General features: G+C 37.1%; 2 protein-coding genes and 2 long non-coding RNA genes across 8 annotated transcripts; 1 reads left to right on the top strand and 3 right to left on the bottom strand.

Annotated features, from left to right (window-relative positions):
* Positions 1-38215: 38215 nt before the first annotated feature.
* On the bottom strand, positions 38216-39019 carry LOC147486501 (uncharacterized). Its single transcript, XR_015200864.1, has 3 exons — positions 38872-39019; positions 38667-38777; positions 38216-38559 (listed from the first exon to the last, which is right to left on the bottom strand). It is a non-coding gene; the product is annotated as an uncharacterized LOC147486501 (long non-coding RNA).
* Positions 39020-39876: 857 nt separating this feature from the next.
* LOC147486500 (uncharacterized) lies at positions 39877-41082 on the bottom strand. 2 transcript variants are annotated; one of them, XR_015203127.1, is made up of 4 exons: positions 40489-41082; positions 40277-40361; positions 40081-40199; positions 39877-39958 (listed from the first exon to the last, which is right to left on the bottom strand). It is a non-coding gene; the product is annotated as an uncharacterized LOC147486500 (long non-coding RNA). The 2 variants fall into 2 exon arrangements; XR_015203126.1 differs by having other exon boundaries at positions 39883-40199.
* Positions 41083-51485: 10403 nt separating this feature from the next.
* On the top strand, positions 51486-62742 carry LOC147486499 (guanylyl cyclase 1). 4 transcript variants are annotated; one of them, XR_015201893.1, is made up of 11 exons: positions 51518-51835; positions 51950-52110; positions 52201-52325; positions 54658-54769; positions 57259-57333; positions 58462-58550; positions 58791-58852; positions 59827-59899; positions 61142-61217; positions 61313-61404; positions 62314-62742. XR_015201893.1 is itself a non-coding variant. In XM_086572329.1 (10 exons), exons 2-10 carry the CDS (start codon positions 52063-52065, stop codon positions 62350-62352), a joined length of 699 nt encoding a protein of 232 aa, XP_086428455.1. In that variant the 5' UTR covers positions 51486-51729; positions 51950-52062; the 3' UTR covers positions 62353-62742. The 4 variants fall into 4 exon arrangements, 3 of the variants coding, with proteins under 3 accessions (XP_086428455.1, XP_086428454.1, XP_086428456.1); XM_086572329.1 differs by lacking the exon at positions 61313-61404 and having other exon boundaries at positions 51486-51729; XM_086572328.1 differs by lacking the exon at positions 61313-61404 and having other exon boundaries at positions 51524-51835.
* A 7228-nt stretch (positions 62743-69970) lies between these two features.
* On the bottom strand, positions 69971-70528 carry LOC147486498 (uncharacterized). Its single transcript, XM_086573755.1, has one exon. It carries the CDS (start codon positions 70526-70528, stop codon positions 69971-69973), a length of 558 nt encoding a protein of 185 aa, XP_086429881.1.
* Positions 70529-72089: the final 1561 nt, after the last annotated feature.

Here is a 72089-nt window from a genome sequence, read left to right as displayed (position 1 = left end):
TGTTCTTGTTCTTCATCAAACACTATGATACGTTGTTGTAAATCTATTAACTGTTCATGCATAAATCATTGCCGTGCATACATTGCTTTGATACACTCGAGAAGAATATGGATCCCATCCATGGGATCAACTGTGTTCTGCAGGACATCTTCAGCGAAGTAATCTATTTGGACCGGGATAGGGCTTATCTGCCTGTTTGGAGCCATTGAGAACTAAGGTTTGCTATGAAGACTAATGAGACTGGATGAGGAATATAATTATTGTATGTAGAAAAATAAAAGGGTGCGTTTTTTATAGTGGCAAAGAAATATTAAAATATGAAAACATAATTAAAATGGTGGGGGCTCTGTAATTTTTTTTAATTGATATTTAGAAGCATAGGTGGGTCTAAAGGAAAATTTGGTTTGTCAAGTAGATAAAGGAGGTTACTTCCATAATCTAGTTTTAAACCATTGATATCGTGTAATGACGCTAATTTATTCAATAGCTGTAAGTTATCTCAATCAAGCAATTTGCAAATTCTTTATTATTTCATTCTAATGTACAATTTTTGTATGTACCAGATCGAGGGAATAACATATACATTTCTGCATAGAAAAAAAAAATTTATAGAAAACTTTAAAAACCTCAGACAATGAGCTCAACTATTTTTCTTAAATTACAAAACAAATCTACAAATGGCCAGAACAGTTTGACCACTATCGATTTGAGTGATTGGCTGTCAATGGCATAAATTCGAATAGTAGATAGAACTTACTCTTCAAACTATACATTAAGGTAATGATAATCTATGCTGTGGAAGACATCAACGACCATCACAGTAGTAACGACAGAAAGGAAATCTCACTAAGCATTTGTCATCGGCAACGTAGGAATTAAATTTAAAAATTGTTAAAAAAACAAAAAAAAAAACCCCCCAAAATAAAAGTGAAGTTGTTAACTGTGATTGAATAAGCAAGAAAATGGATTTAAAAAATTATAACAATAAAACATAGAAAAAAGGAATTAAATCATGATAAGTTTGACAATACTAAGAAAACAATTAAGTATTAAGTGCTTACATCAAGGTAATTAAAATTAATACGGCTGTTAAAATCCAATCATATATGATTATCCAATAACTTAATCGTAAATGTTTTCTTAATTGGTAAACTTAAGAAAATAGAAACTTGTGGAGTCAACGGTTATGGTGGGGATTTTTCTCTGGTGTGAAATTAGATATTAAATAACTTTCAGTTGGAGTTGCAATATTTAATATGAAAAAGTTTACAAAAAAAATATAAAACAAATTGGAAAAATCAAACAGTTTTTTTTTTTTTTTTTTTTTTTTTGAGTAGAAGAGATCAACATAGTAGGTTTAATATCGATCTGCAACTGCAATAAGAGGTGTAGGGTTAGTCGTTGGTTATGCTTCACCTTTTGCTTTTGTTATTATATATTCACACTTTAAAAACATTTATCTCAACTGCATTCTTCAAACAAAACTGCCATTGCAACAGCATCACTTTTCTTTGTTTTCCAACCTAATCTGTTAGCAAACTCTGTCATCTGCTTTTGCTGAGCTTCTGTAAATTTGCTTCTAAATCTCTTACTCTTGACACTCTTAGAACCACCACTGATACAAATTTCTTTTCCCATATTGATATATGCTCTTTACTACTACTTAGAGTTTTGATCTCTAAGAATTGATGCAAAAGCACTCAAGGTTCCTTACTCACGATCTTCGTTTCGTAGAGTTGGAATAAAGATTCGAACTAAACTAAAGCTTAAAACAACTACAAATTGGAATTTACAATTAAGGGAAACTAAGGAGTAAGGTCATAATATAAATGCTAGATTTTTCCTTCCTACATAAACATTAAGAAAACATTAACGTTGAAAACATTCACTTAATACCGAAATAGAGATTTGAAAGAGAAGGTGGAGAGTTAATCCTCCTCATGTGAAACTATCATTAGTGTTGATTTGAAAAAGGTTTTGATTCTTCCTAGACTCATAGACAAGTCCCTAACGGAAAAATAGATTTGATCCCTAGCATGCATGGCTCACTAAAGAGTTCATACATGCTAGCAAGTGAAACCAAACAATGACTTATCTCTAAGCTCATTGCTTGATTCCTAACTAAACTCTACACCAACTACCATTTTGGGATAGGATGTAGAGTTAGTTGTTCTTCCTAAACCTACCAAACCAACAACAATTGGTTTACCCTCACATGAGTTGGATTAACTCCCCAAAAGGGAAGTTAGCTCATGATCCTTGGGACAAGGATTTATAAACTAAGAAAAATACAAAAGAGGGAGAGGGAGAGAGAGAGAGGAGAAAGATGAACAATCAAACTCACTTCTATTTATTTTCTAGAAGAAACAAGTGTTCCTCCATTAAAACTATTACAAGCTTTTTAATAAAAACTAAAACTAACTTTTCATTTCTTTCACTAAGGAACTAAAATAATGTCATGTGAGGAAAATAAGTCAAGGGAGTAAATGGAGTGTCCCCCACCCTTGTCTAATTTCTTCTCCATTTGAGAGAAATCTCATTTCCTCCCACGTGAATTATCAAACCACATTAATGAATTTTTATCCACCACATTAAAACAAAGTGACACCTTGCCTTTTTTTTCACTATTAACACCTAATCTAATTTATTACATGCAAGGTGTCAACTTTGCACCAATAATTTGTTATCTTTGTCTTGACATGCTCCATGATTGATGACTCATCAATCTTGTGCCCCCATAGTGGGTCCATGTGCGATCGATGGCGGTCCGGTATTTTGGGGCGGTGTTACAATTTCCGCCTATCGCGTAGAGTTCATCATACGATTGTGCGAGCATCTCTCATGTCGCATTCGAGTCTGGTTCGAGAGGTAGGAGCTTTGGAAGTTTGATGCTTACGTGTGGATTTGGGAGAATTAGATATATCTGGTTCCTCATGCTTTATTTCAGGTTTAACCAATATTTCCATGTTTACTGCAAATACCTGCAAAAGTATGAAAACATATTTATTTCATGATTATTAAACACATAATTAACCAAATTTATATGTCTCAATGGGGTTTCATAATACACTTTTGGGTGCTTATCACATTACCCCCAAACAGCACTTTGCTTGTCCTCAAGCAAAGAAGAGACACTAAAATAGATAAGTGGCCAAAAATGTGTAGTCCTAAACTAATTCTCGTTTCACAGAGTGCGGTTGCATTGACCATATGCAACAAGGCCTTAAACCACTAGGAATTCCCTAGTGGGCCGAGTTATAACCTCGTGAGAGTTTTCGAAAAAAGATACTCACAAACTTCATTTATACTACAACTACTCGGTGTGTAAACTTCATTTCCTAAATTAATCTCGGATATCCATACATCTCCTTAGCGAGGGAGCGAGAATTGATTTCTTTGAAACTCAAGTTAATATGTATTCAATAATTAAAACATCTACATATGATTATTCATGCAGTGAACTTTTCATTGAAATATACTAGCGGGGTTGTTTACGGATCCCTTGGAGGCGATACCTAAATGGGTTCTCCGCGGTATGTGTCGAAACACAATTCCACTCAAAAAATTTTACCACTTTCGAGGTTTTGTTAACTCCGATTAATGCGGTGGGCACACATTTCCTTATCATCAATGGCGGTCGGAGAGAGGAGATGTCGATCAATCATGTCTACTACTTATTATCACACCCCCTACTCCTAATTGAGCTAGAGGTCTTTATTAGGTATTGTGGGGCTTAGGTGATAGTGTACAAGAAAATGGAAATGGATAATCAAAATTTATGAGTATGAGAGAATAGGTTCTTCATATATTTACACTAGAAATCCTTGTTTCCTTTCCTTCTTCTAAGCGAGTTTTTCCAACCTTGTTCTTAAGCCTCACGGATACTAAGGATTTTATATATATATATATATATATATATATATATATATATATATATATATATATATATATATATATATATATATGGCTTAAAAACATGATTCTATTTTCCTTTCCTGAAGCAAGTAACTGACTTTTATTTGGGACAAGTCTTTCTCTTTATTCTTTCCATATTTCATCCTATTTCTCATACTCATCACTTAGGTAGGTTCTTTTATTTGGTTTAATAAATGGGTAAGGAATTTTGGTGGTGGTTTGATGAAGCGGTGGAGTGACTAGCGGTAAAATTTTGTAGTGTAAGAATTTTTAGCTATGTCGATCAAAGAAGGCCTAAATTCTAAGCCTAGGGTTGGTGGTGATCAAGTAAGTAGATCGTAATTTCCTCTGTCGGAAAAACTACTCTACGTGTCATCACACACAAATCACTCATATCAAGGCTTTTGGTTAGATTCTCACGGGATTTATAGTTTAAGTAACTAACCGTTGGTTCGAAACTTCTTGCTATGTACAATCAATGATACTTTCGGTACATGAATATTCATGAAAAGATGTATAAACTATTGCATCATTATTATCTAAAGTTTCTTAAAACAAATCCTAATTAGGATACTAATGTGAGATTTCTAGACAATTTTCATCATTGAAAAGGAAACAAGACTTTGTCACTAAGTACAATTATTAATATGAAAATAAAAACTATATATAGGCTACAAGATGCCTAATTTTTTGCTCTGAGGGTTTAAAGCACCCCCAAGCGAGAATGATGCTTAGTCCTCGAAGGATCAATAATTAAAAGAGAAAGTACACGAGAACCGTGAGCAAAATTAGGGGCTAGATTCTTTGGAGCAGAGAGGTTGGAGATCATAATATATTATTCGGAAAGAACAAGAAAATGTTCAATAGCACACTAAACATAGCACCACGATACATAGCACCACGAAATAATGAACCATAGCATACTGAAACATGAAAAACAATAGCACACCAAGCGAAGGTTTAGCTAGATATATGTACAATGGCAAACTCAAGTTTACCATCCGGCCGGGGCGTGAAGGTCGGCGTCCTCTTTAAGGAAATGCATTTCCTTAGCATCAGCGCCAATAGATAATAGTCACGCCAAATTTTGCCCATTCTTTGTCTCGGATTCCCTCAAATTGGTCTTCATCTTTTCGTCCTTTGGGTAACATCGAACATGCCTCGGTATCGGCGGGGATGCTTCCATTAATGAAAACCTCAATGGCGAATGATTACGTTTCTTTGGGCACATGGAATCTACCTTGACCAGTCATGAAAAGTGGCTGCAAAGCGTGGGAAATGTGTCTTCATGATCCGTGGCGGTGGTGGTAAAAGTATATCTTGATCTGAAAAGTCGCGAGCTCGTTTGTTTGGAGATAACACAACCTAAAATGTTAAATAATGCATGACCGAGCTAGTGCTTTGAATACAAGCATAAGCGACCTCATTGGCGGTAGAAAAATGCCAATCTCCCATAATGTTTAGGAGTACAAATAACATTTGCGGTCCCATGTTCATTGTCATGCTTGCTAATGGAATGGTGATGTTGCGCCATGGCACATGGCCATCTCCTTCTCGTTTGATCTCAAGACCATCACCATAAGAGTCGTGGCGCTTGCCCTTTGAAAGGAGCGGTAAAATTATGATAGATGTCTTTGCCAAGATCGTGGGTTAGGTGGTATGGAAGGTCAAAGATAGGGCAAGTTGTTGTTGAGAAAAGATATGAGGTGTGTCACCAACTTCGGATTGTGAACCCGTCTAAGTAGAAACCATGCGCATGGTTGAATCTTTGGTGTGTCATCCATATTAGCATAAAAGTATGCAGCCAAACTTCGGAGAATAAGTTTGGTCGGGGTTGAAGAATTAGGGAAGACCACCCGATGTTTGTGATGTAATCATGGAAGAGATGGCCATAGGCATTGGAATCCATCATAGACTGAAAGGATTGCTTTCGGGGAATGAGTTTGGGAGGTACCATGGATGATGAAGATGCAATGTTTGATGAAGATGCCATGGTGGATGAAGTAAAGAAATGGGTAGCGATCTGAGCAAAGCTGGATGGAAAAATGAGTATGTAAGAAAATAGACCCTCTGTAGCACATGTTAAAATTATATTAGTCCACAATGGAAATGATGACAATCCTATTAAGCATTGCATACAAAGAAGACAAAAGATAAGACAAAATACATAGTAAAGGCGAAAAAGCGTAATAACATAGATGATTATATACTTATTGACTTAGTAATATCATGGATTCTTATATTGCTCTTGGAGATGCATATTTTGCACCAAAGCTGTTTAGGTCTTCTATTTGTTGGCGGAGCTGCATCTGAATGTCCCCTTTGGAGAGAGTCTGAGTTTGATTTTCCATTAGGAGGCGTGATTTTGCAAAAATTGAGAATGATTTTCCAAGATCTCCTCTGTTCAACATCATGCGTTGCTTGGCGATCTTGGAAATCTGAAGAGTTGTGATGATGATATTACGGCGGCGTGTAGTTCCCTCAAACCACGATGAAGAAGTTTAATGCCTTCCATGGGATTAATAATATTGACATGGCATTTTCATCAAATAAATGGTGAATTTGAGCTTGGGGTGTTACGCTCATCTATCGAGTATCGAGGGGTCCAAAACCAGCGGAGTAGTCTGTTTGAAGTACCTTTATATATGCTCTTTGAAGGGGTGTCTCGGAGAAATTATTGGATAACAATAGCATCATAATCTAGCGTAACCAAAGTGGGTAGAGCTGGCGACCTTCTTGTTTTCTTGGTGATTACGTTCGAGGTGTTGGATCGGACAAAAGTCATCTCTTTGAGTTTGCAAAATCCAAAGTAGGTGAAGTTGAGGCTTTGTGACTTCAGATTGGTGTGATGTACCTACCACATTATGTCCCGACCCGATTGGAGCCACAACACGTTGATTCTATTTCAAAGAAGCGTTGAAGAACCATGTGATGTGTATTTTCGGCGTCGCCATGAGATCTGGTAGCTTCGTGAGTAAAGTTTTTTTTTGCGGAATCGAATGATGACTCTTGAACAAAGGGACTCTGGGTTTTATTGGGATTTGAAGTATGTGGGAGATCATTTCCTTATTCAATTCAATCGTTGTCCATAGGCATTGAAGTAGAATTTTCCATCTTCATATCCGCTAAATTGGTAGAACATCAAAACCAATTCTCGGGAATAACTAGCTCGTTGAATGATATAGAAGAGGCGTCCATCCGTGACGTATGATTTCGGTGTCAAAATAAGGAGAAAACCGGCCCTCTTCGAAAGTTTTTAGGTAGTCTTTCTCTGCCGTTATTTTTCTTGGTTGAGCCATTCTTGAGGGAAGGATAGTGTGAAAATTGTATGAATAAGAATGGCTTAAAAAGAAGAGATTTATAGGCAATCTATGAGGCTATACCAATCACGGAGTCAAGTGTATTTAATGACCCATGTGATTATGAACAACATCATAGGGGATCCACGGTAAGTCTTTGTCATGTCGGATATCCAAATACAATTAATGAGATGGTTTAATGTTTAGAAAATCACGGAGGAAAGTTTCCGCAGGGGTAGTTAAACTTACGCGTAATTTTCAGAAATGATGATCATAACTTCGGTAATAGAATATGGATAGAATAATCGAAGTGCATGTGTGACAAGTGTTATGTGTACCTTGTAGCGTTGCATTTTTTCTCGAACACTATGTGTATCCATTAATTATTTTGGTGAGTTTTGGATGGCCTTTCTTTGTTATGGTTTGTTTATTTATTTACTTTTATTATTATTATTATTTTTATTTTTTTTTTTTTTTTTTATTATATATATATATATATATATATATATATATAATTTTTTTTAGAGGGAAAAGACAACTAATATACACAAATATTTAATCTGGAACTTCTCCATTTTATCGTAACCATTACAAATGTGTGAGAATTATTTAACACACCATACTAATATACAAAATGAAAAAAAAAAAAAAAAAACGGTTACATAGATCTAGATGTTACGGATCATGTTGTGCATGAGTGACAAGAGAATAATGATAAACACTTGTTATCACAATTAATGTGATAGCCCATTAGCGTTGCTCCTTTTTTCCATCGCTCTATTTTATTCATTATGTTCAAGAAATTGAAAATTTGTGAAAGAATGTGTGAAGAGTGAGAGAAGGGAATGAGTGAAAGTGGAAAGGAGAGTTGTATTTATAACTTGATTTCGACCGTTGGGCATCGACCGTTGGGCATCGACCCGTTTGGATCGATCCGTTGGGTTCGACCGTTGGGCTTTGAGAGTAGGCCCGATGAATCAAGGAACAAACTCGTATTTTTGAAAGTACTATATTAAGCATAACATAAATAATTTTTCATTCAAACCGTGCGGAGATACAAAATTATGAGAAATCAACCGATATATAATAATTTATCACTAAAAAATAAAAATGCAATGCATAAAGGGAAATAAATGACATAGTCATTTCTAAACCAAAGGAAATAAGCGACTCTTGTGAATCCTCGGGTTAGCGAGGAAGATGAACCGGGTTTTCGTCTTGACCCACGACGAACTTAATTTGGTGACTGGTGCGGAATGTGGCCTATAGTAACAAGCGATCTTGGAATTCTTTGCTGATTTGCCATCATCATTCTCTGGAATTGGCCTTGGCGATTTCTCATTTCTTCTTTGGAAGTCATTGCGGGAAGTAATCATCTCTTCTGGCGAAGAAACATCTGCGCATACTAGAATTCATGTTCCTCAAGGCATCCATAGGAGTATTGATTAGTAGCATGGTATCTTCATTAAAAGCGAGTCGGTGGTGAAGGAGGAGGAGGAGGTGCGTTATCATGCTCAATGTCATCTCTAGCTCTTGGGTCCCGATGGTCTAAAACACAAGTCTCAAAAATTCCAAAATTCTCGAAAGACCTTGTTTCAATGAAAAAGGTAGTAGCGATTTGGAACCCTAAGTTAAGCATAAAATTTGAGTAACAAATCTGACAAAGAGGGTGACTGTTTGGCGGTCGTAAGAATATGGCCGAGGAAATGGACCATACAGAAAGTGTGCTTCCTCTCTGTAGGATCCACGGCGAGGTGCAAGAAAGTCTTGTTCGCGTCGGGCGTCTTTGAAGTTCAATGGCGTTATGCGCCCGACCATTAGTGGCGGCTAATTGGTTACGTCGGCGAATCTTTGGTACGCCTGATTCGAGCGGTGTTGTACTCCCCTCGAAGCGTGTCAAACATCAAATCCACCGTGGTGGGATACTCGACAATAACGAGGGTCGGGCTATCGAGTTAATCGGAATCTGCGTGGTATTGAAATCAACTCCGGCGTGAGTTCACGTTCCAACCCATCCGCCCGTAATCAAAATTCGTCACCCGGAAACCTCCATTGTTGTAAAATTTTCAACAATTCTTGAATATTGAGCTGGAATTGATGCAATAGATATTCCCACTCTCTACTAGCAATTTCCTCATCGAAAAATGGGTGAAACATCCGGGAATTGTAGAGATTTGTGAAATTTCTCTCAATTGTGATTCTCCGCCCGTCTTTGCCATAGCGGCGTTGTAGATTAACTTTGATGGTGCAAATAGCAAAGAGGAGGTGGAGGAGGTGGTCTTTGGAGGAAGGGGTTGAGGTTGGTGGAGTTTGGCCAGCGTCTTGTAGTCGAATTCAGTGGTGGTAGGGCAGCCTTGAGTGAGTGGATTTGGGGGACCAAGATCCGATTTTTGTGGAAGAAAGAAAAATGAGGGGGTGGGCGGCGTGGGTGCCTTGTAGCGTGGGCTTTAATACCGGGTTTTTATTTTTGGGTCGGGTCAAAATTTTGGCCCAAGTACAAATGAATTTCAGAAATTCCCCTTATGTCGAAATGTTCGAAATTTCAAGCGTGGAAATTCGATTCGTTTCAACTCAAATTGAGCGGATGAGATATCAAAGCGATCGGCATTAAAATGCCATCCACTAGAATATGAAAAAAAATCACATTCAAACATTTTTTTTTTTTTAACAATCTTTGGTTTTATTTATTTACACTTTTATATACAAATGTACAAATCGAGAAGAGCGTGTCAACAACACGGAAATCCAAATAAAACAACACATCACTTGCTTAACTTTCGGGCAACTTTCATGTATGGGCTCACGGGGAACCCAATCCGGCCGGGTGTGGCTTATCCTTTATGTTTTGGGGGCTAGGGTTCGGGGCGGTACCATCCTTGACCAATGTGCAATGGTCTAATAATAATATTACCCTTAGTACATATGGTATAGCCTCAAACCGCCCGAAAGCGATCACATAGAAAAGCCGTCGGGGTTGGCACGGTGGAATCCATTGCCCGTCTGAACTAGGAAATTCGATGGTGCATATCGACTCTCTTTGGGCACCATTACGGGTGCTAAAAAAAAAAAGCAGTATATACATGTTGAGTCTTTTAACGTCGGATCCGTCCAAGGCGAATGTGACGTCGGATCCTCAAGGCGAATGTGAGTATTTTTTTGGCGTCGGATCCATTGCCCAAGATGGTGCGACTCTCTTTGGGCATGCGGGTGCTAATAAAACAAAAGCAGTATATACATGTTGAGTCTTTTACGTCGGATCCCAAGGCGAATGTGAGTCTTTTAACGTCGATCCTCAAAGGCGAATGTGAGTCAACGTGGGCGAAGACCTGTTGGAGCGGGACGACGGCGAAGTTTATCTGTTGGCTGGTGTCGGACAATAATATACCTTATACGGCTCATCTCGGATAAAAGATCAAGACACAGGCGAGAAAGGAGTTTGGCGGTTCATACACCACCCCATCCTTTTAAGCAAATTAAACTTTTCGAGCAAAAGTACTACGACCATTACCAATTCGAGATGGGTGAGATTTGGACCAAATGATGAGTTGGAGTTAGCGAGGAAGAGAATAGAAAGGGGGAGAAAGAAGGAGTTGAAATTTTTGGTACCCATTGTTTTCACGGAGAGCCGCGTTTGCTTTCGATTATCGAAGACATTTATACTTTCGGTTCTGAAATAGAGTTTTTGTGGACTAAGGTTCGGCTTGCAACCACACACTCTAGGGATTTTTAGAAAAAAATAGAAGAAGGGCCGGCTACCTTAATGGCATACTTTTCTGTTTAAATACATGGAAAGAAGTACACCGGCGAATCTATTAGTGCATGTGTATTTGGATCATTTAGAAGAGTCTCTTCGACATCGGAGGCGCAACTCATGATAATGTTTAAAAAGTGGCCATTTACTTGAAATTAAGCTACCATCATTTCGTTTTCCACGAGAGATAGCCCATAAGGGGTGGTGTGAGAACGATGAAAGGACGGACCATCGAGTTTTTAATTTTCACGGAAAAATGTGTAATCTTGAGTTGTACATCAAAACTTTTTGACCGACTTTGAACTCTTTTTGCAATATGTGCTTGTCATGCACTCTTTTCATGTTGGCTTTATAGGATTTGAGAGATCATAGGCATCACTCGAATTTCCTCAAGCTCGTTTAAGCTGTAATTTTCTCTTTTAGCTGCCGCGTTAGTGTTATAATTGAGGCTTTTGATGGCCCATAGAGCCGCGGTGCTCAAGTTCAACCGGCGGATGACAAGGTTTTCCAAAAGCGAGGCGTCTGGAGACATCCTATAGGTGTCTTAAAAGGCATTACGTATGCCCACAAGGCATCGGATAATCGTAGAACCGATCTTTCCTAGATGGATTGGCGGTTTTTTCCAAAATGGATTTTATTTCTCGATTAGAGACTTCTACTTGACCCTTTGGTTTGAGGATGATCACGGAGTTGCCACTTTGTGCGTGACTCCATATTTCTTTACTAATGATTCAAAATTTTATTGCAGAAATGTTTTCCCCGTCACTAATTATAGCTTTTGGAACACCAAATCGAGAAAATATTTTCTTTTACAAACAAAGCGACCGTTTTATGATCGTTAACCGCGACATGCCAATGCCTCGATCCATTTTGACACATAGTCAACTGCTACAAGTATGTATAGGAAGCCATGAGAATTTGGAAATGGACCCATGAAGTCGATGCCCCATACATCAAAGATTTCCACAATTAGAATGGGATTTAAGGGCATCATATTGCGTTGAGTAATGCGACCTAGCTGCTGGCGGCGATTGCATGCTTTGCAATGCTCATGTGCATCTCTAAGCGGTGTTGGCCAATAAAAACCACATTGTAGAACCTTGGCGCGGTTTTCTTACCACTAAAATGACCACCACAAGATTGTTCATGGCGGAAGGATAACACATCGTTGTGTTCCCGGTCGGGGAATCTGCGGCCGGATTAGTTTAGTGCGAACAATACTTGAAAAGGTAGGGATCATCGAAATAGAATTTCCGCGGTGGATAAAAACTTTTTCGGTCATTCTGAGACCAAGATAAAGGAACTTCCTCGGTAACTAAGTAATTTACTATGTCTGCGTACCAAGGGGATGAAAAAATAGAGTACAAGTGTTCATCACGGAAAGGAATCCGCGAGGATAGGTTGGTATCGGTATCAACATCAGCGACAAGTCTTGATAAATGGTGCGCAACCACATTTTAAGCTACCTTTTTATCTCTAATTTGAGAGTAAACTCTTGCAAAGGAGAATCCATCGGATCAACCTTTGTTTTGCATCTTTTTAAGCTAATAGATAGCGAAGTGCGCGTATGGTCGGTGTAGACAATAGTTGGAGAACCACTAGGTAGGGCGAAACTTATCTAGCAGCGTATCTGACGAGAAACTCTTTCGGTGGTGGTATAGTTACGTTGAGCTTCATTAAAGGGTTTTACTCGCATAGTAAATGACAACTGGCTTATCTTCACCGGCGTTGCCCTAGATGCGACTCAATAGCATAAGTAAATTTCGCGTCACACATTAATTCAAAGGTTTAGACCAATCGGTGGTTGAATTATAGGGGGCGGTAGTTAATCGCGGTTTTAATACCTCAAAGGCTTGTTTGCAACTGGCGAAATCAAAAGCGGCATCTTTAAGCGGGGAGATTGGTTAAAGGTCTAGCAACCTTTGAGAAATCTTGAATAAATCTCTAAAAAACTGCGTGTCCTAAGAATCGCGAATGTCTCGAACTATTTTTGGTATAGGAAGTGAAGCAATTTTTTCTATCTTAGCTTTGTGGACTTGATTCCGTCCTTTGAAGCGATATGTCCTAAAACTATTCCTTTAGTAACCATGAAATGGCATTTTTCCCAATTAAGAACAAGGTTTTCTCTTCCTGGCGTGTAAAGACCTTTTCAAGATTTGATAGGCGACTATCGAAAGAATCTCCATAAATTGAGAAGTCATCCATGAATACTTCCATAAACCGTTCAACCATATCACTGAAAATATGAAGCATGCGGCGTTGAAAAGTACCGGGTGCATTGCAAAGGCCAAAAGGCATTCGATCTATATGCAAATGTACCAAATGGGCCAATTGAGCGTTGTCTTTTCTTTGATCGGCCGAGGGTCGATGACTATCACGAAAATAACCTGAATAACCATCAAAGCGGTAATAGGCATGACCGGCTAAGCGTTCGAGCATCGATCGATGAATGGAAGTGGAAAGTGATCGCTACGGTGGCGGCATTAAGTTTGCGATAGTCGATGCATATTCGCCATTTCTTTGGGATCTGGCGGAAATGCATTCATCTTTATCATTTCGCTGGCTGTAATGCGATTTCTTTGGAACCGATAATGCGGGACTCACCCAAACACTATCGGAGATAGGGTAAATAATACCGCATCTAGTAATTTTAACACTTCCTCCACGACCACATCTTTCATGGTAGGGTTTAAGCGACGTTTGTGGTTCCGCTTTGACGTCTTAGCATTTTCTTCGGTGTATGCGATGGGTGCACACATTAGGTTCAATGCCTTTAATGTCATCGAGGGACCATCGATAGCGAGCGATGTTGTTGAATGACATTAATTAAGCGAGCTTCACGATCGTCGGTTAATTGTGAAGAAATAATAAGCGGGTGGCGACCATCGGCATCAAAGGTATGCGTATTTTAATTCGAAGGAAGTGGTTTTAATTCGAGGGGTGGGGAGTGGGTATTAAAGATTCTTGAGGAAGGTCATCATCCATGTAGTAAGCAGTTGATGATCATCAAGTTACTTGACATCATTTGTTGTAGGGTCGAATAATGGTGCCGACTCTAATAACTCATTTACTTCTTGTGTGTAATCATCGTCCTCAAATTCAGATTAAGCTAAAGGAAATAAATTGGTACACTTCATCTTGAGGAAAAGAGTTTGTGAAATACTCTTTGCGGAATCTTTGTCAATCTGTTGGCCTCACCATCGATGTCGGGCTCACGGAAGTTGTTTCATCAACTTGAACACATTCACCTCGACGAAAGATTTCGAAGGACATGGTCATGGAACCATCTCGGACGGTTAATAAGAGCATTAGCGATTGGCGAGGCGCGGGCGTCTAAGATGATCGGAATGGAATCACATGCAACTTACGTATCAAAATAACAAAGTCTACGAGGGATAGAAGAAATCTTGGACTTTTACAAGGGCGTTTTCCACAATTCCTTTTGGATACTTTATGGAGCGATCGCTAGCTTGTAGAGTCATGGTGGTAGGTTTGAGCTCATGAAGACCTAGTTGTTTAAATAAATAATATGGAAGTAAGTTCACACTAGCTCCTAGGTCAGTAGTGCGATGGCCGTGTATTTGTCACCTAAGGTGCATGGAACCGATTGGTCTACCCGGGGTCCTTGTATTTTACTATACCATTGTGTTCGGTGATGGAAGCTGTTGGTGAGGCGGCTTGTTGAGGAACATTAGTTCTCCTTTTTGTGGTGCACATATCTTTGAAATTTTGCATGTTTTGGTAATAATTTTAAGGCATCGAGAAAAGGTAAGTTGATTGTTAAATTTTGAAAAGTCTCTCGAATTTGACAAAATTCTCATCGGGTTTATTCTTTGCCAAAGCGTCGCGAGGAAATGGTGCCTTAGAGTGGAATTTGGCAAAGGGTCTACTTGCTTGTTTCCTACATTGGAGGTGTTGACTTGTTGAATCTGGGGAATCTTCCGTAGGTTCATTATTAGAAATAGATTCCTTGGAACCCTCTTTTTCTTTTGGTTGATCATCGGCATACGTATCGATTGTCTATAGTTTTTCGGATCGTAGAGTAGTGATTGCATGCACCTCACCTTGTTGGGGGTGCTTGTACCGAGGGCATTAGTTGGGTTCAAAATTTGTGTTCTTTGGTTTAGGGTTTGGAGGCTGCTTGTGCGGAAACGCGCCTTCGACTCTTTTCTTGCGCCAATTCTTTGAAGTGATTGTTGGATAGGCGTTAAAATTTGAGGCTGTTGGTTCATGTAAAGCCAAGAAAGTCTCATTTGTCCTATCCGTAATGGTTAGCGAGGTTATTGCAACAGGTAGTAGTTCTCGATTATTGCTTAGAAGTTGTTGATTATAGTTGGGATCTGGATTAATTTGGAACAAGGCTGCGGTTGGTTTGATAATTAGCATTGGAATTATTTGGAAATTGACCTTGTTGGTATTGTTGATTATTTCCTTGGCGGTATGGAATAAAATTGTTGGTAGAGTGAGCAATTGGATTAAGCGAAACACGGAGGAGCCCCGTTTGTTAGTTATTTTGAAGGCAAGCGAAATTCGGATGTTGTCTCCGCGGTGCATTGGGAATGTTGAATGCACATGCCTCCTCCGATTGTTGAGTAGGGGAAGCATATAACAAAGGACAATATGCATCGGGATGGTCGGGACTAAGACAAAGGACCTGAGGCGGTGTCGGCGTTCATGGTAGTTTTGGTAGTTGATCGTTTACTTGAGCGCAAAGGGCATCTACTTTTTAGTTAGGGATTCTATCAAATTTTTATTTGGGATCGGGTTTTACCTCAAAATAGATGTGGCCTTTGTAACATTGTCCTTTGATGACCCTAGGCGACTTCGGTGTTACCCGGTGTGTACCCTTTTTGGCTTGTTTTCAAGAAAAGTATAAAGCGATTAGCTCCTTTGTCCATGAAGCAACCTCCGTTCATTATATCAAGAGTTTCTTTTTGATGATCGGAAAGACCATTAAAGAATGAGCGAACAAGGGCGACTTTTCGGTTGGTGATGAGGACATTCTAATAGAAGATCGATAAAAGCGACTCCATGCTTACGTAAAGGATTCATGAGGATTTTGGCGAAAAGAATTGAATTTTACGAAGCATTCGGTTGTTTTTACGAGTGTAAAAGCTGAAGCATGAAAGCTTGAACTAGTTTATTCCATGTGTGTCTATGGATTGTGATTGTTGTCTGCTAGCGGATTGGCTTTTTTCGCTAAAGTGAATGGAAGCGGTCGAAGCAAGAGTTGTTCCTTAGAGGCTATTTGGATGATGAAATGTTGTTGCCACTTGTTGAAGCCCCTACGAAGATGATTATGCGGTTTTCGTGCTCCAAACCATGATATATTGGTAACAAACTGAAAGCGTTTGGTGGGATCTGAAAATCACCGACAATGTCCTCAAGTTTGATGCGGGGAAGAAGGTCCTTCTGTAATCTGATATATAGAAGTCGAGAGGGGCTTCTGGCTGAGTGGAGGATCGTCGGCCATAATGACAGAAGTTGATGGCGGACGAAGGATTGTGATGAAGGTAATTAGCGAAGAAGAACAATTTTTATGTGAGAACTTACGCCCAATTGCTTATCGTATTTTTTCGGCGATAGGTATGTTCAATTTCTTTAGTGGAACCGGACCTTAATCTCATGCATAAAAAGCGAAGGAATTTAGTAGGACTTCGAATTTTATTATTATCTTAAGCATTATATTTTAATAACATATGCCTAAGGCTTTGCTAGCGCTTGATGAAGCTAGGAATCGTGTGCATAAACCAGCGGTCGGTCACAAAGAGATATGAGGGAGGCTTTCCGTGCAAGCTTACGGTTCTAATTAAGTAACCTCAATCTTTCAAGTTTCCTAGACACCATTGGAATATGATTTAAGATTTATGGAATTAAAATTTATGCAAAGGTGGTATTAATTTTAATTTAATTTAATTTTTTTTTTTTTTTTTTAAAGATTTATGCAAGGGTTAAAATACAAACATGCAAATACGATCTACTCATACAATACTAAGTGCAGTAGCATGTGAAGATACTCTACTCATACGTATAGCTATACGAATAGGCAAGCTTGTGTCATCGATAAATATTTCCATACGTACAGGCAAATATACATCAGTAATACATATATGTACGCTAATTTGTAAATCGATATTAAATAGCGATATATCAACGATATGAGGCAAATTTGAATCACTCATGCATTATCTAAATACATTAGCATCTGAATCACGATTATATCACCACGAGAATAGGCGACAAAACTAAACATGCAAAGTATTATACCTAAACTAATCATAATACACTTTTGGGTGCTTATCACATTACCCCCAAACAGCACTTTGCTTTCCCGAGCAAAAGAAGAGACACTAAAAATAGATAAGTGGCCAAAAATGTGTAGTCCTAAACTAATTCTCGTTTAGAGCGCGGTTGCATTGACCATATCGCAACAAGGCCTTAAACCACTAGGAATTCCCTAGTGGGCCGAGTTATAGCCCTGGTGAGAGTTTTCCAAAAAATCTTTCACAAACTTCATTTATACTTCAACTACCTCGATGGAAAAACTCATTTCCTAAATTAATCTCAGATATCCATACATCTCATAGCGAGGGAACGGAGAATTGATTTCTTTGAAACTCAAGTTAATATGTATTCAATAATTAAAACATCTACATATGATTATTCATGCGATGAACTTTTCATTGAAATATACTAGCGAGGGTTGTTTGGATCCCTTGGAGAGCCGTGCCTAAATGGGTTCTCACGGTATGTGTGAAACACAATTCCACTCAAAAATTTTACCACTCGGGTTTTGTTAACTCCGGTGTGCGGTGGGCACACATTTCCTTATCTCAATGACAGGTCGAGGAGCTGATGTCGATCAATCATGTCTACTACTTATTATCACACCCCTACTCCTAATTGAAATTTTAGTCTTTATTAGGTATTGTGGGGCTTAGGTGATAGTGTACAAGAAAATGGAAATGGATAATCAAAATTTATGAGTATGAGAAATAGGTTCTTCATATATTTACACTAGAGAAATCCTTGTTTCCTTTCCTTCTTCTAACGAAGTTTTTCCAACCTTGTTCTTAAGCCTCTTTCGGATACTAAGGATTTATATATATATATATATATAGCTTAAAACATGATTCTATTTTCCTTTCTGAAAAACAAATTCTATTTTCCCCACTTTTTATTTGGGACAAGTCTTTCTCTTTATTCTTTCCATATTTCATCCTATTTCTCATACTCATCACTTAGGTAGGTTCATTATTTGGTTTAATAAATGGGTAAGGAATTTTGGTGGTGGTTCATGGAGTGACTAAGCGGTAAAATTTGTAGCATTAAGAATTTTTAGCTATGTCGATCCAAAGAAGGCCCTAAATTCTGCGCCTAGGGTTGGGTGGTGATCAAGTAAGTAGATCGTAATTTCCTCTAATCGGAAAAACTACTCCTCTGTGTCATCACACACAAAATCACTCATATCAAGGCTTTTGGTTAGATTCTCCGCGGGATTTTATAGTTTAAGTAACTAACCCGTTGGTTCGAGAAACTTCTTGCTATGTACAATCAATGATACTTTCGATTACATGAATATTCATGAAAAGATGTATAAACTATTGCATTATTATCTAAAGTTTCTTAAAACAAATCCTAATTTGGATACTAATGTGAGATTTCTAGACAATTTTCATCATTGAAAAGGAAACAAGACTTTGTCACTAAGTACAATTATTAATATGAAAATAAAAACTATATATAGGCTACAAGATGCCTAATTTTTTCTCTGAGGTTTAAAAGCACCCCAAACGGAATGATGCTTAGTCCCTCGGGGATCAATAATTAAAGAGAAAAGTACACGAGGCAACCGCGGAGCAAAATTAGGGCTAGATTGCTTGGAACAGAGGTTGGAGATCATAATATATTATTCGGAAAAGAACAAGAAAATGTTCAATAGCACACTAAACATAGCACCACGCATACATAGCACGAAAATAATGAACCATAGCATCTGAAACATGAAAAACAATAGCACACCAAACGGAAGGTTTAGCTAGATATATGTACAATGGCAAACTCAAGTTTACCATCCAAATGGGGCGTGAAGGTCGGGCGTCCTCTTTAAGGAAATGCATTTCCTTAGCATCGCCTTGATAGATAATAGTCAAATTTTTGCCCATTCTTTGTCTCGGATTCCTCAAATTTGTCTTCATCTTTTCGTCCTTTGGGTAACATCGAACATGCCTCGGTGTCGGCGGGACGCTTCCATTGATGAAACCTCAATGAGCGAATGATTACGTTTCTTGGGCACATGGAATCTACCTTGACCCGATCATGAAAAGTGGCTGCAAACCGTAGGAAATGTGTCTTCATGATCCGTGAAATGGTGGTAAAAGTATATCTTGATCCTGAAAAGTCGCGAGCTCGTTTGGGCTGGAGATAACACAACCTAAAATGTTAAATAATGCATGACCACGAGCTAGTGCAATGAATACAACGCATAAAGCGGCCTCGTTGGCGAGAAAAATGCCAATCTCCATAATGTTTAGAGTACAAATAACATTGCGGTCCCATGTTCATTGTCATGCTTGCTAATGGAATGGTGATGTTTCAGCCATGGCACATGGCCATCTCCTTCGTTTGATCTCAAGACCATCACCATAAGAGTCGCCAAACGCTGCCAATCGAAAAAGAACGGTAAGAATTATGATAGATGTCTTGCCAAGATCGCAAGGTTAAGTGGTATGGAAGGTCCAAAGATAGGGCAAGTTGTTGTTGAAAAAGATATGAGGTGTGTCACCAACTTTCGGATTGTGAACCGTCTAAGTAGAAACCATGCACATGGTTGAATGCTTTAATGTGTCATCCATATTAGCATAAAAAGTATGCAGCCAAACTTGGAGAATAAGTTTGGTCGGGTTGAAGAATTAGGGAAGACCACCCAATGTTTGTGATGTAAATCATGGAAGAGATGGCCATAGGCATTGGAATCCATCATAGACTGAAAGGATTGCTCGGGAATGAGTTTAGGAGGTACCATGGATGATGAAGATGCAATGTTTGATGAAGATGCCATGGTGGATGAAGTAAAGAAATGGGTAGCGATCTGAGGCAAACCCGGATGGAAAAATGAGTATGTAAGAAAATAGACCCTCACAGCACATGTTAAAATTATATTAGTCACAATGGAAATGATGACAATCCTATTAAGCATTGCATACAAAAGAAGACAAAAAGATAAGACAAAATACATAGTAAAGCGAAAAAAGCGTAACATAGATGATTATATACTTATTGACTTAGTAATATCATGGATTCTTATATTGCTCTTGGGAGATGCATATTTTTGCACCAAACCGTTTAGGTCTTCTATTTGTTGGCCGAAGCTGCATCTGAATGTCCCCTTAGGTGGCAGAGAGTCTGAGTTTGATTTTCTATTAGGAGGCGTGATTTTGCAAGAATTGAGAATGATTTTCCAAGATCTCCTCCTGTTCAACATCATGCGTTGCTTGACGATCTTGGAAATCTGAAGAGTTGTGATGATGATATTACGGCGTGTAGTTCCCTCAAACCCCGACATGAAGAAGTTTAATGCCTTCCATGGGATTAATAATATTCACATGGCATTTTCATCAAATAAATGGTCAATTTGAGCTTGGGGTGTTACGCTCATCTATCGAGTATCGGGGTCCAAAACCAACGGAGTAGTCTGTTTGAAGTACCTTTATATATGCTCTTTGAAGGGGTGTCTCTCGAGAAATTATTGGATAACCCCAACGATCATAATCTGCGTAACCAAAGTGGGTAGAGCTCTTGACCTTCTTGTTTTCTTGGTGATTACGTTCGAGAGGTGTTGGATCGGACAAAAAGTCATCTCTTTGAGTTTGCAAAATCCAAAGTAGGTGAAGTTGAGGCTTTGTGACTTCAGATTGGTGTGATGTACCTACCACATTATGTCCCAAACCCGGTGGAACACAACACGTTGATTCTATTTCAAAGGCGTTGAAGAACCATGTGATGTGTATTTTCGACGTCGCCATGAGATCTGTAGCTCGTAGTAAAGTTTTTTTTTATGAATCGAATGATGACTCTTGAACAAAGGGACTCTGGGTTTTATTGGGATTTGAAGTATGTCGGAGATCATTTCCTTATTCAATTTCAATCGTTGTCCATAGGCATTGAAGTAGAATTTTCCATCTTCATATCCGCTAAATTGGTAGAACATCAAAACTAATTCTCGAATAACTAGCTTCTGAATGATATAGAAGAGGCGTCCATCCGCGACGTATGATTTCGGTGTCAAAATAAGGAGAAAACCGGCCCTCTTCGAAAGTTTTTAGGTAGTCTTTCTCTGTCGTTATTTTTCTTGGTTGAGCCATTACTGAGGGAAGGATAGTGATCGAAAATTGTATGAATAAGAATGGCTTAAAAAGAAGAGATTTATAGGCAATCTATGAGGCTATACCAATCTGGAGTCCAAGTGTATTTAATGACCCATGTGATTATGAACAACATCATAGGGGATCCACAGTAAGTCTTTGTCATGTCAGATATCCAAATACAATTAATGAGATGGTTTAATGTTACGGAGGAAAGTTTCACAGGGTAGTTAAACTTACACGTAATTTCAGAAATGATGATCATAACTCAGTAATAGAATATGGATAGAATAATCGAGCTGCATGTGTGACAAGTGTTATGTGTACCTTGTAAGGCGTCTTGCAATTTTCTCTGAACACTATGTGTATCCATTAATTATTTTGGTGGGTTTTGGATGGCCTTTCTTTGTTATGGTTTGTTTATTTATTTATTTATTATTATTATTATTATTTTTTTTTATTTTTTATTTTTTATATATATATTATATATATATATATATATATATATTTAGAGAGGAAAAAAGACAACTAATATACACAAATATTTAATCTGAACTTTTCCATTTAATCACCATACTAATATACAAATGTGTGAGAACTATTTAACACACCATACTAATATACAAAATGAAAAAAAACGTTACATAGATCTAGATGTTCTGGATCATGTTGTGCATGAGTGACAAGAGAATAATGATAAACACTGTTATCACAATTAATGTGATAGCCCATTCGCGTTGCTCCTTTTCCCATCGCTCTATTTTATTCATTATGTTCAAGAAATTGAAAATTTGTGAAGAATGTGTGAAGAGTGAGAGAAGGGAATGAGTGAAAGTGGAAAGGAGAGTTGTATTTATAACTTGATTTCTGACCGTTGGGCATCTGACCGTTGGGCATCTGACCGTTTGGATCAGTCCGTTGGGTTCTGACCGTTGGGCTTTGAGAGTAGGCCCAATGAATCAAGGAGCAAACTCGTATTTTTGAAAGTACTATATTCGCATAACATAAATAATTTTTCATTCAAACCGTGCGGAGATACAAAATTATGAAAATCAACCGATATATAATAATTTATCACTAAAAAATAAAATGCAATGCATAAGGGAAATAAATGACATAGTCATTTCTAAACCAAAGGAAATAAACAAATACTCTTTGTGAATCCTCGGGTTAGCGAAGATGAACCCGGGTTTCTCGTCTTGACCCGCGACGAACTTCAGGTGAAATGCGGAATGTGGCCTATAGATATTTGTAGAACAAGCGATCTTGGAATTCTTTGCTGATTTTCCATCATCATTCTCACGGAATTGGCCTTGGCGATTTCTCATTTCTTCTTTGGAAGTCGTGCGGGAAGTAATCATCTCTTCTGGCGAAGAAACATCCCTCGCGCATACTAGAATTCATGTTCCTCAAGGCATCCATAGGAGTATTGATTGGCGCGTGGTATCTTCATTAAAACGATCTGGTGGTGAAGGAGGAGGAGGTAATGCGTTATCATGCTCAATGTCATCTCTAGCTCTTTGGTCCCAATGGTCTAAAACACAAGTCTCAAAAATTCCAAAATTCTCGAAAGACCTTGTTTCAATGAAAGGAGTAGCAGATGGAACCCTAAGTTAAGCATAAAATTTGAGTAACAAGTACAAAAAGAGAGGAGCTGACCTGTTTGAGGCGGTCGTAAGAATATGGCCCGAGAAATGGACCATACAGAAAGTGTGCTTCCTCTCTGTAAGATCCACGAGTGCAAGAAAGTCTTGTTCACGTCGACGTCTTTGAAGTTCAATGGCGTTATGCGCCATTGAGTGACGGCTAATTGGTTACGCCTAATCTTTGGTGGTACACGCAGTTCGAGCGATGTTGTACTCCCCTCGAAAGCGTGTCAAACATCAAATCCCTCGTGGTCGGATACTCGACAATAACAGGGTTAGGCTATCGAGTTAATCGGAATCTGCGTGGTATTCAAATCAACTCAAGCGTGAGTTCACGTTCCAACCCATCCGCCGTAATCAAAATTCGTCACCCGGAAACCTCCATTGTTGTAAAATTTCAACACCAATTCTTGAATATTGAGCTGGAATTGATGCAATAGATATTCCCACTCTCTACTAGCAATTTCCTCATCGAAAAATGGGTGAAACATCCAGGAATTGTAGAGATTTGTGAAATTTCTCTCAATTGTGATTCTCCTTCGTGCTGCCATAGCGCGTTGTAGATTAACTTTTGATGGTGCAAATAGCAAGAGGAGGTGGAGGAGGTGGTGCTGGAGGAAGGGGGTTGAGGTTGGTGGAGTTTGGCCCGCGTGCGCGGGTCGAATTCACTGGTGGTAGGCCGCGCGCGCGAGTGGATTGTGGGGGGACCAAGATCCGAGTTTTGTGGAAGAAGAAATGAGGGGGGTGGACGCGTGGGTGCCCCGCGCGTGGGCTTTGTACCCGGGTTTTTTATTTTTGGGTCGGGTCAAAATTTTGGCCCAAGTACAAATGAATTTCAGAAATTCCCCTTATGTCCCGAAATGTTCAGAAATTTCAAACGTGGAAATTCGATTCGTTTCAACTCCAAATTGAGCGGATGAGATATCAAAAACGATCGGCATTAAAAATGCCATCCACTAGAATATGAAAAAAAAAAAAAATCACATTCAAACATTTTTTTTTTTTTTTTTAACAATCTTTGGTTTTATTTATTTACACTTTTATATACAAATGTACAAATCGAGAAGAACGTCAACAACAACACGAAATCCAAATAAAACAACACATCACAACAAACTTAACTTCGAGGCAACTTTCATGTCGGCTCTGGGAACCCAATCCAACCCGGTGACTGTGACTTATCCTTTATGTTTTTGGGGCCTAGGGTTCGGGGCGGTACCATCCTTGACCAATGTGCAATGGTCTAATAATAATATTACCCTTAGTACATATGGTATAGCCTCAAACAGCCCGAAACAGTCACATAGAAAACTAATCGGGGTTGGCACGGTGGAATCCATTGCCGCATCTAACTAGGAAATTCGATGGTGCATATCCGCGACTCTCTTTGGGCACCATTCGGGTGCTAATAAAACAAAACGAGTATATACAGGTTGAGTCTTTTTCACGTCGGATCCTTTTAACGTCGATCCTCAAGACGAATGTGAGTCTTTTAACGTCAGATCCTCAAGACGAATGTGAGTCTTTTAACGTCAGATCCTCAAGACGAATGTGAGTATTTTAACCTGGCCTGGTGGAATCCATTGCCCGTACAAACTAGGAAATTCCGATGGTGCATATCACGACTCTCTTTGGGCACCATTCTGGGTGCTAATAAAACAAAACGAGTATATACATGTTGAGTCTTTTTACGTCAGATCCTCAAGACGAATGTGAGTCTTTTAACATCGATCCTCAAGACGAATGTGAGTCTTTTAACGTCAGATCCTCAAGACGAATCTCAACCTGTTGGAGCAACGGGACGACGACGAAGTTTATCCTGTTGAGCTGGTGTCAGACAATAATATACCTTATACCGGCTCATCTCGGATAAAAGATCAAGACCAGACAGAAAGGAGTTTGACAGTTCATACACCACCCCATCCTTTTAAACAAATAAACTTTCGGAGCAAAAGTACTACGACCATTACCAATTCGAGATGGGTGAGATTTGGACCAAATGATGAGTTGGAGTTCGCGAGGAAGAGAATAGAAAAGGGAGGAGAAAGAAGGAGTTGAAATTTTTGGTACCCATTGTTTTCCTGGAGGCACGTTTGCTCGATTATCAGAAGACATTTATACTTTCGGTTAAAATAGAGTTTTGTGGACTAAGGTTCCGGCGCTTGCAACCACACACTCTAGGGATTTTTTAGAAAAGAAAATAGAAGAGGGCCCGGCTACCTTAATGGCATACTTTTCCTGTTTAAATACATGGAAAGAAGTACACCAACGAATCTATTAGTCTGTGTAGACTGGATCATTTAGAAGAGTCTCTTCGACATCTGGAGAGCGCAACTCATGATAATGTTTAAGGCACGGCCATTTACTTGAAATTCGCTACCATCATTTACGTTTTCCACGAGAGATAGCCCCATAAGGGGTGACAGCAGAGACGATGAAAGGACCCGGACCATCGAGTTTTAATTTTCTGGAAAAATGTGTAATCTTGAGTTGTACATCAAAACTTTTTGACCGACTTTGAACTCTTTTCGCAAATGTGCTTGTCATGCACTCTTTTCATGTTGGCTTTATAGGATTTCGAGAGATCATAGGCATCACTCGAATTTCCTCAAGCTCATTTAAGCGTAATTTTCTCTTTTTTTTTTGCGTTAGTGTTATAATTGAGGCTTTTGATGGCCCATAGAGCACGGTGCTCAAGTTCAACCGCAGATGACAAGGTTTTCCAAAAACGGAGGCGATCACGGAGACATCCCTATAGGTGTCTTAAAAGTCGCTCAGTATGCCCACAAGGCATCGATAATCGTAGAGACCAGTCTTTCCTAGATGGATTGGCGGTTTTTTCCAAAATGGATTTTATTTCTCGATTAGAGACTTCTACTTGACCACTCGATTTGAGGATGATCACGGAGTTGCCACTTTGTGTGTGACTCCATATTTCTTTACTAATGATTCAAAATTTTTATTGCGAAATATTTTCCCCGTCACTAATTATAGCTTTTGGAACACCAAATCGAGAAAAATATTTTCTTTTACAAACAAAACCGACCATTTTATGATCGTTAGCCGCGACATGCCAATGCCTCAATCCATTTTGACACATAGTCAACTCGCTACAAGTATGTATAGGAAGCCATGAGAATTTGGAAATGGACCCATGAAGTCGATGCCCCATACATCAAAGATTTCCACAATTAGAATGGGATTTAAGGGCATCATATTGCGTTGAGTAATGCGACCTAACTGCTGGCAGCGATTGCATGCTTTGCAATGCTCATGTGCATCTCTAAACAGTGTTAGCCAATAAAAACCACATTGTAAAACCTTGGCTGCAGTTTTCTTACCACTAAAATGACCACCACAAGATTGTTCATGGCAGAAGGATAACACATCGTTGTGTTCCCCGGTCGAATGCAACGGCGGATTAGTTGGTCCGAACAATACTTGAAAAGGTAGGGATCATCCCGAAATAGAATTTCCGCAAAGGGATAAAACTTTTTCCGATCATTCGAGACCAAGATAAAGGAACTTCCTCGGTAACTAAGTAATTTACTATGTCTGCGTACCAAGGGGATGAAAAATAGAGTACAAGTGTTCATCCGGAAAGGAATCACGATAGGTTCGCATCGGTATCAACATCACCGACAAGTCTTGATAAATGGTCTGCAACCACATTTTCGCTACCTTTTTATCTCTAATTTCGAGTAAACTCTTGCAAAAGGAGAATCCATCGGATCAACCTTTGTTTTGCATCTTTTTTCGCTAACGGATAGCGAAGTGCGCATGGTCGGTGTAGACAATAGTTGGAGAACCCACTAGGTAAGGACGAAACTTATCTAACGATATACAACGGGCGAAAACTCTTTCCGGTGGTGATATAGTTACGTTGAGCTTCATTAAGGGTTTTACTCGCGATAGTAAATGACAACCGGCTTATCTTCGGCGCTTGCCCTAGTATGCGACTCAATAGCATAGTCGCCACGTCACACATTAATTCAAAAGGTTTAGACCAATCGGTGGTTGAATTATAGGAGCGTAGTTAATCGCGGTTTTAATACCTCAAAGGCTTGTTTGCAACTGAAACTAAAATCAAAAGCGGCATCTTTAAGCAGGAGATTGGTTAAAGGTCTAGCAACCTTTGAGAAATCTTGAATAAATCTCCTATAGAAATCTGCGTGTCCTAAGAATGCGCGAATGTCTCGAACTATTTTTGGTATAGGAAGTGAAGCAATTTTTTTTTCTATCTTAGCTTTGTCGACTTCGATTCCGCCCTTTGAAACGATATGTCCTAAAACTATTCCTTTAGTAACCATGAAATGGCATTTTTCCCAATTAAGAACAAGGTTTTCTCTTCACAACGTGTAAAGACCTTTTCAAGATTTGATAGACGACTATCGAAAGAATCTCCATAAATTGAGAAGTCATCCATGAATACTTCCATAAACCGCTCAACCATATCACTGAAAATATGAAGCATGCGTTGAAAAGTACCAGTGCATTGCAAAGGCCGAAAAGGCATTCGCCTATATGCAAATGTACCAAATGGACAGGTGAACGTTGTCTTTTCTTGATCGCCAGGTCGATGACTATCTGAAAATAACTGAATAACCATCAAGAAAGCAGTAATAGGCATGACCGGCTAAACGCGTTCGAAAGCATCCGATCGATGAATGGAAGTGGAAAGTGATCCTTACGAAAGTGACGGCATTAAGTTTGTGATAGTCAATGCATATTCGCCCATTTCTTTGGGATACGAAAGGAAATGCATTCATCTTTATCATTTCGCACAACCGTAATGCCGATTTCTTTGGAACCACGCGTTAATGCGGGACTCACCCAAACACTATCGAGATAGGGTAAATAATACCCGCATCTAGTAATTTTAACACTTTCCTGACCACATCTTTCATGGTAGGGTTTAGGCGACGCTATGGTTCACGCGACGTCTTAGCATTTTCTTCCAGGTGTATGCGATGGGTGCACACATTAGGTCCAATGCCTTTAATGTCATCGAGGGACCATCCAATAGCAGAACGATGTTGTTGAATGACATTAATTAAACGAGCTTCCTGATCGTCAGTTAATTGTGAATAAATAATAACTGGGTGACGACCATCAGCATCAAGCTGTACGTATTTTAATTCCGAAGGAAGTGGTTTTAATTCAGGGGTGGGCGGAGTGGGTATTAAAGATTCTTGAGGAAGGTCATCATCCATGTAGTAAACAGATTGATGATCATCCAAGTTACTTGACATCACTGTTGTAGGGTCAAATAATGGTACTGACTCTAATAACTCATTTACTTCTTGTGTGTAATCATCGTCCTCAAATTCAGATTCGCTAAAGGAAATAAATTGGTACACTTCATCTTCAGGAAAAGAGTTTGTGAAATACTCTTGCGGAATGCTGTCAATCCTGTTGGCCGCACCATCAATGTCAGGCTCTGGAAGTTGTTTCATCAACTTGAACACATTCACCTCGACCGAAAGATTTCCAAAGGACATGGTCATGGAACCATCTCGACAATTAATAAGAGCATTAGCAGTGGCGAGGAAGGAACGTCCTAAGATGATCGGAATGGAATCACATGCAACTTTTGTATCCAAAATAACAAAGTCTACAGGATAGAAGAAATCTTGGACTTTTACAAGGACGTTTTCCACAATTCCTTTTGGATACTTTATGGAACGATCGGCTAACTGTAGAGTCATGGTGGTAGGTTTGAGCTCATGAAGACCTAGTTATTTAAATAAATAATATGGAAGTAAGTTCACACTAGCTCCTAGGTCTAGTAGTGCAAGAGTCGCGTGTATTTGTCACCTAAGGTGCATGGAACCGTTGGTCTACCCGTGGTCCTTGTATTTTTACTATACCATTGTGTTTCGGTGATGGAGGGAAACCGCTCAAATGAGGAACGCTTTGTTGAGGAACATTAGTTCTCCTTTTGTGGTGCACATATCTTTCGAAATTTTGCATGTTTTGGTAATAATTTTAAGGCATCGAAAAAGGTAAGTTGATTGTTAAATTTTGAAAAGTCTCTCGAATTTCAAAAAAAATTCTCATCGGGTTTATTCTTTGCCAAAGCGTCTGCGAAAATGGTGCCTTAGGGCGAATTTGGCAAAAGGGTCTACTTGCTTGTTTCCTACATTCGAGGTGTTGACTCTGTTGAATCTGGGGGGAATCTTCCGTAGGTTCATTATTAGAAATAGATTCCTTGGAACCCTTTTTTCTTTTGGTTGATCATCCGCATACGATCCGATTGTCTATAGTTTTTCCAGATCGTAGAGTAGTGATTGCATGCACCTCACCTTGGTTGGGGTGCTTGTACCGGGGCATTAATCGCCAAAGGTCGTGTTTGCTGGGTTTAGGGTTTGAACCGCTTGTGCAGAAAACACGCTTCGACTCTTTTCTTGCGCCCGATTGTTTGAAGTGATTGTTGGATAGACGTTAAAATTTGAAACTGTTGGTTCATGTAAGCCAAGAAAGTCTCATTTGTCCTATCCGTAATGGTTGGCGCAGTTGTCAGCAAATGTAGTAGTTCTCGATTATTGCTTAGAAGTTGTTGATTATAGTTGGGATCTGGATTAGCTTTGGAACAAGGCTGCGGTTGGTTTAATAATTAGCATTGGAATTATTTGGAAATTGACCTTGTTGGTATTGTTGATTATTTCCTTGGTGGTATGGAATAAAATTGTTGGTAGGGCTTAACAGTGGATTAGCTTAAACCCGGAGGAGCCCCCATTTGTTGGTTATTTTGGCGCCGCCGAAATTCGGATGTTGTCTCCACGGTGCATTTAGGAATGTTGAATGCACATGCCTCCTCCGATTGTTGAGTAGGGGAAGCATATAACAAGGGACAATATGCATCGGGATGGTCGACAAAGACAAAGGACACAAGGGCGGTCAACGCGTTCATGACCGGTTTTGGTAGTTGATCGTTTACTTGAACCGCAAGGGCATCTACTTTTTAGTTAGGGATTCTATCAAATTTTTTTATTTCGGGATCGGGTTTTACCTCAAAAATAGATGTGGCCTTTGTAACATTGTCCTTTGATGACCTAGGCGACTCGTTGTTACCCCAAAGTGTACCACTTTTTCGCTTGTTTTTCAAGAAAAGTATAAGCTTCAAGAGCTCCTTTGTCCATGAAGCAACCGCCGTTCATTATATCAAGAGTTTCTTTTGATGATCGAAAAGACCATTAAAGAATGAACGAACAAGGACGCTTTTTCCAAATGGTGATGAGGACATTCTAATAGAAGATCGAGAAAAAACGACTCCATGCTTCGTAAAGGATTCATGAGGATTTTGACGAAAAGAATTGAATTTTCTCAAGCATTTCAGTTGTTTTTTTCGAGAGTGTAAACCTGAAGCATGAAAGCCCGAACTAGTTTATTCCATGTGTCTATGGATTGTGATTGTTGTCCCGCTAGCCGATTGACGCTTTTTCCGCTTAAAGTGAATGGAAACAAATAAGCAAGAGTTGTTCCTTAGAGATGGCTGGATGATGAAATGTTGTTGCCACTTGTTGAAGCTTCACGAAGATGATTGTGCGGGTTTTTCGTGCTCCAAACCATGATATATTGGTAACAAACTGAAAACGTTTGGTGGGATACGAAAATCACCGACAATGTCCTCAAGTTTGATGCGGGGAAGAAGGTCCTTCCTGTAATGCAAAGATAGAAGTCCGAGAGGGGGCTTCTCTGCAGTGGAGGATCGTCGGCCATAATGACGAAGTTGATGGCGGCGAAGGATTGTGATGAAGGTAATTAGCGTAAAAAGAACAATTTTTATGTGAGAACTTACGCAATTGCTTATCGTATTTTTTTCGACGATAGGTATGTTCAATTTCTTTAGTGGAACCGGACCTTAATCTCATGCAAGCATGAAATTTAGTAGGACTCGAATTTTATTATTATCTTAAGCATTATATTTTAATAACATATGCCTAAGTCTGCGCTAACGTAGCGAAGAAAGCTAGGAATACGTGTGCATAAACCAACAAATCACACAAGAGAGATATGAGGGAGGCTTTCCGTGCAAGCACGGTTCTAATTAAGTAACCTCAATCTTTCAAGTTTCCTAGACACCATTGGAATATGATTTAAGATTTATGGAATTAAAATTTATGCAAAGGTGGTATTAATTTTAATTTAATTTAATTTTTTTTTTTTAAAGATTTATGCAAGGGTTAAAATACAAACATGCAAATACGATCTACTCATACAATACTAAGTGCAGTAGCATGTGAAGATACTCTACTCATAATATAGCTATCTGAATAGGCAAGCTTGTGTCATCGATAAATATTTCCATACGCATGCAAATATACATCAATAATACATATATGCGCTAATTTGTAAATCGATATTACGTAAACGATATATCAACAAGAATGTGAGGCAATTTGAATCACTCATAATTATCTAAATACATTAGCATACCTAATACATTATACATACTGCCAATAGACGACAAAACTAAACATGCAAAGTATTATACCTAAACTAAAATAAATTTACTCTTGTATTGCATAATAAATCGATTTCGACAATACTCATTGAGATTGCGAATGTCCTATAGAGAGCGACTTTACCCCCGTAGGTTTAGAAACAACTTACCCAACTCAGATTTTAACCCTCGTTGGAATGTTCTCCTCTTTCTTGACAAAATCGACTTATTAGACAATACCGTTAATGCGAGGCGATAGAAATGTCAAACATGTAACAAAAACATTTATCGTTAGAAAGACATATACCCATGCAAAAGCGTACCATTAATATGTAAATATACATTAATATGCAAATCATGTCCAAGTAATCGTATATAAATATTTACCGTATCTGAACTTGATTCATACATAATTCGAGGCTAAAACTTAAATAATAATCCATAAATATTTTCTAATACTATATACATGGCATACATGCAGAAAAACATAATAAAAAAAAATTACACTAATACTGAAAATTGAACACTGTGTAGCTTCCGCGTTTTAAGCCTTTGAAACAAACGTTTCAATTAAATTAAAACCGATTAATCCCAAAGGATTATCGAATTTTTCAGGTACAGGACCAGATATTTAGGCCTGGAAATGGATCAAGGTAGATCTGGAGATGCTAGTGGTTGAACAGAGCAAAGAAAAAAAATCACTTTCAGCGGGCCTTGCTGGTCACACCTTTCTTGTAGCGACTACACACCAGCATCGCGCGTGTCAAGTAATCCACAGTGAGTTCAATTTTTTATGGAAGTCTTATAATCTCCTGTAGTGTTGTTTCCCAGTCCTAACTCTGGGTACCTGCAAGTGGAACGAAATTTTTTTTATCGAACAGGTCTATTGCGAGGTAAAAAATATGAATTTGAACTAAAAAAAATGCAAACGAATGACAATGAAAGGAATGAAGAGAATGGGGGTTCCCCCTTGATGCAACTTCCGATCTTTAGCACAAGTTCTATGGCTTTAGAACAGCAGCGGCGCCATTTGATATATGCTCTTTACTACTACTTAAAGTTTTGATCTCTAAGAATTGATGCAAAAGCACTCAAGGTTCCTTACTCACGATCTTCTTCGTTTAGTAGAGTTGGAATAAAGATTCAACTAAACTAAAGCTTAAAACAACTACAAATTGGAATTTACAATTAAGGGAAACTAAGGAGTAAGGTCATAATATAAATGCTAGATTTTTCCTTCTTACATAAACATTAAGAAAAAACATTAACGTTGAAAACATTCACTTAATACCCGAAATAGAGATTTGAAAGAGAAGGTGGAGAGTTAATCCTCCTCATGTGAAACTATCATTAGTGTTGATTTGAAAAAGTTTTGATTCTTCCTAGACTCATAGACAAGTCCCTAACGGAAAAATAGATTTGATCCCTAGCATGCATGGCTCACTAAAAGAGCTCATACATGCTAGCAAGTGAAACCAAACAATGACTTATCTCTAAACTCATTGCTTGATTCCTAACTAAACTCTACACCAACTACCATTTTGGGATAGGATGTAGAGTTAGTTGTTCTTCCTAAACCTACCAAACCAACAACAATTGGTTTACCCTCACATGAGTTGGATTAACTCCCCAAAAGGGAAGTTAGCTCATGATCCTTGGGACAAGGATTTTATAAACTAAGAAAAATACAAAGAGAGAGAGAGAGAGAAAGATGAGAAAGATGAACAATCAAACTCACTTCTATTTATTTTCTAGAAGAAACAAGTGTTCCTCCATTAAAACTATTACAAGCTTTTTAATAAAAACTAAAACTAACTTTTCATTTCTTTCACTAAGGAACTAAAATAATGCCATATGAGGAAAATAAGTCAAGGGAGTAAATGGAGTGTCCCCCACCCTTGTCTAATTTCTTCTCCATTTGAGAGAAATCTCATTTCCTCCCACGTGAATTATCAAACCACATTAATGAATTTTTATCCACCACATTAAAACAAAGTGACACCTTGCCTTTTTTTCACTATTAACACCTAATCTAATTTATTACATGCAAGGTGTCAACTTTGCACCAATAATTTGTTATCTTTGTCTTGACATGCTCCATGATTGATGACTCATCCAATCTTGTGGCCCCCGATAGTGGGTCCATGTGCATCGATGGCGGTCCGGTATTTTGGGCAGTGTTACAATTTCCCGCCTATGCGTAGAGTTCATCGCCCTGATTGTCTGAGCATCTCTCGTGTCGCATTCGGAGTCCTGGTTCGAGAGGTAGGAGCTTTGGAAGTTTGATGCTTCTGTGTGGATTTGGGAGAATTCGTATATACGCCGTTCCTCGTGCTTTATTTCAGGTTTAACCAATATTTTCATGTTTACTGCAAATACCTGCAAAAGTATGAAAACATATTTATTTCATGATTATTAAACACATAATTAACCAAATTTATATGTCTCAATGGGGTTTCATAATACACTTTTGGGTGCTTATCACATATGATTACCAGGTACATCTGACAATTGATTTTGATTAACTTTACTCGGACCAAAAAACTTCTGCTGATGAAAATTCCGATGACACCCACAGGCTGCACATTTAAGTGATAAATGTTTATTCACAACAGTTGCACTAAGTGAAGTCATGTGCATATATTGGCAACAACCATCATTAGCATATCCACCAATTGAAGCAGCATGATTTTTCATACACTCTCTATAACTCACACCAGTTTGCTTTGGATTTATGTACGATTTATTTTTGTTTGATTCGGTTTTTGTTTGAATAAATGAAAGAACTCTTACATTTTCAAATGCTTCCTGCATCTTTTCTAAAGAAAAAAAACTTTTTTTTAGGACAATGAAAAGCTGTTATGATGATGCAATGATATTTACAAATTTTATAGTGGAGCTTGTATAGTATTTTCAAAGTAATGACATGTACATACTTGTATGTTTCAATATAGGTTTTATGTTTTTAAAATAATAGTACAGTAGTATGTACGCAAAAAGTAATTGTCATTAAGTGGACCCATGGATAATGTTTTTATTTAATGATAAATGTAGTGATTTTTTTTAACTATTTTGCCAATGGGGTTAACTTTAACAATGATGTAATCCTCGAGCCCATCGCAACGACTTCTGTATGTTTTTTATTTTTTTTTAATGTGGCAGACAACATTGGAACTCGGGTTTGAAAAAGTGTCAGAAGATATTATGGGTAACAGAAGTGGGCCTTATCTCATCAATGTTTTGGAAGTTGGGCCTTACAAAGTGGTCATAGTAACTGTAATGCCGTTATTGAACCCATTTAATTGGGCCAATTGGTTTGCAAAGGTGAACTGCTCAACCTAATCATATGCGATGGAGTATATATAGTTGTTTTCTAGAGTTTCATTTTATTTATTTAAAAAATTGTGTTTTTTTTTCTTTTCTTTTACTTTAAAAACCACAAAGATTCTTTAAGAACCTTGCAAGTTTCTTTAAACATATAAATATTCCCTTCTTTGTCTTTAACAGTTGGTGATATATATAAACAAATTAGTACCTTTTCATTTAGAACAGTTGTACTAAGTGAAGTCATATGTATATATAGGCAACAAACATCATTAGCATATTTACGAATTGAAGTAGCATGAATTTTCATACACTCTTTATAACTCACAGCAGTTTGCTTTGGATTTATGGACAATTTATTTTTGTTTGCATAAATGGAAGGACTCTAAAGTTATCAAATACTTCATGCATCTTTTATAAAGAAAAATAAATACTTTTTTGAGTACAATGAATAGCTCATATGATGATGAAATGATGTTTGGTAAATTTTATAGTGGAGCTTGTATTGTCTTTTAAAAGTAATCACATGTCCATACTTGTATGTCTTAATACAGGTTTATATTTTTTAAAATTACAGTATAGTAGGATGTAAGGAATTGTAATTGATGGGACCTATGCGTAAATTTTTTTATTTATAATTAATGTAGGATTATTTTTTACTATTTTGCGAATAGGGTTCACTCTGACAATGATGTAATCCTCGAGCCCATCGCAATGATTTCTGTATGTTTTTTTTTTTTTTTTTTTTAATGTGGCAAACAACATTGGAACTCGGGTTTGAAAATGTGTCAGCAGATATTATGTGTAACAGAGATGGGCTTTATCTCATTAAATGTTTTGGGAGTTGGGTGTTATTCAATATTCTAAGTAAATGTAGTTCCTTTGTTGTACCCATTCTATTGGGTCAATTGGTTTGTAAAGGAGAACTACTCAACTTAATGATATGTGATGGAGTATATATAGTGGTTTTGTAGATTTTTCATTTAATTTATTTTAAAAATTATGTTTTTCTCTGCCTTTTGCTTTTATTTTAAAAACACATAGATTCTTTAAGAAACTTGCGAGTTTCCTTAGACATAGATATATTCTCTTCTTGGTCTTTAACAGCTGGTGATTGTTTTTTTTTTTTTTCTAATATATATATATATATATATATATATTATTTTATTTTTTTTTTTTTTTTTTTTAAACATTTCTTATTACTATATATGATGAAATACTGTTTCGCAAAGATGACTAAGAAGGAGCCAAATAAGAAGGGCAAAAGAAAAACATATAATGGGGCCGATGGTTACGTTAAGGTAATGGAAGGGTATATACGAAAAATAAACTGTTAAAGAGTTCTTTAAGCGATTATAATATGAGAAAGAGAGAAAGGGCCTGAGTTGAAGGATGTGTAAGAGGTTAGGAGCAGGAGATATGGAAAAAAAACTATAGTTCAAAGTGTATTTTTTTTTATTGCTTCTTCTTTAAATAGGCTATGTTGGGCTATTTTATGGTAGGCATGTTAATTGTCAAGTTTAAGAGTTATGCCAGGACTTTTATACATAAGATTTTTAAAATATGTTTAAAATAACCCTCAGTAGGACAAAACGTTTAAAAAAAAGTTGGAAGAGACAATGGGAGAAAGAGACATTAAACTGCTATATAATTGTTTGATGGCTTTGCTTTTTTTTTTTTTTTTTGTTATGGAAGAAGGCAAGGGTGAAGCTGCTGAGGAGCATATGAAGCGCAAGGCTATGGAAGAGTCTTTAACACACGTTAAATGTGTCCATGCTACCGGCCGGGATTGTCTAAGCAAAGACAAGTGTCTCGAAACCAAACAAAAGTCGAAATGGCCGCCACTTAGTTCTAGAGATGGGGCTGTTCGGGAAGGAAACAATGATGATGTCATTTTGCGAATTACAAATGTTCAAAATGGATTAACTTCTAAAAGGTTTTTTTTTTTTTAATTTTATTTAGTTATTTTTTTGTTAGATTTATAAAGTCAAATGTTTTATATAGGTTCAATTACTTCTTGATAATGTGGCACGTCAGTATGAAGAATATTTAGACGCATGAGAGGTGGTCGATTGTTAGTTTAGTAGCCGACGATGAAAGGCTGGATATTGGAACCCATGTTGTCAGCAGTGTTAAGAAAGAAACTGAGGGAGCAGCAACACAGAAGGGTGTAGTCACCGGTTTGGAAGAGACAAAGCAACATATAGTTCAGATAAAAAGAGCCCTTACTCAGTATCATTTGCGTGTTGAGGAGCTAGAGGAAGATCAGATGACTCTGAAGGATCTGATAGAGGCCCAAGAGTTTGATCTCCGATGGTCCGATGGAAATCGCCAGCGAAGTGAAGAACAGATTGACATGTTGGAGACAACGGTATGTAGTTTAGAAGAGAAAATAGTACAATTGCAGTTGAACAGGGAGGATATGTGGGAGGCTCCTTAAGGCTTGGCCCCACTAATTGCAAATGGAAAATATTGTTTAAAATTATGTTCGTAGTTGGTATACATATATTGATATATATGTTTTTTTGCTTGATATATATATATATATATATATATATTGTGTTATTTTATAATATTGAAGTATGGTAGGCATAATGCGAGTTGTTTCTGACTTTTTTTTTATATGCTTAATCGATAAGTTACCAATTTTGTTTTTTTCAACTTGTTGATAAATGGACATTTTTTTTTCAATTGATATTTTCTATATTATGAATTACACTTGTTAAATAATCAAAATTACTTTTTTTTAATGCGTGGTTTTTTCTCACCAACAAATGGACCTCATTGTATGCTAAGTCAAGACTAAACTATAATTTTTGTTGTTTTTTTTATTGGTTAAAATTTTGCATCCTTTTAAATTTAAAAAAAAAATTAAAGTTTGCAATAATAAGATAGGAATTACCATCCAAGTAGTTTTCTTTAACTTAATCAAGCGGGAAAGTCAACTTTTAAAGTCGAAGGGATGATTGTGAGGAAGTCGAAGGGATGCTTGGGAGGAATTTAAAAACATCTCTATTAAAAAATATTGAAAAACAAAAAAAAATACATGTTAATTCTCAAAACATGATTTGTCATAAGCCAACTTTTAAACAGGTGTATCAGTACAGAATAACTATATATATGTTTTTGTTGAGAAAATAAAATAGTATATAGTGTTATAATCAGGAGAAGCAAGCAGACATGAAGATGATATCGCATAATATGTACACCCACAAAGTGTAATACTATTACAGTATAGTTACCATACATTTTGGTCGGCGTAAGCGGAGTTGGTTATTTTGAGAAACTATTTGAAATGCCACCTAATATTTCGAGCTTTGCAAAATTCGTAATTACAGATAGTGTGTCGAATAAATCTAAATTTCATAATGTTCTTGTAATATAATAGAATAAGTTTCGTAATTTTGTTTTTTAAAATCCGTAGAATCACAAAGATTTTGAAATATTGGAATATGGTTGCAAGTAAGAATTTGAAATGGAACAAAAAAAGGATCAGATGGAGGCATAATATAGATAATTTATATTTTTTATAATATTTAGATAAGTATATTTTATTGATAGAAAGCTCAAGTGGAAAGGTTGCTAGATTTGCTTAAAGTAGCAAATTATTTAAAAATAAACATATGTACATAAATATTATTATAACACTCCAAGCCACATGACTTGAATAGAGTCAAATCAACAACATTTATTAGATGGACCTAGCGTGGGATGGAGTAGGCGTAGTAGCATCTCGTTTTCCATTTTGCAGTTGACTTTTGAAAAATTAAAGATAGAGATGTAACACAGTTAACTCTTCATACATGGATGTCTCCTGCATTGTAGAACAAAAACAATTAACATTGTTATATTTCCTAGGTAGCAAATAAAGGAAATGAATATTTAAATAATGTCACACAAATGTGTGCGTTGTTCATTTACCTAGTATTATGTTCTTTTGATTTTTTTTTTTTTGGATGGTTGTATTTCAGCGTTGTTTTCCTTGACTGAAACATCTTTGCGAACCATTTCACTAGTTGCGAGCTCATTACCCTATGTTAGTTAAAAATGTATAATTGTTAAAGCATTTACATAAATTTTTTTGGAAGGGAAAAAATAAAAAAAATAAATAAAAGCATAACTTCACCTTGCCAACCACTTGACTATCTAAGTCTGTTTCTTCAGGGTAAACTTTGTCGATGGTAAATGATTCAAAAGTTTCCTTGGCACTGAAGCCGTTGATTTGAACTTGGAAGATGAAAGATCTTCCTTCAATTTTTTGGAGTTCTTTGGAAACTGCATCTGGCCCATTTTTCTGTATTTTGTATAAGAAATGTTTCAACTTATATTCAAAAGATGTATTAATGAATTGTGAAGTAACTTGCCTTTTGGATTATGTCTAATTCTTCGACCGACTTCATAAGCAAGGCTTCGGCATGCTTGTTGAAAGCGACAAAAGTGGTGATATCGGGGAAATCATTCACACACATTCGAAGTTTATACCTACTTTGAAATTAGAATGTGGTAAATGAGGGAGTTGAATACTTTAAGGAAAAACAGGTTAAATACGTTAGTTTAATTTTACCAACCTTTTTTCTGTGTCCACCTTACACTTGGTACAGGGGTTTCTCGTGAGTCAATTTGTGGGATAGTTATCTTACAACGCCTGCAAAGAATTGTAAAACCAATTAACACTGTATACCTTGTCTACTATGGCTGAGCAGGTATAGCTTGATCCGTGTTGTGCTTCATCTCTTCCAAGCTCCTTTAATTTAGCTATGGTAATTCTTCTATTTCTAAGTAGTTCTTCTTCAGATAGATTTTCAGGAGAACCCTCAACCTCTACGGAAATGTATGTATCTTGGAAGCTAGTATGTACCCAAGAAATAAAAACGTGGATCATAATGGGAATAGGAAAAATGTTAATAAATTGCAGTTACATAAATACGCATAGCAATTTAGTAAAAGAAAATTGAACCCAATGTAACAAATATATTTATAGTGTTAACGAATATAGTCGATGTTAATTTTTTTTTAAAAAAAAAATTAATATATATATATATATATATATATATATATATATATATATATATATATATATATATATATATATATATATATATATATATATATATATATATATATAATTCAACTGTGCTTGTATTCAGCAACAACATCAATTTCCAGGTTGACATAGATTTTTGTCCCGCTAAGAGATGAAAGTGTAATTTTGCCTACAATAAAAACTGTATTAAAACCTTTTTTTAATGGATAGAATTTCAGGTGGAATATAAATTTGATATTAATTGATATTTGATACCAACATAAATTGTCAACCATATAAATGTATATGTACCTTGATAATCTTTTGCATTCAGCGAAGTAGCTATAATGATAACATTATGTTTTGTTATAATGTCTTCTGGAATTAATTTGCCGATATCACCCCACAAAGCAATTGTTATTTCCGCGCCGCTAAAAGTTGGGTAGACTTCATTGAGTTACAACAATATGCTTGATTTGTTAACTAAAGATATCAATGTTTAACTCACTTCTTATCCATGATTACGATCTCTTGTAAATTTAATCCTGATTTTTCTTTACGGTTGCCAACTCTTTTCAAGACACCAATAACATCTACATGTTGACATAAACAAAACATTAGAACTTCTGTCATTTAGCTTTTCAAGTGAAAAGACTGATTAATCTAATGTGAAATTATAAATTAGAAGAAATATTTAAGTCGAAAGTTTTAATATATAACCTGATAAAAAAGTTTTCCGTTTAGATCTTTCTTGAAGGTTTTTGAAGTCAGTGAAATTGAATTTGTGCTTTGATATTTCAGTCTCGTCTTCATCCACTGATTCTATTAATGTTTCTGGCTTCAAATGAATCACAAATGGATGAACTACCGGATGATAGGTTGTTGCTAACATCACATCAAATCTTTCAATAAGGTAGATTTTGCCTGCTTCTATCACATTTCCTTTTGCAAATTTATCAAATTCTCTAAAGTTTTCCGATGCCAATCTTGCATGTATGTGAGTTCCCTGTGTATAAAGAAAACAAAATTTATTTTTTTTTTAAAAATAGCTAAAAACTAACGTGACCCATTACCTGGGAATCCAATAGTAAAAAGTCTCGGCTTATAACGTCGTTGTTATTCCAATGACGTGACTCCCATATTATTGTTACACGAACTTTAACTTTCCACTTGTATGTACCTGTACGGAGATTAGCAAGGAATTGACATGCTTGTGATGCCATTTGATTATGGTAGGCTGTTGAATAAGTTTTCTGAAGTGGAATGGAAGTTTTTTTTTCCCTATAAGAGAAGGTATAACTTTAATGAACTAATAAGAACTTTAAAGAGAGAGTTGACAGATTATATAAGTTTGATGCCGCAACAAAGTAAGGTAATATAGTCTGGATGTCAACATAATACAACTTAGCTGATTATTAATTCTAAAACGACAAAGTATATGTTTATTTTAATAATGAATTTGTTGGTTTGTTTCGTTAAGATTTAAATATGTGTTGCAGATATGTAAATTTAAGTCTCGCTCGTCATAATAACATGCGGTCCAGAGCTGATCGATACCAACCTTAATATGCAACCAACCAATTTGTTTTTTTAGCTTTTGTTTTGTTCCTCAACAGTATTATTATTGTCGCTTACCTTGAATGAGTGGGGTTCTGTTGTGTCAATTGTACATGGTATATTTAATAAACAATAATTTGGTGTCGTACAGGGAAACATTATTTAATGAGTGATGGACATTGATGGCCCTTGACATGGTGGCAACTTTTCAACTCCTTTTTTGTTGCCAACCGCAAAATATAGACATGTGCTGCAGTTATGTAAAGTTAAGGCCTGCCTGTCCTAAGAATGTGCGGCTCATACCTGCTCGGTCCTGTCCTTATGATGCAATCAACTAATTTTATATTTTTTAACTTTTTTTTTGTCTCCCTAATTATTGACTCTAATCATGGTTGAGTGGGGTTGTGAGCGACGAAGTGCTAATGTTTTTTTTAATAATAAATTTATTCTCAAATTACATCAACATCTAAATATGTATTGTAGATATATAAATTTAGATCTCGCCCGTGATAACAATGGGCGGCTCAGAGTAATTCTACCCCACCATCACGATGCGACCGACCAATTTGGTTTATTCAACATTTTTTCCGTCTCCTACCATCTTATCATTGTCTTTTGGCATGATTTAGCAGGGTTGGATTGTATTAATTCTAGATGATATATTTGGTCGACAATAATTTCGTGTGATATAGAAGAACATTATTTGATGTGTCATGAACACGGGCGTTTGTTAACATTGTGGTCACTTTTTTTAACATTTTTTTTTTTTTGGTCGATCCCTAATAGACAAATATGTATTGTAGCTATGTAGATTTAAGTTCCCCAGTGATAACAATGTGTAGTTCAGAGCTGTACGACCCCACCCTTACTATGCTACCGACTAATTTTATAGTTTTAACTTTGTTTTGTTTCCCTTATCATTGCATATAACCATGATTGAGCGAGGGGCATCAATTATCAAGTGTTTATAATAAATATGGATGACGATAAATTCGTTTGACAAAGAGAACAATAGTTTCATGTGAGACGGACAGTGATGTCTCTTTACACTGTGCAAACTATTCAACAACATTTTTCTGTCAGTGTCAAGGTTTAGATATATATTACATATATGTAAACTTAAGTCCCGCCTGTGATAACAATGGGTGGGTAAGAGTTGTTCAATCTCAACCTAACTATGCAACTTATTAATTTAATATTTTAAACTTTTCTTCGCTCCCCTACAATTTTATTACGGCCGCATAGCATGATTAAGTGGGTTAGTGACGAAAATGATAATTTACTGTGGAAAAGAAGGTAAAATGAATATTTTTAATATGAGATTTTGTTTGAGGAATAAGATTTGGGTTATCAATTGAACATGTTCTTTTTTTAGCTTACTAATTTTTAAATTTTATAAAGAATTTAAAAGAATGAGTAAACAGGATATATAAGCTTGTGCATGACCAACGGTAGGTAATCTAATCTATATACCTATACTGATATTTTAAATAAGGAAAATACCATAATAGTTTTAAAATAAATATATAGTCACTATACATTATTGAATTTTTTTTAAAATTAAGTCTAATCTAGTATGCTTATCAAGCGTAGATGAAACACCACATTAAAAAATTTACCTAAGAGGAAAGAAACATTTAAATGTATAACGGCTCTGTGCATTTCTGTAACTTGGTTTAACTATTGCTCAATGCTCATTTGGTGATAACAAAATTTGAATATGTACGAAAGAAGCCCAAATTTGCATCCCACAAGAATAATAAGGTATGCGTAAGAATAATAATTTAATAGCCACTACGTGACCGACCAATTTTATATTGAAAAAAAATTAACCATCCCACAATTACTGTGTGGTATAATAGAAGTGTGGAATAGGTTTGGGCTAAGATGATCGTATGTCACAATAATTGATATTTTACATGCTAACATTTACTTGCCCACGTTGGCTTTAGTTAAGTTAAATACATCTACTTGCAGACATTTACATGCTCTAGTATGCTTGTAAATTATATTGAATAAGACATACATTTTTTTTTTTAATGTCAACGTATCGCCAATGTATATTATTTTATAACTTTATTTTAAGTATAAGAGAGTCAACCCATCAAGTATGGGTAATCATTTTAACAACCTCATCCCTCAATCAATTTAATTTAATTTATTAGGATCTGTGTTGTTTATGAATGATGGGTCTCCGATAGCTAAACTTGAAAAGTTTTAAAACTGTCCAAGTAAAAAAATAGCTGCATACCTTATAAGATAAAGTTTTTACAAGTCATGCTTCTCCATCTTCCCTGGTCTCTTTCCTACAGATTTGTCCCATCCTCAGCAGGGAGTCAGGTTACTTGGAGGTGCAGTCAGCACTGATCCATCCTTTGTCAGGGGCCTTACTTGCAAGCGTGTTGAAAAGGTTGTGAGTTTGATGGACCGTTTAGCTACATTAGACGATCCACAGTGTGAGTTAGCTCTCTTACGTGCTTGTCTTTGGGCTCTCTAAGTTGGTATTTGGCGATTCGTGACTTGTCCACCATCCCTTTTTAGAGGCAAACTAAGACGCTTTGATCGGCATCTCCGCAGTGTTCTCCAGGGCATTGTGGTTTCTGATGGTCCTAACTTCGGTGATTTGCAGTGGCGTTTATCGACACTCCCATTACGTCTGGGTGGGTTAGGTATTTATTGTGTCAATGATGTCTCTACTTTTGCTTTTGTGGCCTCCCGTTGTCAGACGTCTGAGCTTCATAACCACATTCTTAGGAGTTGTGGGCCAGTGCCTTTGGATGAGATTCTTGATGTTGCTAGCAGTGCAATGAGTCTTTGTCTACCCGATTTTGACCTAAGTTCTATGGCTGGGAATGCTACCGTCCCCTCAAAACCACAAAAAGTTTTGGCGTAAGCATTCTATAGTAAGATTGTTGTTGGTCTTGGAGAGGGAGTTTGTGTTATCCGCTTTCGTCGAAAAGCGGTCATTGGATGCTTGCAAAATCGTAACACGCAGGACTTCCTACTTGCTATTCCGATGGAGGGACTTGGACAAAGATATGTCGCCGGTGGAGTATTGTTCTATTCTCCGGTACCATCTCATGATTCTTTTGTACTCTGATGGTGGTCTATGCCCTGTTTGCAAAAAGAGTAGACTAGATGCTTTTGGAGACCATGCAGCACACTGTAGATATTTTCCAAGTTTCAAATACCGACATGATCATGTCGAGATATTTTATGTGATGCATTTTGGAGGGCCGGGTACAAGTGAAGAAGGAGGCTCCCCGTGAATTTTCTCACCGATCCGAATGAGGGAAGATCCACACTTCGACCTGCGGATATATTGATATACAAATGGTCCGGGGGAGACATGCATGTGTTGATGTAACTAGAGCCTCTCCGCTGGTAGGGCTTGGGAATGGAGTCTTTGAGGTGGGGAGCAAAAGAAGAGAAAATGACGAGGAAGATAGAGAAGAGGAAAGTTTGCACGGCTAACCAAAGATTGTTTCATTCCGCTTAGTTTCGACACTTTTGGTTTCTTGGAACAACGATCTATCGAGCTTTTTCAAGAGACTTCGAAAGTTATGGACAAGAATGCATTATGACAAATTCTGGTTCTAACGAAGTTTGTTTTTAATAATAGATTTGTTATTCGAAAGGACTTCATGGTGCGACTTTGTTGCGACGCTTGTCCTAATTATTTGTAAAATTCTTTATCAGTATCAATAAAATTTCCACTTAAAAAAAAACACACACACACATGAAATTACATTAATACCCTTTTACTCACCCTTTTTTTTTCTTTTTATTATTCTGTGGACCCCACAAAACAAAACAAAACCTCATCCTTAAATAATACTTACAACTCATAAATTTTAAAAATAATCTAAAAAAATATGGGTCTTACAAACACTAATTCTCCACTTTATGAAGGGGGTATGAATATAACTCTCTTTTTTTTTTCTTTTTTGCCATGAGGGGATTCGAGCGGGTGACCACTGGAGAGCAACCCACAGCCGGACCGGCTATGCTTAGTATTCCAATTAATTTTGTAATAAATCAGATCTTACTGTATCCACAATTTGAGTTAATTTGTGCTGACCATTTTATTTTGATTTCCCTCATTATTTCATCGTCCAACTTATTGCCCTAAACATTTCATCGTACACACGCTATTATATCATCTGACATCTGACCTTACACCTGTCCTTAAAATTTCACAAACAAGTGTTGTATACGTCATGGCATCCAAGTAGAAAAGACGGTGGAAAATTTATACCTCAATGGAAATTTAGATTAGGGTAATTTGATGATGCGGTCATCAAGATATAGACGGCTATGCCGAGATTTAGCGGGTTGGGTTTTGGCGATATTGCCACTTTTTTATATGGTTAGAAAGATGAGAGCTTAAACTGGTCCATCAACCCTGTTTCTTTTAAATGTTGATAAAAATGTTGCTTCTTGTCTTCGTCATGTAGCTTGGGCTAATGTACGCATCGGCGTGGTCGAATATGTTGTACCTTGCATAACAATTGAGAGTAGGTGACCGTTCTATTAGTCGGGGAAGGAACCTGATGGAACTGCATATGCAAAGAGCAGGCTTTTTGGTAGTATCTTACTGGCTAAACCCAAGATCAGGGGCATGGACCTGGAATCTAAGGTGAGATGCGCACAAGAGAGGCGTTCATCTTGCTGATATCGAGAAAATTCATATATTTGAAAAGATCTGAAAATGGTTTATTTCCAGTATTTACCATATAGTGTAGCGGTATGTGACCATGAACTGCTAGAGCAAACCATACGCTTGAAGTTTTCCGTCTTGATGACTAAGCGGAGTTCCCTTGTTCTGATGTTTGTCTTCTAAGATAGTTAGACCTGACCTATGCATACACTTCTTTCTCAGTGAAGTACTGAAGTAGTAAACTGAAGGCTGAAGCTAGAACACTGGCAATCAGTTGCAAAAATATTTTCACATAAGTTATCTTATTTAATAAGGATATCTAGCAGACAATAGAGTGGGCATTAATTGGTCTTCTTGGAAACTTGAAAAAGGACAATCTCTGTTATACACGAAGAACCTTGTGTTTTTGTAGGTAACTTCTATTTTTCTGTTTTTATTGTTGGTAGTTTCATCAGGCACTCATCAAATTCCATTGGGCAACCCCCAAAAAAATAGATTTATTACAAATTTGCCATTTTTTAAAAAAAATATATTTTATATTGGGTCCAAGCCCAACAACAAGTCCAACCGAAAAGGACAATCAAAAGAACCCTTGTTTTTGAATTCTATTTTTCTGTTTTTATTGTTGGTAGTTTCATCGGGCACTCATCAAATTCCATTGGGCAACCCCCAAAAAAATAGATTTATTACAAATTTGCCATTTTTTAAAAAAAATATATTTTATATTGGGTCCAAGCCCAACAACAAGTCCAACCGGTCAAACGGTCGTTGAATTGAGTGTACACTCGAATGGTCTCGCCATGTCGTTTGAGTGTACACTCAAACGGTCTTGCTATATCGTTTTCAAATTAATACACTCAAGCAGATCTGACGCGGTCGCTTGAGATAAAGCTCTCGTGTTTTTAGCTTGGCGATATGGCGGGGGTTGATATGGCGGGGTTGTTTGGGCAGTCTCGGGGGCGACATGAATGCAGGTCGTTTGGAGACTCTCTTAGGCGATATGGCTGGGTCGTTTGGACTAAAAAAATTGAAAAATTCATTTTGTTTTTTGGGTCATTTTCACATTCCTGATTAAACGATCAATTTCAAATACAAATTCCACTTTTCATATACATAAACACCAAACACAAACTATACATCAAATTTCAAACAAATACCAAACACAAATTCCAATTTTCAATTACATCATTCAAAACGATCTTTCTATGCACAATTCAAATAACTCAAAATTTTGTATTAACTCATACAACTAATGTACAAAGAATATTCAAAAAAAAAAACAAAGACATTCAAATGACTTCACTGGATCGTTTAGGCTATATACAAAACGACCTCACGGGATCGTTTGGGGCACCTTGAAAACGATATCACTGGGTCGTTTGGGGCTTTTTCAAACAATAATTGCCTTGCTTTCCTCCAACACTCGAATTTCTTCAATTAGATGATAATCTGACGAATCAGCCACATGTAGCATATGTCATAGCCTTCACTAAAACATCAGGATAACAGCGATTACGCTTCAATTCCACCAAAAAATCAGTTAAGTTTATAACATAAGGTGCGCGCCCAAATAAAATCCAATTTCAACATAAGGTGCGCGCTCAAGCACGTTAGCCTTGCAACATGAGCCAAACGAGGTGTATGTTGGACGACATGAATGGGTCGTTTAGTCTTGCACGAAAGCTTGACTACCTAATTGCCTATGCGTCAAATACCATCCCTACTTATAGACCAGCAAAACTTGACCGAATAAACATGGGGAATGCTTGATGGATCTGGATAGATTCCAAAAAAAAAAAAAAATTGGAAAGAGACGACTGGAGACGATGGAGGTAACTGGGCTGTCACCAAAAAAATTGGAAAAAATTGGTTCAACTTGTTGTTTTGCAGTTTCTATTTTTAGCTCGGGGAGTGTATTGGGCTTCTTGGTGGGATTGGGCTGGAGGCTGCCCAATGGAATTTGGTGAGTACCCAATACAAGACCCTTGTTGTTTAATTGAATTGTTTGTCCTTTTTTACCTATTGCCAACAAAAAGAGAACCATCTTTTAGGTTTTATGGGCCTTTTATCGATTAATAAACTTGTTGTGTGTGGGTTACTGTATATTTTTTCTTCTCTGCTATGTTATAACTTATAAGCAACAAATTTGGAAAATACGCTAGATATGTGAGTGCCGAGGTTAAATAACACTAATTGTTGAGAATTTACCCGTAAGTATTATTATTGTCTTGCGTCATTGTTGAAACTTTGTGAATATGAGAAGGTTTTGGAGCTGTGTATTTAATCAAATTCTTGTATGTTTTGCTAAGTAATTTTCTTCTTTTATCACAGTGAAGCTGCGAATGGTTGCATTTGTTATTGTAAATTTGGGATAGAGTATTTGTGATATACTTTTTCTTCTTCTCAATTTGTGATATGGTTCAGAATTCAGATCCCATGAATTGCATTTGTGGCCACAATATACAACTTTGTACAAATATCATTACTGTAACTTTGTAAGCTTGAACGAAATTGTTATAATTTCTTTGCAATTTTTAATTATTGACAAATTTAATTGAAGATATGGAAGTAACTGTTTCAAAATATATTGAATTGATCTCAATCACAACTTTTAAAAATAAAAAATAAAAAATAGACAAAAATAAAAGGTTTTTTTTTTTTTTTTTTTTTGGCCATGAGGGGGGACCTCTGGGGAGCAAACCCAAGGCCGGACCGGCTATGGTGTGCCTCATGGTTGTTAGTATTCCAATTAATATTCCTAATAAATTGGATCTTCCAACATTTTATTTTGCTTTGCCTTTCCCTCGTTATTTCGTCGTCCAACTTATCGCGTATACATTACATCTTAGAGCATCTCTAGGTGGACGTATTCATGGTCGCATCATTCAAATTTGAAGGAATGCGTCGGAATTTCTCGAAATACCATCTCTAGGTGGTCACATTCGTGGTCGCATCACCTGTTTGTTCGCATTCTTGTTCGCAAATTTGACAATTTGGATGTGGATGCGGAGCGACATTGGTACTGTCGCGCGCCATTGCAAATGTCACCCCACATCTTTTTTGACTTTGACCAGCACCACTACACGCCAGTTGTACTGTCGCGCGCCACTCCTAATGTCGCGTGCTCCAATGGAAAAAAAAAATGGTCGGATTTCTACATCCTATATCTACACTCATCTCCTTCTTTATTTTACACACAATCAACTCAAACATTTGTAACAAACACATCAATCTTTAACAAACAACACACACATTGCGAAAAAATGGATAATGAAGTGTATGAGATTTTTCCCTTTCAATCTTTGTCTTCATCTTCATCGTCATCTTCTTCTTCATCTCCTCCAGCGGAAGACTCAATAGATAGTCTTGATGAAGAATTTGTTAACGCCATGCCCCTTATGAAGCACACTTTGGATGTACTTGCATAAGCACAAGTCCATGCTCCGAAGGCACCACATGGTGGTTCAAAGAAGGGTCGAAAAATTAAACATAGAAAATATGCTCTGACTTTGAAAATCTTGAAGAACAACTACTTCGTCAATCGTCCTGTCTTTCCGAAAGAGGATTTCAAACGGCGCTTTCGTATGAAAAAATCTTTATTTCTTCACGTCTTCAACGATATTCAGACTCATTTTAAGTTTTTTCAGCCTAAAGTTAACAATGCTGGTAAACCTGGTATAGATCCTCTAGTCAAGGTGGCTGCAGCTTTGCGTATTCTTGGTTATGGTACGGTGTATGATCAACTTGACGATCAATTATACATTTCCGAGCAAAGTGGAAACCAGGCGTTGAGGCATTTATGTGATGCAATTATCAAATTGTACGGTTCAGTCTACTTGCGAAGGTCAAATATTGCAAATATAGAACGCTTGCTTGCACATTTTGCCACACGTGGATGGCCGGGTATGTTAGGAAGCATTGATTGTATGCATTAGGAATGACATAATTGTCCAACTGGATGACAAGGTGCTTACAGTGGTCATTCTGGAAAACCATCTGTTATTCTCGAAGCTGTTGCAATCGAAGACCTGTGGATGTGACATTCTTTCTTTGGGATGCCAGGGTCACATAATGATATCAACGTGTTTGACAACTCGCCGATATTTGAGCACGTGATCAATAATACTTCTCCACCTGTTTATTTTGATGTAAATCAGCATAGCTATAATATGGGTTATTATTTAGCTGATGGTATCTATCCTGACTATGGGGCATTTATACAAACAATTTCAAACCCTAATGCTCTAAAGACGAAGTGGTTCGCAACGATGCAAGAAGCTGCAAGAAAAGATATTAAAAGAGCTTTTGGGGTTTTGCAAGCTAAATTTGGGATTTTGAAGAAAGCTTGCAAATTATGGCATGTGGAGACAATGGTTACTGTTATGAGAGCATGTATCATATTGCACAATATGGTAATCGGAGCTAAGAATAAAAATTATGAAATGAGGAGGTACATTCCTTATCCAGAAAGACAACCACAGATCCCACCTACTCGGGAACACTACATTGAGGGGACTCGACGAGTTCAATCAAAGACTATGTATGATAGACTTAAAAGCGACCTTGTCGAGCATCAATGGAGCATTAGGGGTGACCGACATTGATTGTTGTAATTTAATTTCGTATATGCATATTTATTTTTAATCATCAATAAACAATGTTAATCAATTTATATTTTATTTTAATTTAAACTAATATATATTTATATAAAATTAAAGTTTATTCATATTAAAAAAAAATTATTTTACCTAGTCATAGAAAATAAAATGATTAACATTAACCACTCATATTACAACACTCTAACCACTCTTAATCTTTTCCATTACAGTACATAACCACTCACATTTTCCACACACCAAACACTTCAATAGATCAAGACCTTTTCCTTCAAGGTTCGCAAACTTTTTCAGCTCTCTAACACCATCACAACCATTTGGGCATACTATCTGCGCATAGGGGCAATACCTATACCAATGATCATCCTCGCCACAACACGTGCATATCAACAAACTGTTTCCATATATATATTCCATACCAGGACATATACCATTTGGACATTTCAAAAATCTTACTTCTTCTCCATCTTCGTTACAACTTCTATGTATGAGCAAATAACCTTGACAATGTGGTGCTTCAGGACACCTTTTGTTCAGATACTTGCATGATAACGTAAGGTGTTTTCTTGAGGCGCAAATTTGGCACCTCTCTTGATCGAGTGTATCAAAATAACATGATTGTTGAGTTGATTCGGCAATGTCGGTGTGTTGGCTAGTTTTTTGCAATGATGAAAAAGAAGCCATAGTTGTGGAGATAGTTTTAGAGTGTTGGGTGAGAATGAAACAATTTCTTAAAATGTCGGAGTTTGTACTCGATAGCACGCGCCATTAGTACTGGCGCGCGTCAGTACTAATGACGCGGTTGGTGGCTCTTACGATCAAATTTGCAGGCGAAATTTGCGACCACCTAGAATTAGTCGAAATTTGCAACCAGTTTCTGTAGTCGCATTCTTCATTCAAATATGAAGAGTATGCTACCACCACCTAGAGATGCTCTTACACACGCTATTTCATCATCTCACATCTTACCTTATTACAAAATTCATAATACGACGGTCAACGGATTGCACTCCACTCCACGATACTTGGATGAGATTGGGAGTGAAGTGGATAGAAATTAGATGTGCCAAACTGCCAACCCGTTGACTAATACATTACCGTGAAGAAAACAATGGAGTAGAATGAGGAGTAAGTTGTTTGTTAAGCGACACATGTATATATAAATAATTGAGTGGAGAATAAGAAGAAGAAGAACACATGTCAATTTTGTTTGTTACAAAGTTTCAAATCGACGGCACGTCTTCTTCGTCTCTTTCTCTCTTCCTTTCTTTCTCATTCAATTCGTTTATATATATATATATATATATATATATGAAATGATATATATTGTTATCGATGTCTGCAACAGGTGTGAAGTATATTAATAATTAGAGTTCGTGAGTATCTGATAAATGTGACCGGTTTATGTGCTGTTCAATAAGTTTCTCAAAGAAGAAGTAGGGGAATACTGATTTTGTTAAAATGTACAAGAATCAGAATGCTGTTCTGCCCCGTTCGCACTTTGTGAAAGTGAGTTTAACACAATCGTTTTAAGCTTATTATCAATTATATCTGTATTCGTAATAGTAGTTTAAGTGAGGTTTTTAATGATGATCATAGGTACCACACATTGGCCAACTTCATTCATGGGATTGTGGTCTTGCATGTGTTTTGATGGTAATGAGAACTCTTGGTATATATGACTGTGACTTTCATGTCTTGGAGGAATTATGCAATACAACAAGGTAATTTGTTCTTTACTTATCAGTTTACTATCTGTTGTGATAATTTCTTTTAAAGATATACTTTGGATATGCCACGTCTCTTTTTTGTTTTTAATAAAAGTGAAAATCTTGCCCATTGAATAACTTACATTCCTTGTAAAACAAATTCTTGAACTGAGGATATATCCAACGTAGAAAGAAAAAGACACATTCTTGGGGTAGTAATGCTTATACATAAACTATTCATTGCCTAGGAGTTCTTGGAATAATTATGTAGTATAAACTATGCTTAGTAAAACAAACATATCCCTATATGTTAATATTTAGACATTTTATACTGGGGGAAAGCAATGGTGTCTAACCACATTAAGATATGCGGATAATAGATCACAGCAATCGTTTTCCGTGATCATGTTATGTGGACTGTGATAACAAGACCACCTTGTGTCTAAATTATGTCTCTCAGGCTGTGCTCATACAAATGAACTTTGGGAAAAGCTCAAGCTGTTAAAATTGTTGGTAACTTACAAAAAAGTAACGGAAAGGGTATTGAAAAATACCAAAAGATTCCTGAGATTATCCTCAATGGTGCTATTTCTTTAAACTTTTTGTTTTTGTTGGTTTCTTCATAAAAATGAACTTGAATGGTGCACTTTCCATCCTTTAGCTGCCTTTCTTCTTCTTTTTTTCACTTTCTATAGAAATGAAAACTTTACGGCACGATGTGCATTTTGAAAAACCACGCCCTACTTATATGAGCCTACCATTACCCCTTTTTGTACTTAAATTACGAGTGGATTTTATGTCCAAACTCCACTCCAACAACCCCGCCAATGCTTTTACTAAACGCGGTTCTCCTAGCTCCATTAGTGACAATTGCTGTCCAGTTAAATCATTGAAGTTGAGTTTTTGATAGCACACTAAACAGTTTCCTACCTTTTTTAAGTGGTAGGAAAGTGAAACCATTGCAAATGTTTTATTTATAAAGGCCGTTGGAATTCCTTGCATTCCGAAACTCGTCTCTGGCTGTATTGTACCTGTGAGTCCGTATGTATAAGACAATCAGTTTAGAAACAGATTGTCCTTGTTACATACATGGAATAAAGTGTTGGGAGTGGTATGGCTGTCCTTTAGATTTAAGAACATAACATGTTCTCTGACTACTATTTGGAAAGATATGGTTCATAGATAAACCAATGTCCATATTTGTGATTTTTATTAGTATACTGAGATGCAGTGTTTGTGAGCGAAGCAGATGAAATTACTGGATGGTGGAGGAGAAGGATAAGATGCAATAGGATACAGAAGAAGTAATCAATAGCGACGATTATGGAGGAGAATGAGAATAGTAGGAGCAGACTGTGAATGGAAAAATTTTAAGCAAGACAAAAAAAAAAACAATATGGAAATCAAGAATGACGATAGGAAAGGAAAAGGAATTTTGAAGGAGGTTCTGTAAATAAAGAGAAACAAAAGAGAAGAAGGGGTCAGAAGGGCGTTCAATATAACGCTTCCACGTGTCCATATTTTTTCCCCTCTATACCAAGAATTTGCTTCACTTACGAATTATTAGCGTGGTCATCCATATAAATTTTCAGATTATAATGACCTAGTTCTGTTATACATGGCGAAATTTATTACTACCCTAGAAGAAAATGTCTTTTAATATCAATGGGGTTGTTACACCTCAAAGTTTTTCTTGTTTTGTGTTACTGCTTTTGTCAATATCTTATGATTGTCGTACTGGTCATTTGTCAGCATAATGACTTATTATAAAGCATAACTAGTTATATGTTAGTAGTCTGTCTCTGATTTAGTTACCGCGCCATCAATCAGCTCTCTAGATGCACATCTTTATCTTAAGCACCAAGATTCTCATCATTCTTTTTCTCATGAAGGATAAGTGATCACAGTAAACCAATTGTCTCTTCTGGATATCTATTGGTCGTTCATTTGTTATAGGACTTCACATCTTAATATTTTCTTTATCAAACTTATACCCTTATATACTTTGTCCTGGTTCTACACTACTACTTGTCTAAATGCAGGTCCTACTTATAGACTTAGATATGCCTTTTCTTTGATTAGTTCCTGCAATTCTCACAGAATCTGCAATATCGCACTTAAAGACCTCCTTTTAACATTTGTCGAAATCATAAAGAGTCGGTTAGTGGGGTTGGTTATTTGTGTTAGTACAAGTACTTTCAGATGAAAGCATTGCTTTATAGCATAACCTGGAATTCCTTGGAATGGTTAATGTTGTTTTCAGTTTCAGAGCTCATATTTGTTACCTCGTCTACCTATAGATTGTTGACTGATATGAGCTATGTTTGTGGTCACTTCTGTTCTGCAGCATATGGACTGTTGATCTAGCTTATATACTGCAGAAGTTTTATACCAGTTTTGCTTTCTTCACTGTAACTTTAGGAGCAAATCCAGATTATTCTGTGGAGACGTTTTATAAGGTGATTTCACTATGAACAAAGAAGACAGTTTTATTCCTTCGGTGTTTCATGTTCAGATATTGCACTTATCAAGAGAAATATGTTTTCCTGCATATAATCTATACTTGCATATTGACAACACATAGTTGTGGCTACTATACAGTATATACAACATAGATCCTTATGATTTTTGGTTGGATTCTTATATGTCCTACACTTTGGGTAGGTCCTTCAGTTGCTCTAAAAATCAAGATTTTGATAATTCGTTCTGCGATTATTTTGGACAAGGGCTTAATCAGGTAGCATGATGAGCTTGAGGGTGAAGGTTTATCAAATGGCTGCGAGTGTCATATTCCTTTTTAGCAAAGCCGACACCCATACAATCCTTTTCTGTCAACTGGAAGACGAGAAGGTGCTAAACACCGAGTGATCTTGAGCTAGTAAAGAATTCTGATCATCAATATGGGTTGGCCTCTCCATGTTGTTAAAGGGGCGATGTTTACCCAGCATATCCACTTACGGAAATAGCTAAACCTGGGAAGCTGTCACATTAATGGATTGTCCTGAACGTCTCTTACATGTACTTCTAAATGAGTAACTGATATCCAAGTGCAACATCTTCTTTTCATTGGCTGGTCTTCAAATCTTTGTCTTCTGGAAAATAAATTTATTATCTATGAAGCACTGACACTCCTCTAGAGGCAGAGTATCGGTATCCAACACCGACACGCATCCGACATGTGATTGAGTGTCTGATTTAATAATTATTTTTTGGAATTTCCGACACGTGGGGGACACTTATTAAGGTTTTTTTTTGGGGAATAAATACTTTAAAAAGGAAGATGACCTAGTAGGGAGTTTACTTCACTCGCGTGATTAAGAGAAAGGAGGCATGACTGCCACCAATACCTCTCCTCGCTCTTCTCCTCCCTTCATCTAGTTCGTCTCCATCACCAGCACCTCTCCTAGCTTTTTGTCTGCATCAAGTTGGTCTTCATTCATCTATCTCCTTTCTCCTAGTCTTTCATTACTCTCTCCTCTTGAACTTCTCTTATATCTCTAAGCTCTAATTCCTTTTTCTTTTATTTCTTTTGAACTTCTTATGAATTTTCCATTGCTTATTCCATTTCAAGTTATTGTGTTCTTAACTTCTTAAAATTGTTAGACATGTAAGTTGCTTTGTTGTGTTAGAATTGGCCATGTTATGAACTAGAGTTGGCATTTTGATTTTAATTTGGTGGAGAATGCTCAAATTCAATTAATTAATATATATATCGGGCTCACTACGTTGACATACAAAATTGGCATACGCATTCCAAAAGCAGATTTGCATATTGAACTAAGGCTGATTTTTGGTAGAGATGACTTACCTACTATGGATAGTATCTCCACGAAAAATCACCTAAATCGGATATGTCTAGTTTTGTCAAAAGAGTATCAAAAGAGTGTTAAAATTCTGGACCGTCAGATAAATTTCTAATTTGAACTCAATTTTTTGTAGGGTTTGAAATGTTCTAAGGAGCTGATTTTTTGTGGAGATGATCTCCATGTTGTAGAGATCACATCCCCAGAAAATCAGTTTTTAGTTCATTATGTAGATATGTAGGATTGCGTATGCCAATTTAGTATGTCAATTTTGTATGTCGACGTAGCGAGCCCGTATATATATATATATATAGACACCGACACGCGACACAGACATGACATGACATGGACAAGCCGACGCGGCATTTCTAAAAAATGTAGGACACGGATATGTCGTGGACATGGTTTGTAGATATTAGTTGGATTGTCGTGGGCTCCAAAACTTTGTCATCATAACCTCCAAAGTTGATTAAAATGTTCCTACTTGTCTTGTCATGTAGCTAGGTTTAATGTACACATCCGTGTGGTCGAATATGTTGTACCTTGCATGAAAAATGATAGTAGGTGACACTGATGTAGTATTCGTATATTTGAAAAGATCTAAAAATGGTTTCTTTCCAGTATTTACCATATGGTTTATTGGTATGTGACCATGAACTGCTAAAGTATACCATGAATTTGAAGTTTGCGGCCCTGATGACTAAGTGGAGTTCCCCTATTCTGATGTTTGTCTTCTAAGATAGTTAGACTTGACCTATACACACACTTCTTTCTCTGTGAAGTAGTAACCTGAAGACTGAAGAACACTGGCAATCAGTTGCAAAAATATTTTTACAAAAGTTATCTTATTTAGTATAGGATATCTAGCGAACAGCAGAGTGGCATTAAATGGTCTTCTTTTAAGACTTGAAAAAGGACAGTCTCTGTCATTCATGAAGAACCTTGTTTTCCTTAGGTAACTTCTGTTTTTATTGTTTAATGGAATTGTCCTTCTTTTTACCCATTGCCAACAAAAAGAGAACCATCTTTTAGTACTTTTTATATACCGTTTATCAATTAATAAACTTGTTGTGCATGGCTTACTGAAGATCTTTTCTTCTCTGCTATGTTATAAGCACTTGTTAACAAATTTGGAAAATACGCAGGACCACTTACCACAGGACGTGGTTCGAGTTGATAGATTATTTCAGAAATCCCTAGACGCTGGAATCAACATTCAGGTATGTATGGCTCATTTACCCAACTATAGTCATATAATGCTTAGATTGTAGTTCTAATTAAATGATTTTTCCACGTTTTCTGTCTAAACTTAAACATTTTTACCAGTTCCATTTTGTCAAAGTCTCTTCATATACTATATGGAGGACGTACCGGTCTATTGCTGCTAGATATGTGTGTGTGCTGAGGTTAAATAACACTATAGTAATTACCCACAAGTCTTGTTGTCTTGCGGCATTGTTGAAAGTTTTTGTGGCTGTACGGAACATTGCTCTCTGATGAGCCTCTTGATCAATAATCTTTTAGTAAAAGCGACAACGTAAGAAAACTACGTGCCTATTATGTGACCTAATGTTATGTGAAATGTTACTTCCAGTAGGCATTGAAGTATGGGTGTATTTTATAAGCAAAAGACAAACTTATGTGTGGGTTTTCGTGTTATTTCCATTAGCAAAGGACAAAAAGTTTTACTAGCATCGTCAGCACGACCAACTGGAAACGTCAATTTCCTAATATTGTTTCTGAAGTGTTTCTTGTATGTTTTTCTGATCTTCTTTTTTATCATAAAATATCTCAAGATAAGTTGTTATGACAAAGGAATATTATGTGCAGTAGTGCATCTTTCTTAATATTGTCACAATCAACTATGTACATAAAAACAAATTTTGTACGTGAAGGATCCCTGTCTTGTTTGTTAATTTTTTTCCCCCACTTCCATTCTGTCCTGCTTCTTATGGTTGTGAGCATGGTTGTGACCTATCTTGCCTGCCTTGGTCACCCCTCTCGTTGTTCTCATTTGTCGAGACTGGGATGTCGGATCAACTCTGTCAGCATTAACCTTGTGTGTGTTTCATCTTTATTTATATCAGACTTGTCCATTCCCTTTTTCAGTTTTAGCACTAATTTGATGTTTATAATCTAGTAATGGGAACAGGCACTATTCTCATGATAAATGATATTAATATAGGAATTTGAACATCATAGTTTTGACTTGCTCAAGGATGAGTAGCAGTTTGTACTTTGTAGCGTTTATTTTATTTGTATTTGCACTGCATATTAGGGCCATCTCTTTATTTTCTGAAGATCTGTGATATTGACTGAGATTAGTTGTTGTATTTTTCTTATCACAGCGCAGATCGCTTAGTAGTGAAGAACTTTCTGTACTAATACTTTCAGGCAATTATATTGCAATCGCATTGGTTGACCAGTACAAGTTAAGGTATGATTCTGCCCTGTTCTAATTTTCTTTCAATTAATTTTACCCTCCATGGAATCCTTTCTATTTTTGTGACATTCAGTCAAGTCAAGTATCCCTGTGTTTTTTTCTTTCATGTGTTTATCACTTCAAATTTAATTTGGTATTCTTTCACCAAGTTTGAAGATTGTAGTGGCGTTACTGTTTTTTGTTTTTAATTACTTTCAAGAGTTCAGCGATTTTAGTCAGTATTTGTGTATGCAGTCGGTCTTGGCCGGGGGATGTCTGTGTCTCAGGCTTGTATGACGTAAATGCTGGTTATACTGGTAAGAAGTTGTGTTTTCTATACTAATTCTCTAATGAGTTATTGGTTTATACTTCTTTTGACATGTGTAAAGCAATTGAAACAGTTCATTCTTCTGGTAATATGACAACTAAAGATTTGATATTCTGTTCATGAAGAAATCAATTGCTCCTGCATTTGGTTTTTGTTCAAATGTTTGGAATCTTTATGCTATACTGATTTTTCTTTCCTAAATTTGAATTCTGGCAACCAATTGAAGAATGTTGAAAATCCGAAGTTTTATTTCTTGAAGCTAAGGATGGATAAGAAAATTTGATACAGAAACAAAATTTGTCCAGCTCTAAAAAGAATAAAGGTTTGAAGTTTCCTTCCTAGAAGTTTTAAGTAATCCTCCTAGATGTCCGTACTTTTAATTTTCAGAAGCTAGAACTTCGAACTATTTGTTCAAAATAAAATTCGAATTATTCGACTAAACTTAAGTTTTACGGTTCGAACTATTGATTTTCAGCAAAAAGTTCGAACTTCCTATTTTTGTTTGTTTTGATTTCCAAATAGTTTTAGGATTTTAGTGACTTCAACTCTAGTTTGATTAGTATCCTGGACATACAGAAAGATGTCTTCATTGTCGTAATAGATTATGTCTTGATTTATTAAGCTTTCCGAGTTTTCAATCACTTTGACTATTCTTCTTGTTCTTCTTTCTTGTTAAGGCTTAAACCTTTGACTGGGCTACTTTTTTCTTATTCTTATTTTGGGTTAATTCTCAGTGTTCATATCCAACTTTTCTGATTTCTCCTAATTCCTTGTTTGCTGAGAATTGACTTTTAGCTTCAACTGAGTACTCAGTACTGAGTACTGACGGAATCAAAAGTTCCCTTCCTTTCCCTTATCTATTCATAAAACTTTTATGCGGCGGGAAGTTTTTTTTCTTTCTGTAAAGAGAGAAGTTGACATGGCTTGTGCAAATTTGAAACATATGATGTTGGCTCTTTGCAGGTCATTTTGTTGTTGTTTGTGGCTATGATGCAGATAAAGGTGAATTTGAGATAAGAGATCCTGCCAGTACCAGGTATTCTATCTACAGATTCACATTTTGCATGTTTCAGTTCATATCCTTGTTCTGAAGCCATATTTCTTTTTGGTAATGGTCATCACCTAAGAGATCTTTTGATGAGACTGGCCTTTTCTTCATTGAAATGTGTTTTTGAGTTTATCGTCAGCAAATCCTGTAATATATAGTTCAACTTTCCATTGAGGTACCATGGGATGTTTTAGTTCTAGTTGTTTTTGATAGTTGGAACTGTATTCCCTAATCTTTTAAATTCCCTTTTCCCCATTGAAGGTGGGAATCGAACCCAAGACCATGTGCCCTACCCCACGTCTTGACCAGTGTTGAGCATTGTATCATTGTATGGGAGCTTTTACGTTCGCATACATTTTGTAGAATAACCAAAGTTTTTTTTTTTTTTCTCTGTAAAATTTCCTTATCATTAATAATTAATAATAATAAAAAAAAGGTCGAGAAGCCTACAATACAATAGAAAAGCATTACAACCAAACAGCTGAAGACCAATCACAACATATCCAAACCTAGCAATTGGTCCCATCTGACCAAAGTATTTGTCTGTGTATTGTGAAGAACAGTTGCATTTGGTCCATAAGACTGAATAAAAAAGGAATGAATTGGGTATCATTGTCTCTGCACTTGTTCGACTATTATGCTAGTGCCTACAATTGGTGGAAGGATCTGAGTGGGATCTCAGTAATATGCTACGGTTTTTTGTACTTGAGATAGAATTATGAGTTTAAGCATCTGGACCTTCAGCATGTATGTTGAGAACTTATAGATTCGGAGCGAAGGGTTAAATATTTATCTGTACACAAAAGAAAAAGGAACAGTTGGTGCTTCAGACTCTGTCAGGTTATATTTATGGACTGAAGATATAGTTGACAAGAACTGTCGTGGATCATTCTAATAAATATCAGATTATCAACTAGCTAGTTAGAGAATTTTGAGTGGGATATCTCATCCTTCAAAGTTGACTTGTGATTATATATATATACACACACATTACATTTTACTGATAAAAAAAAAAGTTAGAGAACTTTTGACCTATTAACAGATTTAAATTCTAAACAACAGAATCATGTATTCATGTCAATTACCCTGCTACTTTCCTAAATTTGCCGCACAGTCGCTAAGTGTATACGCAAAAACTATGTTACTTTTTATAAAATAACTATGTGAATCATCATTTGGAACGTATAATAGAATCTGTGACAAATGTACTGAATTGTCAAACTATTGTAGGGAATATGAGAGAGTCACGATGGATTGCCTAGAAGACTCCCGAAAATCTTATGGTACTGATGAGGATCTTCTCTTGGTAAGTCCATGGTTCTTTATAGAAGTACATATATAAGTATCTTTTGTTATTTTTTTCGTTGTTTATTTTAACTCTCAAAAGATTCTTTTTATCAGAAAACATGACTGGGCTTCTATATTGTAAAATGTTATAATTCCTGGCCAATCTGTATACTTGCACTTCATTGATCATCATAACATCGAATTAGGTAAGTTATGGACTTATGGTAGGTTAACATTATGTGTAATATTTCCTTTCATCTCCTCAATGTGCAACATTATGTTTCTCCCTGCATGAGACACCTTTTGACCATTGCTTTAGGATTGCTTACATTAGTGATGTTCATGTAGTCAAATAAAGAATGTTCATATGCCTTCAGAAAGAGTAGAGGAGAACATAATGATAAAAATGTATGCCATATACAGAGCTTGAAGTAGTCACTTAGAATTTCTTAGCAATTTTTAGGGCCAGTGATCTCTTTTGGGAATAGAGAAAAGGGTCCTGTTACTTACACTTGTATCTCGAATCTGGATGCATTTGCTTGTGATAATGACTCCAGTTATTCAGATGGCAATATTTCAAAGGATCACTTGGAGGGGATAGAAAGTCACAAGTGGTAGAAAAACATGCTAATTGCTTTTGATAAAAAGAAAATAATTTAATATGAAATGTATTTCAAAGCTTTCTTCTATTTTGAACCCATTGGCAGGAATAGGGATTATTTCAAGGTTTTCTCCTGCTTTAAAGACACAAGTTATAACCCTAATGAATAGAATATAGTTAAAGATTGTTTTTCCAAAGCCCTACAATTGATTCATATACCTCTTTAAAATTAGAGAGGGCTGTGAGAACTTTTTGATATTAAAAAAGGTCAGGCAGTATGGATGTGTTATATACCTTTTTGTTATGTGAGTATCCGGTAGGAATATTTTATGGCAATTTGAATCTATTTTTAGCTGAGAATTTTACTACTCTGTGGAATAGTGCTCCTCTTTCATAATCTGATACAGCATGGTCCACATTTTTGTTACCATTTTTATTTGTTCTCTATCAGATTGTTTGTAGGGGAAAAAAGGTTAACCATCTAGGTCTTTCTTAATTCCTTTTATTAATGCAGATCTCTTTGAAGAAGAGAGATGGTGAAACAGAACTCTAGTGCAACTTGATCTCAGGCATTTTTTATCTGGGAGCAACTTGATGTATCATATTTCTCAGCTTGTAATGTATCATTTTTATCAATAATACAAATGATTGCCTGGACTTTGTTCAAGGGAATGGGGGACTGGGGGATTTTATATTATTCTTTATTCTTCGGGGGAGGGAGGGGGTGGGTTTTGTACATGGCTTATCTGTAGTTTAGTAAGTGTGTGAATTAGCGTCGGCAGGACCAATACGGCAATACCTTGTACTGTTGTCATTTGTCAAATGTTATTCCCTAAAACTTTACATTGACTAGTTCATCCGCCTGTCCTGGAAAATGTTACTATGGTCTTTGACCGAATTGATTAAGAGGACCATCGCTATTATATGCTTTGTTTTATCTTGATTTTGCTAGCATTTTGTCTCCTTCTCCTTCTGTCTTTTGCCTAAGTTTCTTTTCCAGTTCTTACATACATATAGAATGGAGAGTTCAGATATCAGATTCAGATCCAAGGAATCTTCAATGAACTTGGATGGGTAGAGGCAGCTTATAATATCTGTCAGTTTATCAATTTTCAATAGAGAAGATGATGCGCTTGAATGAACGCTACTATGCTTGAATAGCAATATCGACGAGTTCTTTTCTGCTGTTGAAAGGTTAATCAAAAGGCATTGATTCAGAAGTTAAACCTATCATACAATATTTTGTTCGAATTGTTGTACAGGCTGCCACCATTGCCTATATGATCAAGTTTCGAGAGAACATAGAACTAACCAATATCAATATCTTTTACATTAAAATGCATCAAACATGCAAACCAAAGATATAGATAGCAAATGCACAAGTTGGGGAAGTGAGATGGACATGGCAAGCTCATTGAATGTTTATGGCATGCTGTTTTTATATTGAGGTTTACGAGAGACATGGAAGATTGGGTTGGGTCAAAGAGGGAGTGGGAGTGGGAGTGGAAGCCGAAATGGTCAAAGAAATATATAAGCCCAAAAGCATCCCTTAAAAAACAAACAGCTCTCCCATGTTTGTTCACCTTTAAAAAACGAGACAACCTCCGACACCTGTCTTTCCCGGAAATCAATGCGACAGGTCTGCTTGTACAGTTGTACTTCGATTTACTTCTTTTTTTTTTTTTCTTTTAATTATAAGATATATAATTATAACGTCAATTTCAACTAAAAACACAGGGGTAAAATAGTCAAAACAAAACCAAGAAATTTAGAGATGCATAAAAATAATAATAATTTATCACTGTTTAGGAAGACTGTAGATGAGATTTTGTTTTCTCTAGCTCTCTCCCAGTCGCTCCTCCTTCCATAATTCCATTACAATTATTTTACACCTAACATTTCATTAAAAGAGTGGCACAGGTTCATACATGGGGCGGATCTAGAGGTTCGTTGAAAAAAAAAAAAAAAAAAAAATACTAGTTATAATAGTATATAATTCACTCCAAAAAAATTATTTGTAGTATATATTAGTAGTAGTAGTCTCACTTGAGTGGCAATCCTAGATCCGCCCTTGCATGCATCACGCACAAATCCAAAACCACTTGATCAATATCATATGATTAAGGAATACAATTAGAAAATCTAAATATATATTACCATTGCATTGTCTCACTTTTGTAGCAGTACTATACGCATTGTTATGAACACAAGCTGAAATGGAGCTAGCTAAGGGGCGAAGGGTTCGAATGTGTTGCATACTTGCACTTACTCTCGCCCTAAAATTAATGGTTTCGTGTTTATATTAGCATTCCCCGGTTTACTTAAGCATATATTAGAATGATCCACGACAAAAGTAGTATCACACGAAACATGACCAAGTACAGACTTACAGCTGTAAAGCCCCGGCCCGCTAGATCACTCAAGCTTTCTCTTGATCAATGAGGGTGTAGTCGTGTAGATTTGTTGGGGGGTGGGGGATAAGCGAAATGCCACAGAACTTGTTATGAGAGGTGGAGACATTGTTGTATGGGATCAGAATCGCTCCAAAAAAAAAATGGTTTATTTCGTGTTATACATTGCACACACCTTACTAAATTGTAAACTTCAAGAATAATATAAAGGTGCCCAACTGCGCCCATACAACAATATCCAAATCATTCCAGCCCACTAATGATGCATATTCTGAGTGAAGCTGGATGCGTGGCCCAACAAATAATAGTAGATTTGGATCTGAGATTGGAAGATTCAATCTTCAAGTTGAAGATATTTGGACATGAAATATTACGCATATAAAATAATATGGGATTTCAAATTTTCAAGCCTCTTCAGCCCTGCTACACAAGAGGGCCAGTGCAAGGTGTAAAAATGTTCACTTCTTTAATATTTCTACTCGGAGACAGTAATACAGGGTTTTACGTTGGAAGGCCTTGATGCTATTAATAGTAGGGTGAGACTTGAGAGCCCACTATTTATTAATTTATTTTTATTTTGAGTAAAAGGGAGTTCGCTCCTACTAAAATAAAAGAGTCGACTCCATAATATTACAAGATTACAGACTTGATGACAACTTAACTAAGACCGTGCTGAACTAGGGTAAAAAGAAAAGTATGGAGGGGCATGTCAACTTCTAAAAGCTAAACTACGAGTGACAAAGTTTAGAGTCCTATTAATATAGTAATGTCCACTAGGGAATTCTTAAATGGTTTAAAGCTTGTGTGTATATATATGGTCAATCTGAATCGCGATTCAAATAAACGAGTAGTTAGAACTCCATTTTTGGTCACTTATTCTATTTTTCATCTTTGCTTGAGGACAAGAAAAATCTTTGTTTAAGGGTGGTTTGATAAGAGCCCAAACCAGAAGTTTTAACCCCAGAATAGATCATACTTTTAGACCCGATTATGTGAGTAATAATCAAGAGTTAACACCGATTACGTGTTTTATACATTTCGGGTTTCAAAGTCCATGATGTGCGCAAATGTGCCACTTTAGCGAGATAAAGGAGCAAAGGTCGGTTACTAAGGAGTTCCGTGATTAAAGGCCAAGATTCAAGAAGACAAAGCCTTTCTAAAGCCCGTCCAAAGTGAAAAGTCGACGCGCGTAAAAAAAGACACAAGTCGTGAGAACTTCCGAAGGCCGTATCTTTGGACTCGGACCTCAGAATGGGGCCTACCTTATGTCAAAACGACCAGCTCGGAAAGAGTTTTCCAATGGTCTAAGCCTTGATCCAATCAGAGGAGCAGAAGTGGACGAAAAGTCTGTTGAAGCCAACTGCAGCTGAAGAAGCCTTTTTGGACTGAAAGAATTGGATTTTGGGCCTGATTCTCTGGCCCGAAACATGGATCCAAGCCCATGCACGATTTTTGGATCTGAACATATAAAAACCAAAGCTTAGCTCTTTGTTAATGGTAGCTAGTTAGACCTAAAAATATATATAATTCTAGATCTAGTTTTCAGTAAATTAATTAAGTTTAAGTTCATTTTCAATTCTTGTTTTAGATTAAGTCTTTGAATCATTGTTCTTGATTGATTAGATAAATAAAATAGTTATTTTTGTTAATTTCAATTTTTGTTATGTCAATTTATAGATCTAGTTTTAATTCTTGTTGATTATCATTTCGTAGTTTAAGTAGATTGAAGTATTGTTAGTTAAATTAGTTAAGTTAGAATTTTAATATGATGTGTAGTTATAATTCAATGGGAAATGATGGGTTGAAGACACAAGGTTAAAACCTCCATTAGAGGGGTTGATGAAGCTTTGATGAAAACTTAGTGGTATAGTGTATAAAAAGCAAAACCAGTAGAATCTATTCCACTCTAGAAGGTCGTCGATTAATTCGCCATGAGAATGGGTGGACGACCTCACATGCTAGTTAGTATTTGGTAGAAATGCCATGAACACTAGGGATTAGAACTCGAATTTCTTGCCGTAAGAACGTAAGAATCAAGATACAAGAATCTATGCTAGGTTATTAAGTTGGATTCGAGGTGGATTCAATTCCCCTCTAATCCTTTATCTAGATTAAAAAACAATCATATTTCCATAGCATTCGTAGTTTAAATTCAACATAATCAATTTCATATTGTATCGTAGTATAACCCCCTTCGTAAAGCTCTCATTAGACTTAAGACCGACTAATTAGATTAGAAAACATTCCATGCTAGAGAACTAGGAGTGGAACGAATTTGTTACTCCACTCTATTTCGATAGAATTGAGAGTAGAAACTTTGATAAAATATAGACACGTTTTAGTTTTAGTTTACTTACGTTTTGAGTTCATCGTTCATTTCGTAGGTAAACTATTCATTTTAACTTTTATCAATGGGACAACAACAAAATCAATTGGTAGATGCTCTCTTCCGGTGACATTAATGAACAAGGAAGTTACAATTGATTTTCTTCTCATGGATTGTAACTCTTCCTACAATGTCATTCTGGGAAGAGATTGGATCCACTCAATGGGAGCTGTCGTTTCTACTTTCCATCAGGCTATCAAGTTCTGGTGTGATGGTATGGTATGCAAAGTTTGAAGTGATCAGATAGCAGCTTTGAAGTGCCATGAGTGCATATCGAGATTATAAAGATTCGGAAGTCAATGGCAACACCATCCTAAATGTCGATGGGGTAAAATAGCAATTACAGAATTCCATTGGCCGGGTAAACGCTATGGAGCAGCGTTTAGGTGGCCCCCCGACCATCGATAGGCTCCTCGAAGTACAGATCGGCAACAAGGAAGAAGAAACCACTTTTATTTCTATGAAAATTTCCAAGAAGGAACAGGATGAACTCATTGAGCTTTTGAAGAAAAATTGCACAGTATTTGCGTGGACGGTCGAACAAATGCCTGGGATTGATCCTTCACTTGCATGTCACAGGCTGGATATCGACAAAACACAAAAGCCGGTCGTCGGAAGCCTCGCCGAATGGCTCCGATCGAAAAGCTCAAAGTGAAAGAAGAGATCGACAAACTTCTAAGTGTTAATTTTATTAGGCCTGTACTATATCCGAAATGGATATCCAATGTAGTAGCAGTCCCTAAGAAAAATGGGAAACTTAGAATCTGTGTTGGTTTTACTGATATCAATAAAAAATGTCCTGTTCACCCGTATCCCTTGCCTCGTATTTCTAAAATGGTTGATGCCACTTCAGGGTTTAAATGAATTTCTTTTATGGATGCCTCAATGGGATTTTATCAAATTGCCTTAGCTAAAGATGAACAAGAACTTACAACTTTCATAACATACCAAGGCTTATTTTGCTATAAGGTAATGCCTTTCGGTCTAAAAAATGCACCGGCAACATATTAGAAATTCATAAATACATCATTTTCAGACTTCTTAGGCAAGTTTATGGAAGCTTATATTGACGATATGGTCATCAAGTCGCATGAAGAGTCTTCTCACCTTCATCACTTGCAAAAATTCTTTGATCGGCTTATGCATATTCGAATGCGTCTAAATCCAACAAAATGCGCATTTGGGTTAGCATCGGGTAAATTTCTTGGATATCTTATGACCAAACGAGGCATTGAAGCTAATCCTGATCAAATCTGTGCAATTACCAAAATGCCCTCACCAAAAACAAAGAAGCAGATCCAGCAACTTACGGGTAGGATAGCAGCTTTGGGTAGATTTATCTCAAAATATTCAGATCGGCTCCACCCCTTTTTTCAAGCCATTAAGGGATCCCCACAATGGACAGATGAGTGTGACGTATCTTTTCAGAAAATGAAAGAATACCTATTACAGCCGCCAATTCTTGCTAGTCCGACCACCGGACAAACAATTGGCATTTATTTGGCAGCATCAGAAATAGCTGTGAGTGCCGTCTTATTCATTGATGATGAAAATGAACAACCAATTTTCTTCATAAGTAAAACCCTTACAGCTCCAGAAGCAAGGTATTCACAGATTGAGAAAATAGCTCTCTCACTTGTCCATAGTGCACGAAGATTGAAGCCTTATTTCCAAGGGCGTATCATCAATGTCTACACTGAATACCCCTTGAGAAAAGTTCTTCAAAATGCTGATTCGAGCAGATTAGCAGAATGGGAAACATATTTGAGTGCCTACGAGATTATCTACAAAGCCCGATCATCTGAGAAAGGCCACGTAATAGCATCACTTATGGCCGATTTTCCTGTCGATGACATACCGACCATGGAAGAGCAGTTTGAGGAACCTCCTCCTAATCTACAACAAGGATCAGCTGATCCATCCACAAGTGCTGACCCTTCTTTATGGATTCTACACACGGACGGTTCCAAGAACAAATCAGGTTCAGGTCTTGGTTGTGTTTTGATCCGACCTGATGGCGAGAAAATTGAAAAATCTGTTCGCCTCGGATTTTACGCATCAAACAATGAAGCTGAATATGAAGCGGTTCTTTATGCAATGCGAACAACGCTTGACCTGGGGGCGACAAAGATCGAGTTATTCACTGACTCAAAGCTTATTGCGAATCAATTTGGCAGATCATTTGTTGCTCGAAATGATAGGATGGCTACATATGTCCGAAAAATGCATGAGCTATCAATTCATTTCAAATCAATTGCAGTTCACCAACACTCTCGCAATGATAATCGTCACGCCGATGCCTTAGCCTATCTCTCTGCCGCAGTTGATGTTAATAATGAAAGAAAAATCTATATTGATTTCCAACCTTTTCCAAGTATAACTGTTATAGAATAAAATGTTCAAAACTTATATATTGCTCATCTATGCTATTTCCAAACGACATCTCGGCATTTCGAATTCGAGCAAGTAAATGCCGTAACAACAAGGAAAAGAAAGAGAGAAGAGCTAGCTTAATCGGCCAGCATAAGTTCAGAATCTCACTCAGAGGAAGCAACTCAAGAAGATTTAGCCGACCATCAAGATTTGGCCGATCATCATTTTGAGAGTGATTCTCCACTCACACAGGATGCCGACCAAAGCAATGTTGATATGGAAGATGAGTCCCATGAAGCAGATAATTCTCCAGAAGTACCACATTTGGATCTCCAGTCTATCGACGGTGATTCTTCACCAGATGATTGGAGACCTACTTAGTTAGAATTTCTGCAATATGGAACTCTACCTGAGGATTCCTCACTTTCCTACAAAATTAAGAGAGATGCCTGAAAATTTGTCATAATTCCAAATTCTAAAGGCAAGCTCCTACTTTATAAGAAAGCAAACAACTTCAGTCCTCTTCCCAGATGTCTTTCCAAAGATCAAGGTCATCTAGTTCTCGAAGAAATACACTCCGGACTTTGTGGAAACCATTCTGGGGGACGTAGTCTTGCACATAAAGCCATGACTCAAGGATACTGGTGGCCTAGCATGCAAAGACACTCAGCGGAATTTGCCCAGAAATGCATACCATGTCAAAAACATGCAAATATGGGCAAACTCCCAGCAACGGAACTCCACCCAATTCTAAGCCCCTAGCCTTTTGCGAAATGGGGCTTGGATATTGTGGGACCCCTACCAAAGGCTCCTAGAAGTGTATGATTTTTATTGGTTGCGACTGATTATTTCACTAAATGGGTAGAAGCTCAACCGCTTGTCAACATCTCAGCAACAGTTTTTTTTTTTTTGCACACAAGTAAGGATATTTTATTGATATAATAAATTAGTTACAGGAGATAAAGGTCTTAAAACTTAGGGAGCTACATGATCATAGCTAATTAAAACCGGTAGTAGGTTCTATGAGGATCTTCCAAGCATCTGATGTAGTCTGGCTTGGTGCAGCTCCAACAGTATGTGCCTCTTTGCATTGATGAGCCCTTCTTTGATGCCGCGTCAGCTCCAAAGTTAGCTTCACGATAAATATGAGAGAGTTTCCAAGAATCCATCTTCTGAGTTGCTCGTAGCCATCTTGCCTTAACAGCCCACGGAATGTTCCCCTTGCTAAATGCTATGATGGCAGGTTGTGAATCTGCTTCAATCCATAGACTTCTCCAACCTTTTGCTACTGCTGACTCCACCGCCATAACAATAGCTTCACATTCAGCATTGAAACTGGTGGTAACTCCTAGCCCAGAAACCATGACCCCCAGAACTTGACCATGGTGATCGCGAAATATAATCCCCATTTCTGGATTTCCCTGGATGAGCCATCGATATTGGCTTTGATCATGTTCGGTTGGGGAGCTTCCAGCAGACTTCTTTTGGGCAGCGTGGTGGCTTAGAGATGCCTCTGATATGAAGAGAGTGAAGAACTTCCAACTCTTCCGGCTGACCATTACGATGTGCCCGGAGCAACCAACCCCGCAGCTTGAATTCCTTTGGTCACTTCATACTTGATGAGAATAATATTTATCTTTTTCTCATCAAATGGGATCTTGATTCCTAGTTTTCCAAATCAAATTGCCATTAGGTGCGCAGCGCCTACATTCCATAGTTCTTTTCTGATTGGACTAAGAAGCTTTGTGGCCGATATCACTTCCTGCAAGTTCAATGAGATCCTTCCCTTGAAGACATCCGCGAGCCAGCCCCATAATTCCTTTACTGCCTCACATTCCCAGAGTAAGTGGTTAACACATTCTTCCTCTTTTTGACAAAGCCGACATCGAGAAGCCATGGGAATTCCCTTCTTCTTGACCTTGTCATCAGTGGGCACTGCCTTTTGTATGAGTTTCCATACAATCCCTGCTGTTCTTGGGTGAAGAGTTTTGTTCCAGACCCATTTGTTCCAATGTACCTTTTGTTCTTTTTTTCTAATAGCATCAAAAGCCTCCTTCACTGAGAACTTCCCATCCTTTGCTGGTTTCCAAATCCTGATATCGGTTGCTTCGCCAGTTGGAGGTTGGATTGTATTTAGATCTATTCCCACTTTTCCAAAAACTTGGTGCACTTTCGATGCCGAATGTTCCAATCGGTTTGATTATGATGTCGACAGCGCCTTGAAGTTTCTCCGGTTGGCGCCTTTGTACTCACATGCGCTATTGCAACTCCTGCCCAATTATCTTGCCAAAGTCTGATGTCCTTACCTTGACCCACCTCCCAACCCATGTGAGGCGACATCTCTTTTAGAGCCCATTGAATGCCTGGCCATACTGATGACTTTTTGAGGTATGTAAGCCATTGTCCTGATAACATAGAGAATTTTGCCTTCATAAAGTTACTCCATTCAGAATTTCCAGTGAGGAAGCTCCAAGTGAGCTTCATGAGGAGGGCTAGATTAAGCTCTCTGAACTTTCGAAGCCCGAGGCCTCCTTCCTCATATGGCTTACAGACCTTCTCCCATTTGAGTGTGATGCCTTTCCTTACTGTAGGATCCCCTGACCAGATAAAATTTCTGATAGCTGCCTCACAGTCTTTGATACATTTAGATGGCCACCTGTACACTGACATGTTATACACCGGAAGGCTGTTAAGAATAGATTGAGCAATGACTACCCGACCTTGGAAAGATAACAGTCTTCCAGCCCATCCACTAGCCCTTTTCCGCACTTTGTCGACCATGCTCTGAATTTTTTCCCTTGTGACTCTGCCTTGGAATATGGGAGCACCAGTGTACTTTTCCTCTCGAAGGTCACCTTCTCTAAACTCAAAGAGATTGGAGACTCTTTCTTTCTTTGCATCATTCATAGCCCCTAGAAACAGTTTACTCTTAGCAGGGTTGAAATACTGGCCTGCTGATTTTTCATAGGAGTTGAAAACTTGCTTGAGCAACTTGAGACCTCGAATTTCTCCATTTGCAAAAACAAAGACATCATCAGCAAATAAGATGTGGGTGGGGCTAGGACATTTTCCTGCTGCCGTCATGTGTTTGACCTTGCCTTAGAGGAATAACCCGTTTAT

The sequence above is a fragment of the Coptis chinensis genome, chromosome 7 (genome assembly GCF_015680905.1).
Source record: "Coptis chinensis isolate HL-2020 chromosome 7, ASM1568090v1, whole genome shotgun sequence".
In the NCBI taxonomy this organism is placed as follows: Eukaryota; Viridiplantae; Streptophyta; class Magnoliopsida; order Ranunculales; family Ranunculaceae; genus Coptis; species Coptis chinensis.
Note: the sequence above shows the minus strand (reverse complement) of the source record. Positions and strands in the feature narration are given on the sequence as shown.

Excerpts from the sequence above, each read along its gene's own strand:
- LOC147486499 (XM_086572329.1), top strand. The coding sequence starts at position 52,063 with ATGTACAAGAATCAGAATGCTGTTCTGCCCCGTTCGCACTTTGTGAAA. Across the intron at positions 52,111-52,200 it reads CCCGTTCGCACTTTGTGAAA|GTACCACACATTGGCCAACT; the intron begins GTGAGTTTAACA and ends TGATGATCATAG. Across the intron at positions 58,551-58,790 it reads GTTGACCAGTACAAGTTAAG|TCGGTCTTGGCCGGGGGATG; the intron begins GTATGATTCTGC and ends TTGTGTATGCAG.
- LOC147486498 (XM_086573755.1), bottom strand. The coding sequence starts at position 70,528 with ATGGTCAGCCGGAAGAGTTGGAAGTTCTTCACTCTCTTCATATCAGAG.